At 39.0% G+C, this 72,089-nt stretch overlaps 2 non-coding genes across 2 annotated transcripts; both read left to right on the forward strand.

Annotated features, from left to right (window-relative positions):
- Positions 1–11,905: 11,905 nt before the first annotated feature.
- LOC148580759 (small nucleolar RNA R71) lies at positions 11,906–12,013 on the forward strand. Its single transcript, XR_015895951.1, has one exon. It is a non-coding gene; the product is annotated as a small nucleolar RNA R71 (small nucleolar RNA).
- A 10,659-nt stretch (positions 12,014–22,672) lies between these two features.
- On the forward strand, positions 22,673–22,780 carry LOC148580760 (small nucleolar RNA R71). The gene has a single exon (XR_015895311.1). It is a non-coding gene; the product is annotated as a small nucleolar RNA R71 (small nucleolar RNA).
- Positions 22,781–72,089: the final 49,309 nt, after the last annotated feature.

The raw sequence follows: 72,089 nt of genomic DNA on the forward strand, positions 1-72,089 counted from the left end.
CTTTGGTTCGTGACGTGTTTTTGGGGTTTAACTCCAGACAGCAGCGTAGAACTGGTGTTCAACGCCCTTTTGCATCGTCTAAACTCGGCCAAAGTATGGACTATTATATATTTCTGGAAAGCCCTGGATGTCTACTTTCCAACGCAATTAAAAGTGCGCCATTTTGAGTTCTGTAGCTCCAGAAAATCCACTTTGAGTGCAGGGAGGTTAGAATCCAACAGCATCAGCAGTCCTTCTTCAACCTCTGAATCTGATTTTTGCTCAAGTCCCTAAATTTCAGCCAAAAAATACCTGAGATCATAGAAAAACACACAAACTCCTAGTAAAGTCCAGAAATGTGAATTTAACATAAAAACTAATAAAAACATCTCTAAAAGTAACTAGATTCTACTAAAAACATACTAAAAACAATGCCAAAAAGCGTATAAATTATCCGCTCATCAAGTTCTAAACCATGTTCCAGTATAATATCTCTTCAAACAAGTGTAACATTAAATTTTATTCAAATTAGTGAAATTCTCTAAAAATTTTCTTGAAAAAGAAAATATTACTTCAACCAAGTGGTAAAATATGCAAAAAATTAAACAAATACGCAATCAAACATGCAAATGCAACAATGCAATAATGAATAAGGAAAATAAATCATTGGTGTTAAGAAGAAGGAAATAGCTAACCCATGGAGATCGGTATCAACCTCCCCACACTTAAAGATTGCACTGTCCTCGGTGCATGCTAAGATGTGCAAGTGGATGGGTGGGCTTCAACTGATGCCTTTCTCTATAGATTGTGCAGATTGACTTGCCTGTCTCCCCATGTAAACGTCTTCCGGTTCTCTTCCTGGTGGCCATCCTGAAAGAAAAAGGGAAGGAAAGTAACCCAAAGCAAAGATAGAAAATAAATAAAACATGGGTTGGTGAATGCCAGATAATGAAGGTCTCAATTACATGGTAGCTACAACATGCAAATGAGAAAATAGTAGAAGCACATGGCAAATCAAGAATGCAAAAGTTTGCAAAAATAGGGAAGAGAGTGTGGGTAAGGAGAGATAATATAAATTCATGTCAATGTAAAAGTAATACAGGTATAAAAGATTGGCATTGATATAAATAATATTACCTAACCAAAATAGAACAAGTCACTGAGCACCCAAAATAATTCAAGAGAAGATGCAACAGTTAAATAAGAAAATTTTAACACCAATGAAAAATAATGAATTTAGAAAAGAAAACAAAAATATGCACAAAATTAAGATGCAATGAATGAAATATGCAAATAAATTAAGTAAAATAAAATAAAAGATAAGAAGAATGAGAAGGGAAAGAAGGGAAGAAGAAGTAAGTAAGAAAGGAGGGAGGAAAAATTAGGATTGGGGGAGAAAAGATAAGATATTTGGCAAATTAGGATAAGCTGTGCGGCGGAAGTGACGCGGTCGCGTGGGGCACGCGGTCGCGCGGCTTGCACTTAAACTGATTGACGCGGTTGCGTCGGTTACGCGGTTGCGTGACACAATTCATGCTACTGGCACGAGGGCAGCCTCGCGCTCGCACAACTCTCTGTTCAAATTATTATTAGTGCTAAATTTTAAGTGACGAGATCGCATGCGGCATGCGATCGCGTGAGTGGGCTTTAGAAGAATGTGACGCGGTCACGTGGGTCTCGCGGCCGCGTGGGTAGAATTGTGCATTCAGCACCAATCCAGCACCACTCTAGCACAATAATTGGTTGTACACCCTTTTACGTCAAAATCCAGGGCACGCGGCCGCGTGGGGAACGCGGTCGCGTGGGAGGCCATTATTCCCATATGACGCGGTCACGTCAGCGACGCGGTCCTGTGGGACGATTTGTGCCATTGGCACGCCTCCAGCGATGTTTCTGCATAACTCTCTGTTCATATTAGTGTTGTCTCCCATCTCCTTGCGACACGGACGCGTCAATGAGGCGGTCGCGTTGCATGACTTTTTTTTTTTAATAATGCAGTATGCAGAATTCAATGGGAATATGAATGTTATGCAAAATTTCAGGTTCAATACAATACAATAAAATAAAACTCGAAAACAAATAAAACTAAATAAAAATGAAAAAGGAACGATCATACCATGCTGGGTTGTCTCCCACCTAGCACTTTTAGTTAAAGTCTTTAAGTTGGACATTTGGGGAGTCCTTTGTTATGGTGGCTTATGCTTGAACTCATCCAGGAATCGCCACCAATGTTTGTGATTCCAATATCCTCCGGGATCCCAAACTAGGCGCAGAAAGCCTTCAAGTATGTTAAAGCAAGTTACAAGGCCCCAAGAGTGTTGATTGCCAGAATGAATTCCGGGATCCCAAATCTTGCTTTTGCACCCGTCTTCAAGTTGATTATCATGATTCCATTCGGGTGATTCAGCTTTAGAATTCTCACTGAAGTATCCAAACAACTTCCTAGACCCATTCAATTGAGCTCTACACTAACCTTTGTGTTTAAACTTAAAGCTTCCAACCATAATGAACCTTGCAGGACAGTTCTTACCACTGACCATCTTCCGTTTACTCTTAATGCCACAAAGAGTTCTAAGTTGACCATCCATCTCCAGTAGCCCATATTCAAGTGGAATTAGAAAGCTAAGGGATATGAATTTTACCCACTTGAATGTTGTGAAGGATAATGGAAACTTAGGGGGAGGGGTCTCCAATAACTTTGCCAAGGTAATTTCAAGCTCCATTCCCTTGTGCTCTTTGACAACTTCCACCTCTTTGCAAACTTCTTTAATTTCAACCTCTTCCTCTTGGTAGCTTTTCTCCAATTCAATCTCTTCTTTATTGCTTACCGAGGGCATGGGAGGCTGTGCTTCTTCTTCTTTAATCTCCATCTCTTGATCAACCTCTTCCAAGTCTTCAACTATGATATGCTTTGGAGGTTGTACACCCTTCTCAACATCAAATGCAACCGTCTTAGAAGGAGGTTCGATGCCTTGACTTTCTCATGGAGGTTCAGCATCTCCTAAGTCTTCAACCACTTCTTCCTCTGCAACTATTATGGCTTCCTCCACTTGTTCCAATACAAAGCCATGTTCCTCATTATCCACCGAAGTTTCTAGTGTCTCCTTCATGCTTTGCGCTTCTTTTGATTCTCCACATGTAGCAATGGGAGTTCTTTGAGTGCTCAGATATTGGGAAGCTATTATATTTACTAACTTGCCGAAGGTGGCCGCGAAATTTTGCACACTCTTATTCATCCTTTCTTGCCTTTGAAGAATAACACGAAGTCTGTCATCCATTGGAGGTTGGGGTGGATATGAGGATTCATTGGTTAGGAGAGAGGGTTCATAATAGGAAGGTGGTTCATCTTGATAATGATATGGAGGTGGTGAATATTGAGGTGGTGGTTCATGAGAGTAGTTGTGTTGGAAAGGTGGTGGTTCTGTGTATGGTTCATTTGGCTCATAAGGTGGTTGGTATGGTGGATACGAGTTAGGGTCATATGGAGGTGAATGGCGGAAATGGGCTTGTGAGTATGGTGGTCCAAGGTCATACGGCGCCATTTTGATGAGAGAACTTTTGCGTTGTTGGTGCACGAAATTGTGATCTCAGGCAACGGCGCCAGAAACTCTGTATGCACGTCTTAATAAATCGTTTTTCTTTCACAACTTCGATACAACTAACCAGCAAGTGCACTGGGTCATCCAAGTAATAAACCTTACTTGAGTAAGTGTCCATCCCACGGAGATTGTTGGTATGAAGCAAGATATGGTCACCTTGTAAATCTCAGTCAGGCGGATATAAAATAGTTAAGGAGTTTTCAAACATAAATAACAAATAGATAGAAAATAAGGATAGAAACACTTATGTATATCATTGGTGAGAATTTCAGATAAGTGTATAGAGATGCTTTCGTTCCTCTTAACCTCTGCTTTCCTGCTGCCTTCATCCAATCAGTCTCACTCCTTTCCATGGCTGGCTTTATGTAAGGACATCACCGTTGTCAATGGCTACTTTTTATCCTCTCTGTAAAATGCTCCGATGCGCTGTCACTGCATGGCTAATCGTCTGGAGGCATCACCCTTGCCAATGGCTGCATCCTATCCTCTTGTGAAAATGGTCCAAATGCTCTGTCACAGCATGGCTAATCATCTGAGGTTCTCGATCATACTGGAATAGGATTCACCCTCCTTTTGCGTCTGTCACTACGCCCAGCACTCGCGAGTTTGAAGTTCGTCACAGTCATTCAATCCCAGAGTCCTACTCGGAATACCACAGACAAGGTTTAGACTTTCTGGACTCTCATGAATGCCGCCATCAATCTAGCTTATACCACGAAGATTCTGATTAAGAGATCTAAGAGATACTCATTCAATCTAAGGTAGAACGGAAGTGGTTGTCAGGCACGCGTTCATAGGGAATGATGATGATTGTCACGTTCATCACATTCAGGTTGAAGTGCGAATGAATATCTTAGAAGCGGAATAAGTTGAATTGAATAGAAAAACAGTAGTACTTTGCATTAATCTTTGAGGAACAGCAGAGCTCCACACCTTAATCTATGGAGTACACAAACTCTACCGTATGAAAATACATAAGTGATAATAGTTCAGGCATGGCCGAATGGCCAGCCCCCATGAAAGTCTAAGATAGCATAAAACTGATCAAAGATGATCCGAAGATGTCTAATACAATAGTAAAAAGTCCTATTTATAATAAACTAGCTACTAGGGTTTACAAAAGTAAGTAATTGATGCATAAATCCACTTCCGGGGTCCACTTGGTGTGTGATTGGGCTGAGCTTGAATGTTACATGTGCAGAGGTTATTCTGGAGTTGAACGCTAGTTTGTAACGTATTTCTGGCGTTCAACTCTGGCTTGTGACGTGTTTCTGGCGTTTAACTCCAGACAGCAGCATAGAACTGGCGTTCAACGCCCTTTTACGTCTTTTAAACTCGGGCAAAGTATGGACTATTATATATTTCTGGAAAGCCCTAGATGTCTACTCTCCAAAGCAATTAAAAGCGCGCCATTTTGAGTTCTGTAGCTCCAGAAAATCCACTTTGAGTGCAGGGAGGTCAGAATCCAACAGCATCACCAGTCCTTCTTCAACCTCTGAATCTGATTTTTGCTCAAGTCCCTCAATTTCAGCCAGAAAATACCTGAAATCATAGAAAAACACACAAACTCATAGTAAAGTCCAGAAATGTGAATTTAACATAAAAACTAATGAAAACATCCCTAAAAGTAACTAGATTCTACCAAAAATATACTAAAAATAATGCCAAAAAAGCGTATAAATTATCCGCTCATCACAACACCAAACTTAAATTGTTGCTTGTCCCCAAGCAACTGAAAATCAAATAGGATAAAAAGAAAAGAATATACTATAAATTCCAAACTATCAATGAAACATAGCTCCAATTAAATGAACAGGACTTGTAGCTTTTTGCCTCTTGAATAGTTTTGGCATCTCACTTTATCCATTGAAGTTCAGAATGATTGGCATCTATAGAAACTCAGAGTTCAGATAGTGTTATTGATTCTCCTAGTTCAGTATGATGATTCTTGAACACAGCTATTTTATGAGTCTTGGCCGTGGCCCTAAGCACTTTGTTTTCCAGTATTACCACCGGATACATAAATGCCACAGACACATAATTGGGTGAACCTTTTCAGATTGTGACTCAGCTTTGCTAAAGTCCCCAATTAGAGGTGTCCAGGGTTCTTAAGCACACTCTTCTTTTGCTTTGGACCTTGACTTTAACCGCTCAGTCTCAAGTTTTCACTTGACACCTTTACGCCACAAGCACATGGTTAGGGACAGCTTGGTTTAGCCGCTTAGGCCAGGATTTTATTCCTTTAGGCCCTCCTATCCACTGATGCTCAAAGCCTTGGGAACCTTTTTATTTACCCTTGCCTTTTGGTTTTAAGGGTTATTGGCTTTTTGCTCTTGCTTCTTGGTTTTAAGAGCTTTTGGCTTTTTCTGTTTGCTTTTTCTCTTTTTTTTTTTCTATTTTTTCGCTATTTTTTTTCTGCAAGCTTTGTTCTTTGCTGCTTTTTCTTGCTTCAAGAATCATTTTTATAATTTTTCATATTATCAAATAACATGTCTCCTTATCATCATTCTTTCAAGAGCCAACATATTTAACATTCTTAAACAACAACTTCAAAAGACATATGCACTATTCAAGCATTCATTCAGAAAACAAAAAGTATTGTCACCACATCAATATAATTAAACTAAGTTCAATGATAAATTCGAAACTCATGTACTTCTTGTTCTTTTTAATTAAAACAGTTTTCATTTAAGAGAGGTGATGGGTTCATAGGACATTCATAACTTTAAGACATAGTTACTAAATACTAATGATCATGTAATGAAGACACAAACATGGATAAGCACTTAACATAGAGAAAATGAAAAACAGAGAATGTAAGAACAAGGAATGAGTCCACCTTAGTGATGGTGGCGTTTTCTTCTTGAGGAACCAATGATGTCCTTGAGCTCTTCTATGTCTCTTCCTTGTCTTTGTTGCTCCTCCCTCATTGCTTTTTGATCTTCTCTTATTTCATGAAGGATGATGGAGTCCTCTTGATATTCCACCCTTTTCTTAGTGATGGGCTTCTCTTCCTCAATGGGAATGTCTCCTTCTATGAAAGCTCCAGCTGAGTAACATAGATGGCAAATAAGATGAGGAAAAGCTAGCCTTGCCACAGGAGAGGGCTTTTCGGCTATTTTGTAGAGTTCAAGGGAGATGACTTCATGAACTTCTACTTCTTCTCCAATCATGATGCTATGGATCATGATGGCCCGATCCACAGTAACTTCAGATCGGTTGCTAGTGGGGATGATGGAGCGTTGGATGAACTCCAACCATTCTCTAGCCACAGGCTTGAGGTCCAGTCTTCTTAATTGAACCGGCTTGCCTTTGGAGTCAATCTTCCATTGAGCTCCTTCCACACATATGTTCATGAGGACTTGGTCCAACCTTTGATTAAAGTTGACCCTTCTAGTGTAGGGGCGTGCATCTCCTTGCATCATAGGCAAGTTAAACGCCAACCTCACATTTTCCGGACTAAAATCTAAGTATTTCCCCCGAACCATTGTAATATAATTCTTTGGGTTTGGGTTCTTACTTTGATCATGGTTCCTAGTGATCCATGCATTGGCATAGAACTCTTGAACCATTAGGATGCCGACTTGTTGGATGGGGTTTGTTAGAACTTCCCAACCTCTTCTTTGGATTTCATGTCGGATCTCCGGATACTTATTCTTCTTGAGCTTGAAAGGGACCTCGGGGATCACCTTCTTCTTAACCACAACATCATAGAAGTGGTCTTGATGAGTTTTGGAGATGAATTTTTCCATCTCCCATGACTCGGAGGTGGAAGCTTTTGTCTTCCCTTTCCCTTTTCTAGAGGATTCTCCGGTCTTGGGTACCATCAATGGTAATGAAAAAACAAAGAGCTTATGCTTTTATCACACCAAACTTAGAATATTGCTCGCCCTCGAGCAAGAGAAGAAAGAATAGATGAAGAGGAAGAAGAAGATATGGAGGAGAGGGGGAGGGGTGTATTCGGCCAAGAAGGGGAAGAGAGGGTTGTGTTGTGTGAAAATAAAGAAGAATGGAGGGCTTTATATAGGGAAGGGAGGGGGGTAAGGTTCGGCCATAAGGGTGGGTTTTGGGTGGGAAATTGATTTTGAATTTTGAAGGTAGGTGGGGTTTATGAGGTAGGTTTATGGGGAAGAGTGGATGGATGTGAGTGGTGAAGTGGTTATAGGGAAGAGAGATTGAGGTGATTAGTGAAGAGTTTTGGAGAAGAGTGTTTATGGGATTGTGTGAAAGAAGGGTGAGAAGAAGTGAGTGAAGGTAGGTGGGCATCCTGTGGGGTCCACGGATCCTGAGGTGATCCTGTGGGGTCCACAGATCCTGAGGTGTTCAAGGATTTACAACCTTGCACCAAATTAGGCATGCAAAATGCCCTTGCACACAACTCTGGGCGTTCAGCGCCAGATTGGTGCTTGTTCTGGGCGTTGAACGCCTATTTGTTGCCCATTTCTGGCGTTGAACGCCAGAACCATGCTTGTTTTGGGCGTTCAGCGCCAGCTCTTCTCCAGGGTGCAATTCTGGCGTTCAAACGCCAAGATGCTGCCCATTTTGGGTGTTCAACGCCAGAACCATGCTCTGTTCTGGCATTGAACGCCAGCCAGATGCTTCTAACTGGCGTTTAAACGCCAGTAAGGTCTTCCTCCAGGGTCTGATTTTTCTTCTGCTGTTTTTTATTCTGTTTTCAATTTTTATATTTATTTTGTGACTCCACATGATCATGAACCTAATAAAACATGAAAGAACAAGAAAAATAAAATTAGATAAATAAAAATTGGGTTGCCTCCCAACAAGCGCTTCTTTAATGTCAATAGCTTGACAGTGGGCTCTCATGGAGCCTCACAGATGTTCAGAGCATTGTTGAGACTTCCCAACACCAAACTTAGAGTTTGGATATGGGAGTTCAACACCAAACTTAGAGTTTGGTTGTGGCCTCCCAACACCAAACTTAGAGTTTGACTGTGGGGGCTCTGGTTAACTCTGTTTTGAGAGAAGCTTACTGTGTCTCTTTTCCATGTTTACAGAAGGGTAACATTGAGTTGTAAACACAAGGGAGTCCTCATTCAATTGAAGGACTAATTCACCTCTGTCAACATCAATCACAGCTCTTGCTGTGGCTAGGAAGGGTCTTCCAAGGATCATCCTTCCCAGTATCAAGGATTATGAAATCAGCAGGGATGTAAAGGCCCTCAACCTTTACTAACACGTCCTCTACTTGTCCATAAGCCCGTTTTCTTGAATTTTCTGCCATCTCTAATGAGATTTTAGTAGCTTGCACCCCAAAGATTCCCAGTTTCTCTATTACAGAGAGGGGCATGAGGTTTATCCCTGAACCAAAGTCACACAGAGCCTATTCAAAGATTATGTTGCCTATGGTACAAGGTATTACGAACTTTCCAGGATCCTGTTTCTTCTGAGGCATTGTCAGTTGATCCAGATCACTTAGTTCATTGGTGAACAAGGGAGGTTCATCCTCCCAAGTCTCAATACCAAATAATTTGGCATTCAGCTTCATGATTACACCAAGGTACTTGGCAACTTGCTCTTCAGTAACATCCTCATTTTCTTCAGAAGAGGAATACTCATCAGAGCTCATGAAGGGCATAAGGAGGTTTAATGGAATCTCTATGGTCTCTAGATGAGTCTCAGATTCCTTTGGTTCCTCAAAGGGAAACTCCTTATTGATCACTGGACGTCCCAGGAGGTCTTCCTCACTGGGATTCACGTCCTCCCCTTCCTCTCCAGGTTCGGCCGTGTTGACTATGTCAATGGCCTTGCACTCTCCTTTTGGATTTTCTTCTGTATTGCTTGGGAGAGTACTAGGAGGGATTTCAGTGATCCTTTTACTCAGCTGGCCCACTTGTGCCTCCAAATTTCTAATGTAGGACCTTGTTTCATTCATGAAACTTACAGTGGCCTTAGATAGATCAGAGACTAAGTTTTCTAAATTAGAGGTATTTTGTTCAGAGTTCTCTATCTGTTGCTGAGTGGATGATGGAAAAGGTTTACTATTGTTAAACCTATTTATTCCACCATTATTAAAGCCTTGTTGAGGCTTTTGTTGATCCTTCCATGAGAGATTTGGGTGATTTCAACATGAGGGGTTTGATGACAAGTCATCTTAGCCTAGTTTCACTAGCCTTTTTCTTTTGTTTTCAATTGAATTATGCACTTTCTTGAGCCATAAGCAAGCCAATTGGGTAGATTTTCATGTTTCCTTTGATTTAATCAACCATGTATGAATTAATGCAATTTCATGAGGTTTTATGCTATAATTGTCACATATTATGAAAGAGTGAATATCTCATGATTTTGAGCATAGCTTTGATGTGTTTGGTTGATTAATGATAGGTGAAGAAAGCTTGGAGAAAGGTTGAAGCAAGAAGGAATGGCTAGGAGGAAGAGAGGACAAAAAGTTTGAGCAAAAGTTTGCCTCAAACTTTAGCTCAAACTTTTGGATTAATTGAAAATGAACCAGGGAGCAAAAAGCTGGACCAAAAGTTAGACTCAAACTTTTGTGCAAACTTTTGGGCAAAAAGCTGGAGCAAAAGTTAGCCTCAAACTTTTTGGCTAACTTTTGGCATCACAAATCAACACCCTGGAGAGCAAAAGTTTGCGCCAACGTTAGCCCCTAACTTTTTGGCTAACGTTGGCGCATGAAAAACACACCCTGGATGAGCAAAAGTTTGCGCCAACGTTAGCCCCTAAATTTTTGGCTAACGTTGGTGCCATGAGTATGCGAGGGCAGGCCAACGTTGGAGCAAAAGTTAGACCCCTAACTTTTGCCCCAACGTTGGTATCAGCAAGGAAGGGTGCCTGATGTGAAAAGTTGGAGTAAAAGTTAGCCTCCAACTTTTACTCCAACTTTTACTCAAGCTTTCATGATTCCAACCCGGTTCAATTCGGTTCTTCTCCAAACTCCAAGAGCAATCAACTAAGGCCTCTATCAACCCAATTCCATCAAGAGCAAAGGCCCAATTGAAGGCTTGAAGACCATTTGAAGAAAGTGTATAAATAGCATAGGATTTAAGTTTTTAGGGGAGCTTTTCCTTTGAGTTTTGAGAGAGAGTTTTCGGAGAGTTTTGGGATTGAGTAAATTTTAAATTTCTAAGTCTTGGGGAAGGAGAATTGAATTCCCTTCCTCTTAGTTTTCTTGCTTTCAATTTCAATTACAATTGTCTTGGATCTTGGGTGGAGAATTGAAGAACTTCTGTTTCAATCTCACCTTGGGATCTTGTTAAATTTTCTGCTTGATTGAATTTAAGTTTCGGTTAATTGCTTTTCATCTACTTTCTTTGCAATCTACATTTCCTTTGCAATTGTTCTTGTTGGATCTAGGAAGGCATTGAGATCTAGACTTGGTTTTCTAGTCTCTTGGGTCCTGAGATCCGGATTTCCCATTTCCCATTCCCTGTTTACTGTTTTCATGCTCATTTACAATTCTGTTTTTAGATCCGGTTCAATTCAAGTCTTCTTCTATTTCTCTGCTTGTTGCAATTTTACGTTTTCTTGTTTAATTTCTGCAAATCCAATTCCCAATTCCCTTTACAATTCAAGCCATTTACATTTCTTGCACTTTAAGATTCTGCAATTTACATTTCTTGCATTCTAAGTTTCTGCCATTTAATTTCTTGCTCTTTAAGATTCAGCACTTTAAATTCCAGTTTTCTTTAATTTCATGCAATTTACCCATTTCCTTTACTTTCTATGCAATTTCAATTCTGCAAATCACAAATCTCTCAACCAAATCTTGATTTGCTTGACTAAATCAACCACTAAACTGAAATTGCTCAATCCTTCAATCCCTGTGGGATCGACCTCACTCCCGTGAGTTATTATTACTTGATGCGACCCGGTGCACTTGCCGGTTAGATTTGGGTGTTTTGGAGAAATTTGTTTTTCCACAAAAATATCCCATCAGGGTTATAGGTGTTTCCATATGGTTCACCCATGTAATTCACTTCTGCTATTGCAGGGTTTTCAGGATCATAAGCTTCTTCTTCAGAAGATGCCTCTTGAGTACTGTTGGATGCAGCTTGCATTCCATTCAGACTCTGAGAAATCATATTGACTTGCTGAGTCAATATTTTATTCTGAGCCAGTATGGCATTCAGAGTATCAATTTCAAGAACTCCCTTCTTCATAGGCGTCCCATTACACACAGGATTCCTCTCAGAAGTGTACATGAACTGGTTATTAGCAACCATATCAATGAGTTCTTGAGTTTCTGCAGGCGTTTTCTTTAGGTGAATGGATCCACCTGCAGAAGTATCCAATGACATTTTAGCCAATTCAGATAGACCATCATAGAATATATCTAGGATGCTCCATTCTAAAAGCATGTCAGAAGGACACTTTTTGGTCAGTTCTTTGTATCTCTTCCAAGCTTCATAGAGGGATTCACCTTCTTTCTGTCTGAAGGTCTGAACATCCACTCTAAGCTTACTCAGCTTTTGAGGAGGAAAGAACTTGGCTAAGAAAGCCTTGACCAGCTTATCCCAAGAGTTCAGGCTATCCTTAGGTTGAGAGTCCAACCATATTCTAGCTCTGTCTCTCACAGCATAAGGGAAAAGCATGAGCCTGTAGACTTTAGGATCTACTCCATTAGTCTTAACAGTATCACAGATCTGCAAGAATTCAGTTAAGAACTGAAAAGGATCTTCAGATGGAAGTCCATGAAACTTGCAGTTCTGCTGCATCAGAGAAACTAATTGAGGTTTCAGCTCAAAATTGTTTGCTCTAATGGCAGGAATGGAGATGCTTCTTCCATGTAAATTGGAATTAGGTGCAGTAAAGTCACCAAGAATCCTCCTTGCATTATTATTATTTTCGGCTGCCATCTCCTCTTCTTGTTCGAAAATTTCTGAAAGGTGCTTGCTGGATTGTTGTAATTTAGCTTCTCTTAGTTTCCTCTTCAGAGTCCCTTCAGGTTCTGGATCTGCTTCAACAAGAATGTTCTTGTCCTTGCTCCTGCTCATATGAAAAAGAAGGAAACAGAAAAATAATAATAGGGATCCTTTTTACCACAGGTATAGAGGTTCCCCTGTGCGAGTAGAAGAAGATATGGAGGAGTTGAGAGAGAAGGAGAATTTTCGAAAATTATTTTTGAAAAAGAGTTAGTGATTTTTGAAAATAGTTTTTGAAAAAGGTTAGTAATTTTTCGAAAATTAAAATAAAAAATTAAAATAATTAGTTAATTAAAAAGAAATTTTGAAAAAGAGGGAAGATATTTTCGAAAATTAGAGAGAGAGAGTTAGTTAGGTAGTTTTGAAAGAGATAAGAAACAAACAAAAAGTTAGTTAGTTAGTTGAAACAAATTTGAAAATCAATTTTGAAAAGATAAGAAGATAAGAAGTTAGAAAGGATATTTTAAAATCAAATTTTGAAAAAGATAAGATGAAGAGATATTTTTGAAAAGATATGATTGAAATTAGTTTTGAAAAAGATTTGATTTTTAAAATCACAATTAATGACTTGATTCACAAGAAATCACAAGATATGATTCTAGAACTCAAAGTTTGAATCTTTCTTAACAAGCAAGTAACAAACTTGAAATTTTTGAATCAAAACATTAATTGATGATGTTATTTTCGAAAATTAGGAGATAAAGATAAGAAAAAGATTTTTGAAAATAAATAAGAAAAATGAAAAAGATTTGATATTTGAAAAAGATTTTGAAAAAGATAAGATTTTTTTAAATTGAAAATTTGATTTGACACATAAAAACAACTAGATTTTAAAAAATTTTGAAAAAGTCAACTCAAATTTTCGAAATTTATGAGTGAAAAAGGAGAAGATATTTTTTTTTTTTTGAATTTTTATGATGAGAGAGAAAAACATGAAAAAGACTCAATGTATGAGAATTTTAGATCAAAACAATGAATGCATGCAAAAATGCTATGAATGTCAAGATGAACACCAAGAACACTTTGAAGATCATGATGAACATCAAGAACATATTTTTGAAAATTTTATATGCAAAGAAAACATGCAAGACACCAAACTTAGAGATATTTCATGTTTAGACACTATGAATGCAAAAATGCACATGAAAAACAAGAAAAGACACAAAACAAGAAAACATCAAGATCAAACAAGAAGACTTACCAAGAACAACTTGAAGATCATGAAGAACACCATGAATGCATGAATTTTTCGAAAAATGCAAGATGAACATGCAATTGACACCAAACTTACAATTTGACTCAAGACTCAAACAAGAAACATGAAATATTTTTGATTTTTATGATTTTTTTTAATTTTTGTATATTTTTTTCGAAAAAACATATAGGAAAAAGAAAATAAGGATTTCAAAATTTTTTAATATGAATTCCAGGAATCTTGTATTCTTAGTCTAAAGCTCCAATCCGAGGGATAGGCATGGCTTAATAGCCAGCCAAGCTTTAGTATGCTATTACATGCATTGAAGTGATTAGTTGAATCCTCAGCCCAAAGGAATTTGGACATGGCTTCATAGCCAGCCAGGATTCAACAAATCATCATGAAACACTAGAATTCATTCTTAAAAATTCTGAAGAAAAATAATTTTTGAAAAGATTTATTATTTTTTTTTATTTTTTTTTTTTCGAAAACAAAGGAGAAAATTTTTGAAAGATTTTTGAAAAATTTTTTTGAAAACTTTTTGAAAAAAAGAAGAAAATTACCCAATCTAAGCAACAAGATGAACCGTCAGTTGTTCAAACTCGAACAATCCCCGGCAACGGCGCCAAAAACTCTGTACACACGTCTTAATAAATCGTTTTTCATTCACAACTTCGATACAACTAACCAGCAAGTGCACTGGGTCGTCCAAGTAATAAACCTTACGTGAGTAAGGGTCGATCCCACGGAGATTGTTGGTATGAAGCAAGATATGGTCACCTTGTAAATCTCAGTCAGGCGGATATAAAATAGTTATGGAGTTTTCGAACATAAATAATAAATAGATAGAAAATAAGGATAGAAACACTTATGTATATCATTGGTGAGAATTTCAGATAAGTGTATAGAGATGCTTTCGTTCCTCTGAACCTCTGCTTTCCTGCTATCTTCATCCAATTAGTCTCACTCCTTTCCATGGCTCGCTTTATGTAAGGACATCACCGTTGTCAATGGCTAACTTTTATCCTCTCTGGAAAATGCTCCGATGCGCTGTCACTGCATGGCTAATCGTCTGGAGGCATCACCCTTGCCAATGGCTGCATCCTATCCTCTTGTGAAAATGGTCCAAATGCTCTATCACAGCACGGCTAATCATCTGAGGTTCTCGATCATACTGGAATAGGATTCACCCTCCTTTTGCGTCTGTCACTACGCCCAGCACTCGCGAGTTTGAAGTTCGTCACAGTCATTCAATCCCAGAGTCCTACTCGGAATACCACAGACAAGGTTTAGACTTTCCGGACTCTCATGAATGCCGCCATCAATCTAGCTTATACCACGAAGATTCTGATTAAGAGATCTAAGAGATACTCATTCAATCTAAGGTAGAACAGAAGTGGTTGTCAAGCACGCGTTCATAGGGAATGATGATGATTGTCACTTTCATCACATTCAGGTTGAAGTGCGAATGAATATCTTAGAAGCGGAATAAGTTGAATTGAATAGAAAAACAGTAGTACTTTGCATTAATCTTTGAGGAACAGCAGAGCTCCACACCTTAATCTATGGAGTGCAGAAACTCTACCGTATGAAAATACATAAGTGATAATGGTTCAGGCATGGCCAAATGGCCAGCCCCCATGAAAGTCTAAGATAGCATAAAACTTATCAAAGATGATCCGAAGATGTCTAATACAATAGTAAAAAGTCCTATTTATAATAAACTAGCTACTAGGGTTTACAGAAGTAAGTAATTGATGCATAAATCCACTTCCGGAGCCCACTTGGTGTGTGCTTGGGCTGAGCTTGAATGTTACACGTGCAGAGGTTATTCTGGAGTTGAACGCCAGTTTGTAACGTATTTCTGGCGTTCAACTCTGGCTTGTGACGTGTTTCTGGCATTTAACTCCAGATAGCAGCGTAGAACTGGCGTTCAACACTCTTTTACGTCACCTAAACTCAGCCAAAGTATGAACTATTATATATTTCTGGAAAGCCCTGGATGTCTACTTTCCAACGCAGTTAGAAGCGTGCTATTCTGAGTTCTGTAGCTCCAGAAAATCCACTTTGAGTGCAGGGAGGTCAGAATCCAACAACATCAGCAGTCCTTCTTCAACCTCTGAATCTGATTTTTGCTCAAGTCCCTCAATTTCAGCCAGAAAATATCTGAAATCATAGAAAAATACACAAACTCATAGTAAAGTCTTGAAATGTGAATTTAACATAAAAACTAATGAAAACATCCCTAAAAGTAACTAGATTCTACTAAAAACATACTAAAAACAATGCCAAAAAGCGTATAAATTATCCGCTCATCAGTTGTCTAGAAATTTGCGGATAAATCGTCGTTGCAAGTATAGTTTCTAAATCTTCAAAAATCCTTTCATACAAACGTTTTGGTTGTCACAAGTAACAAACCCCTTTGAAATTGATAACCGAATATTCAAACCTCGGGTCGTCTTCTCAAGGAATTGCAGGGAGGTATGTTCTTATTATTGGTTATGAGTTTGTAAATTGGGATTTTGGAAGTAAGGAGGGAATATGTTATATGACAAGTAAAATAAAATAGTAATAATAAAATCTCTGGGCAATGTATAAGAATTGGAATTCCTATCCTAGTTATCCTTATCAAGTGTGAAGAGAATTGGGTTTTAATCCCACTTGGTCAGCCTTTATTAAACAAAGGAAGGTTAAGTGGACTGATTAGCTTGATTTAGTTGATATAGAGTTGCATGAAATTGATCCGCTGCTTCCTTGAGATGATCCCTTGATTCTTCCTTCACTAATTCTTCAACCACTCCTTCGACTTCAGGGGTTTTTACTACCTTCACCTTTAGGGCCTCCTCTAGCTCCTTATGAAGTATGGATTCGCGAAGATGATCCCTTCTCTCTTGTTCCATGTCAATAGCATCATTGGGATCATGTTGCTCCTGGATTGATGGATGTGGGTGGTCTTCCATGGATGGTGGTGATGGGATGGAGAGATCATTCTGTGGTTGAAAAAGAAGTGCACTAGAGCTTGAGGGTTGATTGTTGAAGGTATTTGGTGGTCTGATTTGGGCGACGAGAGCTTGTATAGTAGAGTTTAGATCAGTAAGTGCTTTCTCCATGGAGGTTTGGGGTGGATAGGAGCGTTCATTTGGCTTATAAGGTGGATGGTATGGTGGATACGGGATAGGGTCATATAGAGGTGAATGGCGGAAAGGGGCTTGTGAGTATGGTGGTCCAAGGTCATGTTGAGGAAAGGGTTCATAGGCATATGGTGGTGGTTGTTGATAGTCTATTGGAGGTGATTGTTGCCATGAGGGTTGATCAAATCCTTGTGGCTCCTCCCATCTTTGATTGTTCCAACTTTGATGCTTGTTCGCATTGTAATTTCTTCTTCCTGCAACATAATTGTAACCAGACTCATAGCCAAAGGGGTGAGAGTTCATAGTAGCAAATAAAAATTAAAAACGACAATAAAAATAAATTTTAAATTAAAAGGTTATTTAAATTTTGAATTTGAAAATTAAAATTTGAAATTTGAATTTTAAATTTTTGAAATTTGAATTTTGAAATTTGAGATTTGAAATTTGAAAAATTTTTAAAATTGAATTTTGAAAATTTTTAAATTTGAATTTTGAAATTTGATTTTTAAATTTTGAATTTTTGAATTTAATAAGGAAAGAGAAAAACAATAAAATGAATCCAAACTTAAAAATTTTTAGATCAAAACGAAGAAAACAACTAAGAACAACTTGAAGGTCAAGATGAACACGAAGAACAACTTGAAGATCAAGATGAACACCAAAAAAATATTTTTTGAAAAATTTTTAATAATTAAATAAAAACCAATAACTTCTTAATTTATGAAAAAAGAAAAAATAAAAACAAATAAACAAGCAAAAAGAAAAATATTTACAATAACCAATAATAAGGCACACGTTTGCAATTCCCCGGCAACGGCGCCATTTTGATGAGAGGACTTTTGCATGGTCTAGAAATTTGCGGATAAATCCTCGTTGCAAGTATAGTTTCTAAACCTTTAAAAGTCCTTTCGTACAAATCTTTTGGTTGTCATAAGTAACAAACCCTTTAAAATTGATAACCGAGTATTTAAACCTCGGGTCGTCTTCTCATGGAATTGCAGGGAGGTATGTTCTTATTATTGGTTATAAGTTTGCAAATTGGGGTTTTGGAAGTAAGGAGGGAATATGTTATATGACAAGTAAAATAAAATAATAATAATAAAATCTCTTGGCAAGGTATAAGAATTGGAATTCCTATCCTAGTTATCCTTATCAGGTGTGAGGGGAATTGGGTTTTAATCCCACTTGGTCAGCCTTTATTGAACAAAGGAAGGTTAAGTGGACTGATTAGCTTGATTTAGTTGATATAGAGTTGCATGAAATCGATCCGCTGCTTCCTTGAGATGATCCCTTGATTCTTCCTTCACTAATTCTTCAACCACTCCTTCGACTTCAAGGGTTTTTACTACCTTCACCTTTAGGGCCTCCTCTAGCTCCTTATGAAGTATGGATTCACGAAGATGATCCCTTCTCTCTTGTTCCATGTCAATAGCATCATTGGGATCATGTTGCTCATGGATTGATGGATGTGGGTGCTCTTCCATGGATGGTGGTGACGGGATGGAGAGATCATTCTGTGGTTGAAAAGGAAGTGCACTAGAGCTTGAGGGTTGATTGTTGAAGGTATTTGGTGGTCTGATTTGGGCGACGAGAGCTTGTATAGTAGAGTTTAGATCAGTAAGTGCTTTCTCCATGGAGGTTTGGGGTGGATAGGAGGGTTCATTTGGCTTATAAGGTGGTTGGTATGGTGGATACGGGTTAGGGTCATATGGAGGTGAATGGCGGAAAGGGGCTTGTGAGTATGGTGGTCCAAGGTCATATTGAGGAAATGATTCATAGGCATATGGTGGTGGTTGTTGATAGTCCATTGGAGGTGGTTGTTGCCATGAGGGTTGATCAAATCCTTGTGGCTCCTCCCATATTTGATTGTTCCAACTTTGATGATTGTTCTCATTGTAATTTCTTCTTCCTGCAACATAATTGTAACCAGACTCATAGCCAAAGGGGTGAGAGTTCATAGTAGCAAATAAAAATTAAAAACGACAATAAAAATAAATTTTAAATTAAAAGGTTATTTAAATTTTGAAAATTTTTAAATTTGAATTTTGAAATTTGATTTTGAAATTTTGAATTTTTGAATTTAATAAGGAAAGAAAAAAACATTAAAATGACACCAAACTTAAAAATTTTTAGATCAAAACAAAGAAAACAACTAAGAACAACTTGAAGGTCAAGATGAACACGAAGAACAACTTGAAGATCAAGATGAACACCAAAAAAAAATTTTTTGAAAAATTTTTAATAATAAAATAAAAACCAATAACCTCTTAATTTATGAAAAAAGCAAAAATAAACACAAAAATAAAAACAAATAAACAAGCAAAATGTAAAAATATTTACAATAACCAATAATAAGGCACGCGTTTGCAATTCTCTGGCAACGGCGCCATTTTGATGAGAGGACTTTTGCATGGTCTAGAAATTTGCAAATAAATCCTCGTTGCAAGTATAGTTTCTAAACCTTCAAAAGTCCTTTCGTACAAATGTTTTGGTTGTCACAAGTAACAAACCCCTTTAAAATTGATAACCGAGTATTTAAACCTCGGGTGGTCTTCTCAAGGAATTGCAGGGAGGTATGTTCTTATTATTGGTTATAAGTTTGTAAATTGGGGTTTTGGAAGTAAGGAGGGAATATGTTATATGACAAGTAAAATAAAATAATAATAATAAAATCTCTTAGCAAGGTATAAGAATTGAAATTTCTATCCTAGTTATCCTTATCAGGTGTGAAGGGAATTAGGTTTTAATCCCACTTGGTCAGCCTTTATTGAACAAAGGAAGGTTAAGTGGACTGATTAGCTTGATTCTTCAAGTCCTAGTCAACTCCTGTGGAGAGACTAGTGTAAGAGCAATTCTAGCTCAAGCAGAATCTGCCAATTTCAATCACTTGCTGAGTTTGATAACTCAAGTACTACCAATCACTTGACCAAAGCCAAAATGGAGAAAAAAATATCTAAATTAAATTGAAAGCAATCTTAAACAGAGCAAAGCAATCTTAAATCTGAAATACCTCAAATAACATTAATTAAGAAAATTATATGTAACATGGAAGAGTTCATAAATTAAATTAGGAAAATAAATAAAAATAAAGAACCTGGGATTGAGAGCCACTCCTAAAACTAAGAGAAATCCTAAATCCTAATCCTAAGAGAGAGGAGAGAACCTCTCTCTCTAAAAATTACATCTACTCCTAAAATTGTGAATATGAAAGCTTGTTGATGAATGAATGCATTCCCCCACTTTAGAGACTCTAATTTGTGTTTTCTGGGCCACAAACTGGGTCAGAAACAACCCAGAATTCGCTGGTTGCGAATTCAAACACGTTGATTTTTTGTCACTGCGACGCGGCCGCATGGTGCACGCAGTCGCATCACCTAGCGTCAGGGAAACTATGGCATATTATATATCAAATCGAAGCCCCGGATGTTAGCTTTCCAACACAACTAAAGCCGTATCGTTTGGACCTCAGTAGCTAAAGTTATAGTCGTTTGAGTGCGAAGAGGTCAGGCTGGACAGCTTAGCAATTTCTCCAACTTCTTGTATTCCTTCCACTTTTGCATGCTTCCTTTCTATCCTCTGAGCCATTCCTGCCCTGTAATCCCTGAAATCACTTAACACACATATCAACGCATCTAATGGTAATAAGAGAGGATTAATATTAGCAAATTAAGATCAAAGAAGCATGTTTTCAATCAAAGCACATAATTAGGAAGGTAAATGTAAAACCATGCAAATAGCATGAATAAGTGGGTAAAGAGTTGATAAAATCTACTCAATTAAGCACAAGATAAACCATAAAATAGTGGTTTATCAAACGCCCTTAGAGTGTAATCCTGGCGTTTAACGCCAGACTGCTGCTTGTTTCTAGCGTTAAACGCCAGCTTTTCTCCCTTTCTTGGCGTTTAACGCCAACTTGGTGCTCTATTCTGGCGTTAAACGCCAGTCTGGTGCCTCTTTTTGGCGTTAAACGCCAGCTTGATACTTGTTTCTAGCGTTAAACGCCAGTCTGATGCTTCTTACTGGCGTTTAAACGCCAGTAAGCTTATCCTCCAAGGTGTGCTGTTTTTAATGTTGTTTTTCATTCTATTTTTTATTTTTCAATTGTTTTTGTGACTTCACATGATCATCAACCTAAAGAGAATATAAAATAACAATGGAAAATAAATATTGTTAAATAATATTGGGTTGCCTCCCAACAAGCGTTTCTTTAATGTCAATATCTTGACAGTGAGCTCTCATGGAGCCTCACAGATAATCAGAGCAAGGTTGGGGCCTCTCAACACCAAACTTAGAGTTTGAATGTGGGGATTTTGTTTGACTCTGTATTGAGAGAAGCTTTTCATGCTTCCTCTCCATGGTTACAGAAGGAGAACATTGAGTCTTGAATACAAGGTAGTCCTCATTCAACTGAAGGAACAACTCTCCTCTGTCAACATCAATCACAACTTTTGCTGCGGCTAGGAAGGGTCTGCCAAGGATGATGGATTCATCCTCATGCTTCCCAGTGTCTAGGATTATGAAATCAGCAGGGATGTAAAGGCCTTCAACCTTTACTAGCACGTCCTCTACTAGTTCATAAGCCTATTTCATTGATTTGTCTGCCATCTCTAGTGAGATTCTTGTAGCTTGTACCTCAAAGATTCCCAGTTTCTCCATTACAGAGAGTGGCATGAGGTTTATCCCTGACCCCAGGTTACACAGAGCCTTATCAAAGGTCATGGTGCCTATGGTACAAGGTATGAAGAATTTTCCGGGATCCGGTTTCTTCTGAGGTAATGTCTGCCTCATTAATACATTCAGATCATTGGTGAACACGGGGGGTTCATCCTTCCAAGTCTCATTACCAAATAACTTGGCATTCAGCTTCATGATTGCTCCTAGATATTTAGCAACTTGCTCTTCAGTGATGTCTTCATCCTCTTCAGAGGAAGAATATTCATCAGAGCTCATGAATGGCAGAAGGAAGTTCAATGGAATCTCTATGGTCTCTGTATGAGCCTCAGATTCCTTTGGTTCCTCAAAGGGAAACTCCTTTCTCTCCAGAGAACGTCCCATGAGGCTTTTCTCACTAGGACTCATGTCCTCCTCACTCTCTCCAGGTTTGGCCATGTTGGTTATGGTTATGGCCTTGCACTCTCTCTTGGAATTTTCTTCTGTATTGCTTGGGAGAGTATTGGGAGGAGTTTTGGTAATCTTCTTATTCAGATGACACACCTGTGCCTCCAAATTTCTAATGGAGGACCTTGTTTCATTCATGAAACTTAGTGTGGTCTTGGATAGATCAGAGACTATGGTTGCCAGGCCAGAATGGCTCTGTTCAGAATTCTCTGTCTGTTGCTGAGAAAATGATGGAAAAAGCTTGCTATTGCTAAACCTATTTCGTCCACCATTATTATTAAAGCCTTGTTGAGGCTTCTGTTGGTCCTTCCATGAGAAATTTGGATGATTTCACCATGAAGGATTATAGGTGTTTCCATAGGGTTCTCCCATGTAATTCACCTCTGCCATTGCAGGATTCTCAGGATCATAAGCTTCTTCTTCAGAAGATGCTTCTTTAGTACTGTTGGATGTAGCTTGCAATCCATTCAGACTCTGAGAAATCATATTGACTTGCTGAGTCAATATTTTGTTCTGAGCCAATATGGCATTCAGAGTATCAATTTCAAGAACTCCCTTCTTCTGAGGCGTCCCATTGTTCACAGGATTCCTCTCAGAGGTGTACATGAACTGGTTATTTGCAACCATTTCAGTGAGTTCCTGAGCTTCTGCAGGGGTTTTCAGATGAAGAGATCCTCCTGCAGAATAGTCCAATGACATTTTTGACAACTCAGACAGACCATCATAGAATATACATATGATGCTCCATTCTGAAAGCATGTCAGTAGGACACCTTTTGATCAATTGCTTATATCTTTCCCAAGCTTCATAGAAGGACTCACCTTCCTTCTGTCTGAAGGTTTGGATTTCCACTCTAAGCTTGCTCATCTTTTGAGATGGAAAGAATTTGGCCAGGAAAGCATTGACTAGCTTTTCCCAAGAGTTCAGGCTTTTCTTAAGTTGTGAATCCAACCATGTTCTAGCTCTGTCTCTTATAGCAAAAAGGAAAGCATAAGCCTGTAGACCTTAGGATCAACTCAATTGGTCTTGACAGTGTCACAGATTTGCAAGAATTCAGCTAAGAACTGATGAAGATCTTCCAATGGAAGTCCATGAAACTTGCAATTCTACTGCATCAGAGAAACTAATTGAGGCTTAAGCTCAAAGTTGTTTGCTCCAATGGCAGGAATTGAGATGCTTCTTCCACAGAAGTCAGAAGAAGGTGCAATGAAGTCACCAAGCATCTTCCTTGTATAGTTGGCATTTTTGTTATTTGGTTTGGCAATGTCTCCTTCTTTTTCGAAAATTTCTGTCAGGTCCTCTCCAGAGGGTTGTGCTTTAGCTTCTCTTAGTTTCCTCTTAAGAGTCTTTTCAAGTTCAGGATCAGCTTCAATAAGAATGTATTTGTCTCTGTTCCTGCTCATATGAAAAAGAAGAGAACAAAAAATAATAGGAATCATCTATGTTACAATATAGTGATTCCTTTATGTGAGTAGAAGAAGAGAAGAATAGAAGAAGGAGAAGAGAAAAATTCGAACACAGTGAAGAAGATGGGGTTCGAATTTTGAGTGGAAGAGGAGTGTTAGTAGATAAATAAATAAATAGAAGGAGATGAAAGAGAGAGAATTTTGAATTTAAAAAGAATAAAAGGAAAATATTTTTGTTTTTATTTTAATTATTAGTTATAATTCAAAAATTAAAAATAGAAATAAAATTAAAATTAAAATTTGAAACAATTAGTTAATTAAAAAGAATTTTGAAAAAGTGGGTAGGAGTTTTCGAAAATTAGAGAGAGAAAATTAGTTAGGTGGTTTTGAAAAATATATGATTGAAATAGAAAACTTTTAAAATCAAACCAAAAAGTCAAGTAGTTAATTGAAAAAGATTTGAAAATCAAATTTGAAAAGATAGGAAGTTAGAAAAGATAAGAGGTTAGGAAAGATTTTGAAATTAAGTTTTGAGAAATATATGATTGAAATTTATTTTAAAAAAGATTTGAAAAAAATTTAAAAAGATTTGATTTTTAAAAGTAAAGTTAATTACTTGACTAACAAGAAACAAAAAGATATGATTCTAAAATTCAAAGATTGCACCTTTCTTACTAGGCAAGTAACAACATGAAAATTTTTTGAATTAAAACATTAAATGTTAGTGAGATTTTCGAAAATATGAAGTAAGAATAAGAAAAAGATTTTGAAAATCAATTAAAAAAAATTTCGAAAATATGTAAAGATAAATGAAAAAGATTTGATTTTTGAAAAAGATTTGAAAAGATAGAATTTTGAAATTGAAATTGATGAGTAAAACAAGGAAAGATATATTTTTTATTTTTGGATTTTTAGTAAAGAGAGAGAAAAAAACCAAATTGAAACAAAGCATATAAATTATGAATCAAAACAACTAATGCATGCAAGAACACTTTGAATGTCAATATGAACACCAAGAACACTTTGAAGATCAAGATGAACATCAAGACTTATTTTTGAAAATTTTTAAGAAAAGAAAAACATGCAAGACACCAAACTTAGAAATTTTCAATGTTTAGACACTAACAAATTGAAAATGCATATGAAAAATAAGAAAAAATACAAAACAAGAAAATGCAAAGATCAAACAAAGAAGATCATCAAGAACAACTTGAAGATCATGAAGAACACCATGCATGAGTTTTTCAAAAATTTTTTAGAAAAATAGAAAAGGATGCAATTAACACCAAACTTAAAATTTGACACTAGACTCAAACAGGAAACATAAAATTATTTTTGGTTTTATGATTTTATTAAATTTTTTTTTGTATTTTTCAAAAATTATTTGGAAAAAGAAAAATAAGGATTTCAAAATTTTTTATGAGAATTCCAGGAATCATGCAATGTTAGTCTAAAGCTTCAGTCTAAAAAGATTAGACATGGCTAACCAAGCTTCAGCAGGACATTACATACAACAGCCAAATTGATGGGAATCAATTAGCTTCTGTGATGATAAAAGCATCATCTAAAACTCTAGAATTCATTCTTAAAAATTTAGAAGTCATACAATAATTTATTTTTTTTAAATTTTTTGAAAATAAAAATAATAAAAACAAAAATCTTAAAATTAAAATAAAATTACCTAATTTGAGCAACAAAATGAACCGTCAGTTGTCCAAACTCGAACAATCCCCAGCAACAGCGCCAAAAAATTGGTGCACAAAATTGTGATCTCAACTGCGCCAACAGCTGATGCCAGGGCATCTTGGCTAGTTTTACTAGCCATTTTTTGTATGCTTTAGGTTGGTTTCATGCATTTTTCTAGGAAATAAGCAAGTATTTGGATGAAAATGCATTCAAACCATGATTCAAGCAAACATTGTGAATTTTGAATGATTTCATGAGAATTATGCATGAATTGAATGATAAAATGGATGATGCATGATCCCATGATTAAGAGCAAGACTTTGATGCACTTTGTTTGATTGATTTCAGGTAACAAGAAGCAGAGAAGAGCCACGTTAGTGGCTACGATAGTGCCACTAATGTGGCCATTAACGTGGAAGAAAAGAGAAGCCTTAACGTTAGTAAAAAAGTTAGTGGCATTAACTTTGAAGAAGGAGAGCATGGAACGTTAGTGGTAAAAGTAAACACCATTAACGTTAGCGACGGGCAAGAAGACCCACGTTAGTCTCCACGTTAGTTACATTAACGTGGGAACTAACGTGGAAGGAAATAGAAAAACCAACGTTAGTGGAAAAAGTGAACGCCACTAACGTTTGCAAAGGCTAGAACACCCACGTTAGCTTCCACGTTAGTTACATTAACGTGGGAACTAACGTGGAAGGAAAGGGAAACGCCACTAACGTTTGCGAAGCAAACAAGGACCCATGTTAATGGCCACGTTAGTTACACTAACGTGGACATTAACGTAGGCAAAAATCTCACCCGGCAGCCTAACCATGCCTTCTTCAAACAAGAATAACTTGAGCCACAACGCTCCAAATGAGGTGATTCCAGTGGCATTGGAAAGTAGGATTCCAGAGCTTTCCAAGCATATATGGAACTACATGGTGGACACTAAATTTGAGGGAGAAAACCTGCCCCAAAAGTGCAAAGATGAACATGGTATCAACCTATAGTAAGGCTAGCTGACCTCTTCACCTTCCAAGAACTGTAACTCGAGCTGCAGAGCTCCAAATGATGCGCTTCCAAAGGCGTTGGAAAGTATACATCCAAAGCTTTCTAACAATATATAATAGTATGGGGTGGATAGTAAGTTTAAACTTCAGAACCTGGCAATATTCATCCCTTGATCGCTAACGTTATTGTGACTCACGTTTTCCAGTAACGCTAGCGACTATGCCAACGACCTTGTCCACTTCAAAGGAGCATAACTTGAGTTACAGAGGTCCAATTGAGGTGATTCTAGTTGCGTTAGAAAGCTGACATTCAGAACTTTCCAACGATATATAATACTCTATAGTGGGCATGAAATTGTAGCACAAACAAGAGGCATCTTTTAAGCCCCAAAAACATCAACTGGGTAGCAAGTTTGACGTTAGCCACACTAACTTTAGCACTAACGCCACACTTGTAGCGTTAGTATGGCTAACGGCAGCAATAATGCCAAGTCACCCTAGACCTCAATTTGATTCACTTCTCTCTCAAGTCCACCTCAAAGCTCAAGGAAGCAAGCCCACAAGTGTCAACCAATCAAGGCCACAAGAAGCATCTAGAATAGGAATTTTCATTTAATTGTAATTTGCTTTTAATTTCATTTTGTAATTTAGGAGAGCCTATATAAGGGCCTTAGTTTTTACATTCAAGGGGGGACTGAAATGGGACGGACATTTGGGGAATTGGGGATTGAAGAGGGGTCTTCGGACTCCCTCCCCTCACACACTTTTCCTTCTCTTTCTTTTCTTTGTACTTTTCATTTATGAATTTTGAAGCTTCAATTTTAGTTTTAATCTTCATCTTTACTTTTCTAAACTTTCTTTCTTTTCTATTTTGGTAGAGCAATGATCAACTAACTCTTTTCATTGGGTTAGAGAGCTCTATTGTGATTCAATGGATCAATTATAGTTCTTATTCTTCTTCTTCTTTCTTTTCTCTTGATTTTACTAGAGAGCTTTCGATCTTCATCCAATTGGGTAATTGTCTCGGAAGAGAAATTGCTCATACTTGGATTTCCTCTGAACCTTGGAAGAGGAACGAGGAAATCATGCTAGAAATGCTCTCTCACATTGAATTAGGTTGGGGGTTGGATGGATATTGTGACATTTAATCCTACCAATACTTTGATCTATGAATGTGTGTGGTATAATCAATGACCAAACTTCATCTCTTCCCATGAGCAATTAAATCAAGGAATTGGGAATTGTTCAAGCTTAGAGAGATTGGATTGCCAAGGAATTGGGATCCAATCACTTAAGATTGCCAAGGAAATCAATGAATGCATTGATTGAGGAAGAGATGAAAATGAACTTGATCCGGAGGATTGCAATATCTCTTGATCCCAATGTTCATTTTTTTTTTAGTTCTTACATTTACTTTTCTTGCCATTTTACTTTTCTGAACCTTATTGCTTTCTTTACTTTTATGCCATTTACATTTCCTTGTTACTTATCACTCCAACATGATTCGTCTAACTAGGATAATTAATCAACTATTGATTGCTTAATCCGTTAATCTCTGTGGGATTCGACCTCACTCTTTTGTGAGTTATTACTTGACGACAATTCGGTATACTTGCCGAGGGAGATTTGTTAAGAGACAAGTTTTTGTGCATCAAGTTTATGGCGTCGTTGCCGGGGATTAATTGTGATTAACAAACTACCGGTTGATTGATTTACTAGATTAGACACTTTTCTTTTGTCTTTGTTTTCTTTTGTTTCTTTATTTTCTTTTGCTAACTAACTGTTTGTGATATTGTCTCACTAAGAATCCTTCATTTATTACAATGGAGATTCCAATTTTTTTTGGTGATTATCGTTTGAGACAGAGCTTTTTGCAGGAAAGAAAGGAGCATCCATCATATTGTAGTCAAACAAATTTCATGGGAAACTCTCCACTAGCACAGAATGATCCACTTTACTATGCTCATGGTGGGTGGGAGTATCAAGAACATGAAATGGAGTACTTTCCAGAACCACAAAATGGTCCATATTTTGGTGAATTTGATCACCTACTCAAGTTGTGGCTGGGAAGATCAAAATCAAAGAGATTTCACTCATTCATACCCCATTCATCAAGAGCCATCACTTCTCAATTATACAACCTCACCTCCAAGTTTTACATGCCTAAATTCTTCATCATTTGAGTATGCCTCAGCACAAAAGTCTATCCCAAATCCATACAATTCATTTCACCATCCACAAAATTCAATCCACTACCCACAAGAGTCATACCACTTTCAGAACACACAATCACAAAACAACCAATTCCATTCACAAGCCAACCCCGACCAACCATTACAACATACCCAACATCCTTTAGATAGACTTGCTAGGATGGAACTCATCATTGAAGAACTCAAAAAAAGTAGAGAAGAGAGACTCGCTAGGATAGAACTCCTCCTTGAAGAAATGATAAAGACAAACGAAGAAGAGGAAATAGCAAGAAGAGACCATGAAGAAAAATTGAGACAGAATGCACAACTCTATTATGAAGAACAAATTATTGAAGAGCTGAGATCACAAAGAGAGACCACTACACTCTCTCCAAAATAGAGGAGTTCATTCAAAGGTCAAGAACAAGGGAGGAAGTCAATCAAGGGAACCCACACTCCAATGAAACAGAGAGTTGCATAGAGGGTGAGTTCATTGAACCACCAATTCAAGAAGATCTTGATGAAGAGGATGCTCCAACCATCATACAACACCCAAGTCCTGAAATCAAGGTGGTGAAGGTAACCAACATGAACACTAAAAAGAGGACGGTGACCAAGAAAAGAAGGACAATATCCATGAAGAAGAAAAGGTCAACCAAAAGCCATCCCACCCCTACCCCAACAAGCAAGTTTACTCAAGCTAACAACAAAAGAAGGCTTGCTGGGGAGAGGCACTCAAAACAAGGGGCATTAACTAGCTCCTCTTTCCTCTTGAGGTCATTCCTCTTAACAAACTGGAAGAAGAGGAAGAAAGTCATGAATAACATGACAAGCTAATGACATTAAAAGAGCGCTTGTTGGGAGGCAACCCAACCGTAGGTAACATTTTCTGTCCTTGCCTAGTTTACTTTCAATAATTTGGCATATGATTGTATTCTAAGTTTGGTGTTGCCATGCAACAAAATGATTCTTAATTTTTACTGGGTATTTGCATCATTCTAAAATGAAAGTGGCATACTAAGTTTGGTGTTGCCACTTAACTTTCATGCAAAGTACCATGCCAACACCACTTATTAATGCAATCACATTGTCTCTGTTTTACTTCTTGTGCTTTTATTGTGATCCGTAATCTTGCTTGCTGAAACACATGCATACTCACACTTCATTCTAAGACATTCATGATCCATCATAGACCCCATCACCACTTTTTTAATTGTTGCTTGAGTATAAGCAATCATTCTATGTTTGGTGTGGGAAGGGAAAGAATAGGAGGAAAAGGGCAACAACAATGAAGATGAACTACAAGGTAGTAAAGTTCCTTTTTCCTCTTACTTATTTCCAGCACTTTAAATTGCATGATTGTCTTCTATTTTCTTTGTATGCATGTGTGATTACTCCTTGTGAATAAGCATAATTTGATATTTTATTTGTAACGATTTGCTATGATATCATGATTATCATCTAGAATTTTACTTGCACCCAAAATCTCTAAGAATGCAACAAGGAAATCATTCTTTTGAAAGGAAAATGTTGAAGAATTTTATAAATCTTGGGGCAAGCAAAAGATTAAGAAGAGTGGAGGTTCTAATTGTATGATTGTGTATTGAGGTTGCATGTTTGTGAAAACTTGCATGGGAGCTCATAGATAGGAAATGAAGTTTAGAGAAGTATTATGGAATTTCTCAAACATCTATTGATCCAAGAAGCAGTAACAATAGAAAACAAAAGAAAAAGAAAAACAAAGAACAAGCCCAAGGCTCTGAGCATCAATTACTAGGAAGAAAAATAAAGAAACAAGAACTCAAAGAGTTATTGTCCTAGTTAAATGCTTGTGGTGGATTTGTATCAAAGAGAGAGGCTTGAGCAAGTAAATCCTAAGGGGTGCTTCAACACCTAATACCTTAGACCAACTGGTTTTGGAGTATTGATTGAAAGCTTATCTTAAAAAGCCACTTTGATACATGATACCTAGAGTCGAGGCCAAATTCCAAAAAGAAAGAAAAATGCTAGAAAATAAGTGCTGCTTCAAGGTGACAATCTATAAAGAGATTTCCATAATATCATTTGAGTGAAAGTCCTAAGATCTAAGACTTCCAAAATGTATGGACTAATGAGCACTGGAATCCTTGCATAAGCATACAAGTTAGAGTTCACTCTATTGCCACTTATTCACTTCACCCACTAAGGAATCATAAGCAATTCTTCAATACATTCCAATTAAGAGAATTCTTTGTGCATAGTTCTTTTCTTGCTTGGGGACAAGCAAGATTTAAGTTTGGTGTGGTGATGCCAGGGCATCTTGGCTAGTTTTACTAGCCATTTTTTGTATGCTTTAGGTTGGTTTCATGCATTTTTCTAGGAAATAAGCAAGTATTTGGATGAAAATACATTCAAACCATGATTCAAGCAAACATTTTGAATTTTGAATGATTTCATGAGAATTATGCATGAATTGAATGATAAAATGGATGATGCATGATCCCATGATTAAGAGCAAGACTTTGATGCACTTTGTTTAATTGATTTCAGGTAACAAGAAGCAGAGAAGAGCCACATTAGTGGCTACGTTAGTGCCACTAACGTGGCCATTAACGTGGAAGAAAAGAGAAGCCCCAGCGTTAGTAAGAAAGTTAGTGGCATTAACTTTGAAGAAGGAGAGCATGAAACGTTAATGGTAAAAGTAAACACCACTAACGTTAGCGACAGGAAAGAAGACCCACGTTAGTCTCCACGTTAGTTACATTAACGTGGGAACTAATATGGAAGGAAAGTGAAACGCCAACGTTAGTGAAAAAAGTGAACACCACTAACATTTGCGAAGGCTAGAACACCCACGTTAGCTTCCACGTTAGTTACATTAACGTGGGAACTAACGTGGAAAGAAAGTGAAACGCCAACGTTAGTGGAAAAGGTGAACGCCACTAACTTTTGCGAAGCAAAGAAGGACCCACGTTAATGGCCACGTTAGTTACACTAACGTGGACATTAACGTAGGCAAAAATCTCACCCGGCAGCCTGACCATGCCTTCTTCAAACAAGAATAACTTGAGCCACAACGCTCTAAATGAGGTGATTCCAGTTGCATTGAAAAGTAGGATTCCAGAGCTTTCCAAGCATATATGGCACTACATGGTGGACACTAAATTTGAGGGAGAAAACTTACCCCGAAAGTGCAAAGATGAACATGGTATCAACCTGTAGTAAGGCCAGCTGACCTCTTCACCTTCCAAGAAATGTAACTCGAGCTTCAGAGCTCCAAATGATGCACTTCCAAAGGCGTTGGAAAGTAGACATCCAGAGCTTTCCAAAAATATATAATAGTATGGGGTGGACAGTAAGTTTCAACTTCAGAACCTGGCAATATTCATCCCCTGATCGCTAACGTTATTGTGACTCACGTTTTCCAGTAACGCTAGCGACTATGCCAGTGACCTTGTCCACTTCAAAGGAGCATAACTTGAGTTACAGAGGTCCAATTGAGGTGATTCCAGTTGCATTATAAAGCTGACATTCCGAGCTTTCCAACGATATATAATACTCTATAATGGGCATGAAATTGGGGCACAAACAAGAGGAATCTTTTAAGCCCCAAAAACACCAACTGGGTAGCAAGTGTGACGTTAGCCACACTAACTTTAGCACTAACGCCACACTTATAGCGTTAGTATGGCTAACGGAAGCAATAACGCCAAGTCACCTTGGACCTCAATTTGATTCACTTCTCTCTCAAGTTCACCTCAAACCTCAAGGAAGCAAGCCCACAAGTGTCAACCAATCAAGGCCACAAGAAGCATCTAGAATAGGAATTTTCATTTAATTGTAATTTGCTTTTAATTTCATTTTGTAATTTAGGAGAGCCTATATAAGGGCCTTAGTTTTCACATTCAAGGGGGGACTGAAACGGGACGGACATTCGGGGAATTGGGGATTGAAGAGGGGTCTTCGGACTCCCTCCCCTCACACACTTTTCCTTCTCTTTCTTTTCTTTGTACTTTTCATTTATGAATTCTGAAGTTTCAATTTTAGTTTTAATCTTCATCTTTACTTTTCAGCACTTTTTTCTTTTCTATTTTGGTAGAGCAATGATCAACTAACTCTTTTCATTGGGTTAGAGAGCTCTATTGTGATTCAATGGATCAATTATAGTTCTTATTCTTCTTCTTCTTTCTTTTCTCTTGATTTTACTAGAGAGCTTTCGATCTTCATCCAATTGGGTAATTGTCTCGGAAGAGAAATTGCTCATACTTGGATTTCCTCTGAACTTTGGAAGAGGAATGAGGAAATCATGCTAGAAATGCTCTCTCACATTGAATTAGGTTGGGGGTTGGATGGAAATTGTGACATTTAATCCTACCAATACTTTGATCTATGAATGTGTGTGGTATAATCAGTGACCAAACTTCATCTCTTCCCATGAGCAATTAAATCAAGGAATTGGGAAATTGTTAAAGCTTAGAGAGATTGGATTGCCAAGGAATTGGGATCCAATCACTTAAGATTGCCAAGGAGATCAATGAATGCTTTGATTGAGGAAGAGATGAGAATGAACATGATCCGGAGGATTGCAATATCTCTTGATCCCAATGTTCATTTTATTTTTAGTTCTTACATTTACTTTTCTTGCCATTTTACTTTTCTGCACCTTATTGCTTTCTTTACTTTTATGCTATTTACATTTCCTTGTTACTTATCACTCCAACATGATTCGTCTAACTAGGATAATTTATCAACTATTCATTGCTTAATCCGTTAATCTCTGTGGGATTCGACCTCACTCTTTTGTGAGTTATTACTTGACGACAATTCGGTATATTTGCCGAGGGACATTAGTTAAGAGACAAGTTTCTGTGCATCAACAGCTTGGTACGCACGATCGTAATCTCAACTCTTTTTCACAACTCCACAGAACTAACCAGCAAGTGCACTAGGTTGTCCAATTATTAAACCTTACGTGAGTAAGGGTCGATCCCACGGAGATTGTCGGCTTGAAGCAAGCTATGGTCATCCTTGTAAATCTCAATCAGGCGGATTAAATTGGTTATGAGGTTTTGATAATTAAAATGTAATTAAAATAGAAAATAAGATAGCGATACTTATGTAGTTCATTGGTGAGAATTTCAAATAAGCGTATAGAGATGCTTTGCTCCTTCTGAATCTCTGCTTTCCTACTGCCTTCAATCAATCATTCATACTCCCATCTATGGTAAGCTGTATGTTTGAAGATCACCGTTGTCAATGGCTACCGTCCGTCCTCTCAGTGAAAATGGTCCAAATGCGCTGTCGCTGCACGGCTAATCATCTGTCGGTTCTCGATCATGTTGGAATAGGATCCATTGATCCTTTTGCGTCTGTCACTACGCCCAACACTCGCGAGTTTGAAGCTCGTCACTCTCATCCCTTCCCAGATCCTACTCGAAATACCACAGACAAGGTTTAGACTTTCTAGATCTCAGGAATGGCCGCCAATAATTCTAGCCTATACCACGAAGACTCTGATCGTGAACCAGGAGGCTAAGAGATATGCATTCAAGCTTGTTTTCATGTAGAACGGAAGTGGTTGTCAGGCACGCTTTCATGGGTGAGAATGGTGATGAGTGTCACATAATCATCACATTCATCATGTTCTTGGGTGCGAATGAATATCTTAGAATAAGAATAAGCTTGAATTGAATAGAAAAACAATAGTACTTTGCATTAATTCATGAGGAACAGCAGAGCTCCACACCTTAGTCTATGGGGTGTAGAAACTCCACCATTGAAAATACAGAAGTGATAATGGTTTTCATTGGCTTTGGCCCCCAGAGAGGGAACCAGAATGACCAAGACCTCTAATACAATAGGAAAAAGTCCTATTTATACTAAACTAGTTACTAGGGTTTACAGAGATAAGTAAATGGTGTAGAAATTCACTACCGAGGCCCACTTGGTGTGTGCTTGGGCTGAGCATTGAGCTTTACACGTGTAGAGACTTTTCTTGGAGTTAAACGCCAGGTTGTAGCTTGTTTGTGGCGTTTAACTCTGGTTTGTAAGCTGTTTCTGGCGTTTAACTTTAGAATAGGGCAGGAAGTCGGCGTTTGAACGCCAGTTTTCATCGTCAAAACTCGGGCAAAGTATAGACTATTATATATTGTTGGAAAGCCCTGGATGTCTACTTTCTAACTCAATTTAGAAAGTGCCAATTGAGTTTTTGTAGCTCCAAAAAATCCATTTCGAGTGCAGGGAGGTCAGAATCCAATAGCATCTGCAGTCCTTTTTCAGCCTTTGAATCAGATTTTTGCTCAAGTCCCTCAATTTTAGCCAGAAAATACCTGAAATCACAGAAAAACACAGAAACTCATAGTAAAGTCTAGAAATGTGAATTTTGCTTGAAAACTAATAAAAATATACTAAAAAGTAACTAAATCATACTAAAAACTACCTAAAAACAATGCCAAAAAGCGTATAAATTATCCGCTCATCACCTATATGAACTCAAAATAATTTAGACAAAATCAACAATCAAAATGTCATACGAACTAAGGTGCATATGCAAACATGAGCAGCAATTTCAATCCATATGAAGTTAAGTTAGAATTAAACAAGAGCTAAACATAATAAGTTCATATGAATTGGCATTATGAATCAAAACAACACCGAAACACTGAGTTATCTAACAAACAGGCAGGCTAAATTCCAACACTCAAGTACAAAAATGAAAGAACAATTCAGCAGCCATCAATCTTGAAGCAACAACAAAATGGAGATTGAAATGGAGCAATTGACAGTTCATTTTAAATTGTAGAAACAAAAAATAGCAACAAGAACTATTCAATAGCTAGCAATTTCAATTCAAGCATGTTAAACCAAATTGACCAAACAGCAACATATGCATCAGAAACACTATATGCATATTAGCAAAAGAAAATCACCATCATCCTGATAAACTTAGAGCAGTGCACAAATTCAGACAGTAACAAACAGCAAAAATCAGACCTAAATCCACTAACTAGAATCCTAAAACTTCCTAACCACATGCAATCTAAGCTAACTTAATCAAACAGAAACTTAATCAACCAATATTAACATGGAAAATTAATTAAAAGAAGATTAAAAATAGAGACAGAAGGTGAAATAGGGAAAGAATAGGGGAAACCTGTAAGAAGCAGAAGCTGTAAGACCCAAGCTCAATTAACCGCTTAATTAAATAATTAATATTGCCCTGATTAGGTTCCAAAAAGTTAGAGTGAGAATTTGAGGATTTAAATGTGATTTTTGGACTCAGTATGTCTTTCTGAGTCAGAAAAAGTGTTTTCAACGAAAAACTGTGAAAAACGGCGAACCGACGGTTGAACCGGTTCAAATCTGCCTGGTACTGCACGAGAAAAAGTGAAAACAGTCAAAAACCTTAGAAAAATGTTAGACGAAAACCGAGCATCAATTTTAAAGGTTTGGCCCGAAGTTGGGCCAAACGAGCTAAAAACGCTAACAGGTTGGACCGGGCCCAAGTTGGGCCTAAGACCAACACTATATAAGTCCATTTAAGTGGCCACTTTAGCCACTTAAACACCACACAAGCAGCAACAACGTGAAAAGAGAGAAGAGAGGTAGGGTTCCAAAAAATTCACTATTCATCATCTTCTTCTTGGAGCCATATCTCACTCTCCGAACCTCCGATTCGCATGCCGTCAGTTGCCACGCAAAGCTCTCGTTGAGCTCTTTGATTTCATCCAAACAAAGTGGTAAGAAACTTACAATTTCTTGCCCAGTTCTTCCTTCTATAACAGAATCGGTTTTTGGCTATGGTGAATGAGTGGTTCTTGGGATTTTGATTAATTAGGTACAATCTAGCACCGGGTACTTAGTGGGTTTTATCTCAATCAACTTTGGGTAAGGTGAGCAAATCAACTCTCTTGTGGTTTTGTGGATTTGATGAACCCTAAGTTGAATTATTGTAAATTATGTATTTTTGCTTGAAGTTGTGAATTATTGGATATTATTAGAGCTTGTTGCTGCTTGTTGGAGTGGTATTGGTGTATTGCTTGTGGTTGAAAGCTTGCTTGTGCTCAATTTGGGGTTTTGGTGCATATTAGGAATTGGCCAAGGTATGGTTTCGGTTTCCTCTATGTAGTATATAAAATTCATAGACACTTAGGCTAGTGACCCATAGGGTAGGATTGGAAATTTATATGTTGTTGATGATTGTTTGGATTGATGATGTGTAATGAATTGATGTTGTTTTTGTGGTTAAATGATGAAGTTGAGATATGATGGATTGGATGAATGAATATTGTTGATTATTAGTATAAATAATGGTTGAGTTGATGATGAAAATTTATAGTGATATAATGATGATTGGCGAATATGTGATATTGAGGTTAAGAATAATATGTGAAGAAAATGTGGTGAGATGGGTGTAATATGACACAAATGGTAAATTTTGATGAGAAATGGAGTTTGGAATGGTTTGGTATGGTGTTGGTTGTGTTCTACAAGAAATTGTGGGAATTGTGAATTTTGGAAAAAAGGAATTTTTGGTGAACTTTGTCTGATCATAACTTTTGCATCAATTTTCAAAATTGATTGAAAGCTTTTTAGAATTAAAGTTTATTGAAAACTCTTTGAATCAATATAAAGTTTGTAAAATTTAGAATTTTGTAGAGGAAGTTATGATCATTCAAAGTTGATGTTAAAAATTTGAAGTTTTGCAAAGTTGCAGAATTTTATGATTTCTGGTATGTGCGCACGCACAGCCTTGTGCGCACACACAACCATGCAAAATTTTAAACCTGTGCGCACGTACAGAATTGTGCGCACGCACAGGAAGGGAAGGCCATGCTGTTTGCAGCGCTAGCATAACTTGTGTGCGCACACTCCAACGAGGGTTCGCAACCTGTGCATACGCACACCCCTGTGCGTACGCGCAAAACATGTATAAGCTATTTTTACTGTCTGGTTCTATATATCTGTATATGGCTAGCCGGCTTAAACTCCGCGAGCCGTGGTTAGATTCCTACGATATTATACTATTATATTTTGATATATCTTATCTGTTTTTTGTGCTTTAAGTTAGAAGCTTCGTTAGCACGTTTTGCGCTTTTGAAATCCTATTTTTGAGCTATATTTTTTATCGGGCTTCTAGATTATACTATTCTTTATATATATATATATATATACATATTATGTATGAGCTTAGAACTGTCATAACCTTTGATTAACTTTTGCTTTACGATGCGAGGTAAAGCTTAGGCTAATTAGGGTGTTACATTTAGTGGTATCAGAGCAGTTCGTCCTCGTGAGCCTGAGGGATAGACTGATTGTGCTTCATTGCATACTTTGTGTGTCTTTTTCTTTGATGCTATTTGGTTATCTACTTGATATTGCATAGTGTTCATACCCTGGGTCGAGATGTTCGACCCGGGATGATTGACGACAAGCCAACCGACCTCTTCAGGTCTGGAACATTCGACCTCTTCTCCAAGAGCTCGACCAAATCACTAGAGAGGCCCAAGAAGGCCCAAACGAAGGAACACAGCCCAAATCTAAAGGCAGCCAAAGCCTAGAAAGATAAGGGCAGTTCTCTTAAAGATAAGATGACTTCACTCAAAGATAAGATAAGATAAGATAACTATCTTATCTCCAGAAAGGTCACTCCACACCATTATAAATACACTGGAGCACCCAGGTATAACTCATACTCTGATTCTACTAAAAACCTGCTTAATACCCTTGCTAACTTAAGCATCGGAGTCCCTTGCAGGTACCACCACCCTCCGGTAACGAAGGATCAGCATCACCAACAAGTCCAACAAGTCGGACGCGGCGGCTTCGACCACCACCCACAAGTCGGACACATCAGCACCGACCAGCATAAAAGATCTCGTCCGAGATCGACCTGCAGTTTCAGGTAACCCTCGGAACATTGGCGTCGTTGCTGGGGAACCTGGAAGTCATCCCATCATCATGGTGGAAAACCTCGACAATGACCACAACTCTGATTTGGAGAACAGAACGCCACATAAGAACATGGAGGTCACAATAGACGATACTTCTCAACCTAACAAAGACAAGAATTCACCAAACACGGGAGCCATGGAGGCACTTCAGGATCGCCTAAAACAACTCGAAAAAGAGGTTGAGTATCAACGGGAAGCTGAGAGAGACCTACGAAGGGAAGCTAGGCGACGCCGTGAATTAGAGGACAAGCTCCTAAAGCTCGAAGTCGATCTCAAGGCCAAAACTACTCGATCCAGCCACGAAGATAGCTCCCGTAAGGACCAAGACCCATTCACCAAAGAGATCAAGAAGACCAAAATTGCAAAGGACTTCAAACCTCCCGACATGACTCTATACGATGGCACAACAGATTCCAGCCATCATCTCAGTAATTTCAGAAGTAGAATGTACCTCACTGACGCCTCAGATGCAATCTGTTGCAAAGCTTTCCCGACTACCTTGACAAAGACAACAATTAAATGGTTCGAAAATTTGCCCCCTAGGTCTATCTCAAGCTTTGACGACTTAGCCAAGAAGTTTCTAGCCAGATTCTCCATCCAGAAAGACAAAACTAAGCACGCCCCAAGTCTATTAGGGATCAAGCAAGGAGACCGGGAAAGTCTCCGCAGCTACATGGAAAAATTCAATAAAGCATGTCTGGACATACAAAGTCTGCCAACAGAAGCAGCCATTATGGGTCTCATCAATGGCTTACGAGAGGGACCTTTTAGTCACTCAATATCGAAAAAACATCCTACATCCCTGAATGAAGTGCAAGAACGAGCAGAGAAATACATCAACATGGAGAAAAACTCTCGACTAGGAGAGACCTCAAAGTCCGGATTCTCCTACTCCTCCCGAGATAAGGATAAAGAGTCCAAGAAAAAAGAAGATCAGCATGGAGAAAAGATCAAGAAATACCACAATTACACCCCTCTTCGGGTGTCTCTTGTAGATGTCTATCGAGAAGTATTCCATACTGAAAGGATACCCCCACCTAGCCCACTCAAAAGCAAGAAAGGAGGAGGAAATCAGACTGAATACTGTGAATACCATCGAATCTATGGACATTCCACCAACAAATGCTTCGACTTGAAAAATGTCATAGAAAAACTGGTGAGAGAAGGAAAACTAGATCGGTACTTAGCCAGCAGAGCAGATGAGCCAAGAAAAAGAAGAAGGGACGAAGATGTCGGACGAACTAAACGACCACCTCGTACCCCAGAGAGACATGTCCACATGATACCCGGAGAATTTGCGGGAGGAGGAATCTCCAAATCATCTCGCAAAAGACATCCTAAAGAAGTATATCATGTCGAGGGAGGAGAAAAAGCACCCGACATCCCTACTATTACTTTTACTAACGAGGACGCAGCTGGCATCATCTCGGGACATGATGATCCCATGGTCATCGCTATCATATTGGCCAACACTAATCTCCACCGCACACTGGTAGACCAGGGAAGCTCGGCTGATATCTTGTTCAAAATTGCCTTCGACAAACTCGGCCTGGAGGAAAAAGAACTCAAAGCATATCCGAACAGCCTATTCAGGCTGAGAGACACTCCAATCCAACCACTTGGATACATCTCACTGCACACAACCTTTGGAAAAGGAAACCGGTCAAGGACACTCAACATAGACTACATCGTGGTCAACATGAGTTCAGCCTACAATGCCCTAATAGGTCGGACAACGTTAAATCAGCTCGGCGCAGTAGTCTCGACTCCACATCTGTGCATGAAGTTCCCAACCACAGAAGGGATAGCTACGATAAAAGCAGACCAGAAGACGGCGCGCCGCTGTTACAACGAAAGTCTAAACCTTAGAGGCAGAGGAGAAGAATTCCACACCATCAAACTCGGTGGAGTTCGAGGGCAGGAAGAACTTCATCCACAACCCGAAGGCGAAATAGAAAAAGTCCAGATCAGAGATGTCCCAGATAAAACAACTAATATCGGCACAATCCTAAAAGGAGACGTAAATGAGTTACTCATACAGTTCTTAAGAGATAATGCCGACCTCTTCGCATGGAAGGCCGCAGACATGCCAGGCATAGACCCCAAGCTGATGTGCCACAAGCTGGCAGTATACCCAGGATCTCGGCCAGTACAGCAGAGACGTAGAAAGCTCGGGCCAGAACGATCCCAAGCAGTGAAAGAGCAGGTACAAGCTCTTATGGAGGCAGGATTCATAAGGGAAGTCAAGTACCCACTATGGCTAGCTAACGTCATCTTGGTGAAAAAATCAAATGGGAAGTGGCGGATGTGCACCGACTACACCGATCTCAACAAAGCTTGCCCAAAAGATCCTTATCCACTCCCAAGTATCGACGCTCTGGTAGATGCCTCCTCCGGATACAAATACCTCTCGTTCATGGACGATTATTCGGGATATAATCAAATCCCAATGTACCCACCTGATCAAGAAAAAACATCATTCTTAACCTCAAAAGCAAACTACTGCTACGTCGTTGGTGCACGAATTGTGAATCACACTTTTCAGAACTCGTACCACTGACCAGCAAGTGCACTGGGTCGTCCAAGTAATACCTCACGTGAGTAAGGGTCGAATCCCACAAGGATTGTTGGTTTGAAGCAATCTATGGTTATCTTGTAAATCTTAGTCAGGAAGTTAATTATGTTTATCAGTTGAATTGTGAATAACCAAGAGAGCATAAATTAAAGGTTACTTGTTGTGCAGTAATGGAGAATATGTTGGAGTTTTGGAGATGCTTTGTCTTCTAAATCTCTGCTTTCCTCTGTCTTCTTGTTCACGCACGCACGTCCTCCTATGGCAAGCTGTGTGTTGGTGGATCACCGTTGTCAATGGCTACCTTCCATCCTTCCAGTGAAAACTACGCTCACGTGCTCTGTCACAGCACGGCTAATCACCGGTTGGTTCTCGATCCGGTTGGAATAGGATTTACTATCCTTTTGCGTCTGTCACTAACGCCCAGCCTTCAGGAGTTTGAAGCTCGTCACAGTCATTCAATCCTTGAATCCTACTCGGAATACCACAGACAAGGTTTAGACTTTCCGGATTCTCATGAATGCCGCCATCAGTTCTAGCTTATACCACGGAGATTCTGATTAAGGAATATAAGAGATACTCATTCAATCGGATATAGAATGGAGGTGGTTGTCAGGCACACGTTCGTGATTTGAGGAAGGTGATGAGTGTCACAGATCATCACCTCCATCACAGTTAAGCGCGAATGAACATCTTAGATAGGAACAAGCGTGTTTGAATTGAAAACAGAAATACTTGCATTAATTCATCGAGACACAGCAGAGCTCCTCACCCCCAACAATGGGGTTTAGAGACTCATGCCATCAGAGAATACAAAGTTTAGATCTAAAATGTCATGAGATACAAAATAAGTCTCTAAAAGTTGTTTAAATACTAAACTAGTAGCCTAGGGTTACAAAATATGAGTAGACTATGATGGATGATGCAGAGATCCACTTTTGGGGCCCACTTGGTGTGTGCTGGGCTGAGACTTAAGCAATTCACGTGCAGAGGCCATTTGTGGAGTTGAACGCCAGTTTTTATGCCAGTTTGGGCGTTCAACTCCAGCTTTTTATCCTTTTCTGGCGCTGGACGCCAGAATTGGGCAGAGAACTGGCGTTGAACGCCAGTTTACGTCGTCTATCCTTGTGCAAAGTATGGACTATTATATATTGATGGAAAGCCCTGGATGTCTAATTTCCAATGCAATTGAAAGCATGCCATTTCGAGTTCTGTAGCTCCAGAAAATCCACTTTGAGTGCAGGGAGGTCAGAATCCAACAGCATCAGCAGTCCTTTTTCAGCCTGAATCAGATTTTTGCTCAGCTCCTTCAATTTCAGCCAGAAAAATACCTGAAATTACAGAAAAACACACAACTCATAGTAAAGTCCAGAAATATGAATTTTTCCTAAAAACTAATGGAAATAAACTAAAAACTAACTAAAACATACTCAAAACTATATGAAATTAACCCCAAAAAGCGTATAAAATATCCGCTCATCACAACACCAAACTTAAACTGTTGCTTGTCCTCAAGCAACTTAGACAAATAAAATAGAAGACTAATAAGTTGAGAAGCAATAATATCTCAGAGTTTTTGAGTGAAGCTCAGATTCTAATTAGATGAGCGGGACTAGTAGCTTTTTGCTTCTGAACAGTTTTGGCATCTCACTTTATCCATTGAAGCTCAGAGTGATTGGCATCTATAGGAACTTAGAATTCAGATAGTGTTATTGAGTATCCTATTTCAGTGTGATGATTCTTGAACACAGCTATTTTATGAGTCTTGGCCGTGGCCCTAAGCACTTTGTTTTCCAGTGTTACCACCAGATACATAAATGCCACAGACACATAATTGGGTGAACCTTTTAGATTGTGACTCAGCTTTGCTAAAGTCCCCAATTAGAGGTGTCCAGAGTTCTTAAGCACACTCTTCTTTTTGCTTTGGACCTTGACTTTAACCGTTCAGTCTCAAGTTTTCACTTGACACCTTCACGCCACAAGCACATGGTTAGGGACAGCTTGGTTTAGCCGCTTAGACCAGGATTTTATTCCTTTAGGCCCTCCTATCCACTGATGCTTAAAGCCTTGGGATCCTTTTTATTTGCCCTTGCCTTTTGGTTTTAAGAGCTTTTGGCTTTTTCTGCTTTTTTTTTTTTTTTGCATGCTTTATTCTTTGCTGCTTTTTCTTGCTTCAAGAATCATTTTTATGATTTTTCAGATTATCAATAACATGTCTCATGTTCATCATTCTTTCAAGAGCCAACATATTTAACAGTCTTAAACAACAAATTCAAAAGACATATGCATTGTTCAAGCATTCATTCAGAAGATAGAAAGCATTGCCATCACATTTAACTAATTAGAATTTCTCTTATTAAAACTCGAAATTTTATTGCTTCTTATTCAAAAGATCTACTATTTTATTCATGTTTAATGATGATGAGAAAAATAAATTATAGCTTAATTGGAGATAAAATCAAATAGATACTAATTACTATTATATGACTTCTAAGGTAAACTTTTATAAGGACACTGTCACAGAGTTAAGGCAGAAATTGGAAATTAACAACCTTTATTCTGGGGGTACGGGGGTTCCTCTGATCCTTGGGGTGCTTGGTCCTACAAGAGAAGACTTTTGGCGCTTCAGTTCCCTTAAGTCACGCCCCTGCTCCTCTTGTTCTTTAAACATATAGGTCAGCATTTGACTGTGTTCCTTCTGTTCTTTTATTATTTGCTCCATAGCTTCCCTTATCTTGGTGACGGACGTCTCAAGATATTCCCAGTATTCAGCTTGAGGGATCTCTGGGAGGAATTCCTGTGCTCTCTTCTTGATGGGATCCTCCTGTGCTTGTTGTCTCTCCATTGATGCTTTGGTGATTGACTTTTCAATTAGGATATATTCAGTTATTCCCATCCTTACTCCAGCGTCCTTGCAGAGCAGAGAAATCACGCTTGGATAAGCCAACCTGGCCTCTTTTGAATTTTTGTTAGCAATCTTGTAGAGTTCAGTGGAAATCAGCTGATGAACCTCCACTTCCTTCCCCATCATGATGCAATGAATCATCACTGCTCTTTTAACTGTGACTTCAGATCGGTTGCTAGTGGGCAACAGAGAACGCCCAATGAAGTCCAGCCATCCTCTGGCGGCTGGTTTGAGATCCTCTCTCTTGAGTTGATTTGGGACACCCTTTGTGTTGGTAGTCCACCTGGCTCCAGGGATACATATGTCCTCTAGAATCTTATCCAGGTCAATGTCTGCTCTCATCATCCTCCTGTTGAAGGAGTCTGGATCATCCTTTAGTTGAGGTAGCTTTAAGATCTCTCTGATCTTGTCAGGGGTGGTATGAACAATCTTCCCTCTGACCATGGTCCGAAATTCATAGAAGGCAGTTCCAGATAGTTTTTGCTTGTCAGTTTGCCACATATTAGCATAGAACTCCTGGACCATGTTCCTTCCTACTTTCGTTTCAGGATTAGCTAGGACTTCCCAGTTCCTGATTCGAATTTGCTCCTGGATCTCCGAATATTCATCTTCTTTCAGATCGAATCTAACTTCCGGGATCACTGATCTCAGACCCATTACTTTAAGATAATGGTCTGAATGTTCTTTAGATAAGAACTTTCCTTGATTCCAAAGTGGTTTTGGAACGCTCTCTTTCTTGCCTCTTAGAGTGGGTTGTTTTCCTTTGGGAGCCATGATCTTAGTGATCTCGGATAAACACACCAAACTTAGAGGTTTGCTTGTCCTCAAGCAAAAGAAAAGAAAGGAGAGGGATAGAAGGAGAGCTAGGTGCAATTGTTGATGGAGGAGGGGGTGGCCGAACCCAAATTTAAAGGGATGGGAGGGTGGGTTTTCGAAAAATTGGAAAAGATAAGATAAAAAGATTGAGTTGAAAAAGATAAGATAGAAGATATAATTTAATTTTGAAAAGATATGATAGATTTTTGAAAAAGATAAATCTGAATTTTGAAAAAGATAATATGGAGGTTTGAAAAAGATATGGATTGGATTTGGAAAGATGGATTTGTTTTCAGAAAAGATTTGAAAAGAGTTGGATTGAATTTGCAAAGATGCCTGGTGCTTATGGATTAAAATACATTAAAAAAAAATTTTTGTGGTAGGGTTTTTAGAAATTATGGAATTTAGAAATCAGGGTTCTTGACATGTTCATGTAAAAAATCATGCATTGAAGCATGAAAAGTTGAAATTAAAATGGAAATACGTGTGGAAAAGATGAATTTGGCTCCTCCCTGCATTCCTGGCGTTTGAACGCACAAACACTGCCTGTTTTGGGCGTTCAGCGCCCAATTGCTGCTCTCCTGGGCGTTCAACGCCCAGCTGCTGCCATTACTGGCGTTCAACGCCCAGTGGGTGCCCCTTTCTGGCGTTGAGCGCCCAGCTGCTATCATTACTGACGTTCAGCGCCCAGTGGATGCCCATTTTGGGCATTGAACGCCCAAAATGCTCTTTTACTGGCGTTTTCTTGCCAGTGAGATCTTTTTCTCTGTTTTGTGTGCCGAGGTCTTCTGTAAATGATTATTTACCCTGTTGTCAATGAACTCTATATAAACAAATAAAAATAAAAATAGAAATAGGGCAAAATGCTTAGAGGATTGTTGCCCCATGGCTGGGTTGCCTCCCAGCAAGCGCTTCTTTATTGTCTTTAGCTGGACCTTGCTGAGCTTTTTAATCTAGCTTCATCCTTGAGCATTCTTGCTCAATGTTGCCTTCAAGATAATGCTTGATTCTCTGTCCATTGACAATGAACTTCTTATCAGAATCAATATCTTGAAGCTCCACATAACCATATGGTGACACACTTGTAATCACGTATGGTCCCCTCCACCGGGATTTCAGTTTCCCGGGGAATAGCCTGAGTCTAGAGTTAAACAACAGGACCTTCTGTCCTGGTTCAAAGATTCTAGATGACAGCTTTCTGTCATGCCATTTTTTTTATTTTTCTTTATAAAGCTTGGCATTTTCGAAAGCTGTGAATCTGAATTCCTCTAGCTCATTTAGCTGGAGCAATCGTTTTTCTTCTGCTAATTTGGCATCAAAGTTTAGGAATCTGGTTGCCCAGTAGGCCTTATGTTCCAGTTCCACGGGCAAGTGGCATGCCTTACCATACACGAGTTGGTATGGAGATGTCCCTATAGGGGTCTTGAATGCTGTTCTGTAAGCCCACAAAGCATCATCCAAGCTCCGTGCCCAATCCTTTCTACGGGTATTTACTGTCCGTTCCAGGATTCTCTTTAATTCTCTGTTAGAGACTTCAGCTTGCCCATTGGTTTGTGGATGATATGGAGTGGCCACCTTGTGGCGAATTCCATACCGAACCATGGCAGAGTAAAGCTGTTTATTGCAGAAGTGAGTGCCCCCATCACTGATTAACACTCTAGGGACACCAAACCTGCTAAAGATATGTTTCTAGAGGAACTTCAGCACTGTTTTAGTATCATTGGTGGGTGTGGCAATAGCCTCAACCCATTTTGATACATAGTCAACTGCCACCAGAATATAAGTGTTTGAATATGATGGTGGGAAAGGTCCCATGAAGTCAATTCCCCATACGTCAAACAACTCAATTTCCAAGATTCCTTGTTGAGGCATGGCGTAACCATGAGGCAGATTACCAGCTCTTTGGCAACTGTCACAATTACGTACAAACTCTCGGGAATCTTTATAGAGTGTGGGCCAATAGAAGCCATATTGGAGGACCTTGGTGGCTGTTCGCTCACCTCCGAAATGGCCTCCATATTGAGATCCGTGGCAATGCCACATGATCCTCTGTGCTTCTTCTCTAGGCACACATTTACGGATAATTCCGTCTGCACATCTCTTAAAGAGATAAGGTTCATCCCACAAGTAGTACTTTGCATCAGTAATTAATTTCTTCTTTTGTATCCTGTTGTACTCCTTGGGTATGAACCTTGCAGCTTTATAGTTTGCAATATCGGCAAACCATGGTGCTTCCTGAATGGAGAATAAATGCTCATCAGGAAACGTCTCAGAGATCTCAAGAGAAGGGAGGGACGTCCCTTCCACTGGCTCTATCCGGGACAGATGATCAGCCACTTGGTTCTCTGTCCCTTTTTTGTCTCTTATTTCTATATCAAACTCTTGCAGAAGCAATACCCATCTGATAAGGCTGGGTTTTGAATCCTGCTTTGTGAGTAGATATTTAAGAGCAGCATGGTCAGTATACACAATCACTTTTGATCCTACTAAGTATGATCTAAACTTGTCAATGGCGTAAACCACTGCAAGTAGTTCTTTTTCTGTGGTTGTGTAATTTTTCTGGGCATCATTTAGAACGCGACTGGCATAATAAATGACATGCAGAAGCTTGTCATGCCTCTGTCCCAATACTGCACCAATGGCATGATCACTGGCATCACACATTAGCTCAAATGGTAATGTCCAGTCTGGTGCAGAAATGACTGGTGCTGTGACCAGCTTAGCTTTCAGCGTTTCAAACGCCTGCAGGCACTCTGTGTCAAACACAAATGGCGTGTCAGCAGCTAGCAGATTGCTTAGAGGTTTTGCAATTTTTGAAAAATCCTTTATAAACCTCCTATAGAATCCTGCATGCCCCAGAAAGCTTCTGATTGCCTTAACATTGGCAGGTGGTGGTAATTTTTCAATTACCTCTATTTTTGCTTGATCCACCTCTATTCCATTGTTTGAGATTTTATGCCCAAGAACAATTCCTTCAGTCACCATGAAGTGACACTTTTCCCAGTTTAAAACTAGGTTGGTTTCTTGGCATCTTTTCAAAACAAGTTTCAGGTGATCAAGACAGGAGCTGAATGAGTCTCCATATACTGAGAAGTCATCCATGAAGACTTCCAGAAATTTTTCCACCATGTCAGAGAAAATAGAGAGCATGCATCTCTGGAAGGTTGCAGGCGCATTACATAGCCCAAATGGCATCCTTCTATAAGCAAACACTCCGGATGGACATGTGAATGCTGTTTTCTCTTGATCCTGGGGATCTACTGCAATCTGGTTATAGCCTGAGTAGCCATCCAAAAAGCAGTAATAATCATGACCTGCTAGTCTTTCTAGCATCTGGTCTATGAATGGTAAAGGAAAATGATCCTTTCTGGTGGCTGTATTGAGCCTTCTGTAGTCAATACACATGCGCCACCCTGTAACTATTCTTGTAGGAACCAGTTCATTTTTTTCATTATGAATCACTGTCATGCCTCCCTTTTTTGGGACGACTTGAACAGGGCTCACCCAGGGGCTATCAGAAATAGGATAAATAATCCCAGCCTCCAGTAATTTGGTGACCTCTTTCTGCACCACTTCCTTCATGGCTGGATTTAACCGCCTCTGTGGTTGAACCACTGGTTTGGCATTATCCTCCAATAGGATTTTGTGCATGCATCTAGCTGGGCTTATGCCCTTAAGGTCTCCTATGGACCACCCAAGAGCTGTCTTGTGTGTCCTTAGCACTTGAATAAGTGCTTCCTCTTCCTGTGAATTTAAAGCAGAGCTTATGATCACTGGAAAAGTGTCAAATTCTCCCAGAAATGCATATTTCAAGGATGGTGGTAGTGGCTTGAGCTCGGGTTTAGGAGGTTTTTCCTCTTTCAGAAGAAATTTCAGAGGCTCTTTCATGTCCTCTGAATCCTCCAAATCAGGCTGAACATCTTTAAAGATGTCTTCCAACTCTGATTCGAGACTCTCAGCCATGTTGATCTCTTCTACCAAAGAGTCAATTAGATCAACTTTTATGCAGTCTGTTGATGTGTCTGGATGCTGCATGGCTTTGACAGCGTTCAACTTAAACTCATCATCATTGACTCTCAGGGTTATTTCCCCTTGTTGGACGTCAATGAGGGATCGTCCAGTTGCTAGGAAGGGTCTTCCTAGAATGAGAGTAGCACTCTTGTGCTACTCCATTTCCAGCACAACAAAGTCAGTGGGAAAGGCGAATGGCCCAACTTTGACAATCATGTCTTCAATCACGCCTGATGGGTATTTAGTGGAACCATCAGCAAGTTGGAGACATATCCGGGTTGGTTTAACTTCTTCAGTTAAGCCAAGCTTCCTGATAGTGGATGCAGGTATTAGGTTGATGCTTGCCCCAAGATCGCATAAAGCTGTCTTGGTGCAATCACCTTCTAATATGCATGGTATCAGAAAATTCCCAGGGTCTTCAAGCTTTTCAGGAAAGCTTTTTAGGATGACTGCACTGCATTCTTCAGTGAGGAGAACTCTTTCTGTTTCTCTCCACTCCTTTTTATGACTCAAGATCTCTTTCATGAACTTGGCATAAGAAGGTATTTGCTCAAGTGCCTCTGCAAATGGAATCTTTATTTCAAGAGTCCTTAGATAATCTGCAAAGCGAGCAAATTGCTTATCCTGCTCTTCTTTCCAGAGTTTTTGAGGATAAGGTATCTTGGCTTTATATTCCTCAACCTTAGTGGTTAAAGAAGCCTTTTTAGAGGGGTTGTTATCAGCACTTGTGTGTGTCTGATCCCTCACTGGCAATTGAGTGCCAGAGTCAGAAGCTGGAGTGACGTTAGACGCCAGCTCACTGTCTGTTCCTGGCGCCTGAACGCCAGAAATGTGCCCATTTTGGGCGTTCAACGCTGGATTCTGCCCCATTTGGGCGTTCAACGCCAGATTCTTGCCCATTTCTGGTGTTGAACGCCAATTCTGCCTTGTTTCTGGCGTTGAACGCCAGTTTTGGGCATGGTCTGGGCGTTCAGCGCCAGCCTCCCACCCATTTTCTGGCGTTTTAGCGCCAGAATTATTTTTCCCTGGGCTCTTACTGTCCTCAGGTGAATCTTTGGTGGGTTGCTCATTTCTTGAATTTTTGATGCCTTGAGGTGGGGTTTTTAATGTTTTCCCACTCCTTAATTGAACTGCTTGGCATTCTTCTGCTATTTGCCTTCATAGCTGCTGCTTTGTTTGCTTAAACTGTTCGTCCATATGTATATTAGCTATCCTTGTCTCCTGTAGCATGTCCTTGAATTCAGCTAGCTGCTTTGTTAGAAAATCCAATTGCTGATTGAATTCAGCAGCTTGTTTTACAGTACTGAATTCAGCAGTTACTGTTTTAACCTCTTCATTCATGGAAGGGTTGCTGCTTAGGTACAGATGCTGATTCCTAGCAACTGTATCAATGAGCTCTTGAGCCTCTTCAATTGTCTTTCTCATATGGATGGATCCACCAGCTGAGTAATCTAGAGACATCTGAGCTCCTTCTGCAAGCCCATAGTAGAAGATGTCTAACTGAACCCACTCTGAAAACATTTCAGAGGGGCATTTTCGTAGCATCTCTCTGTATCTCTCCCAGGCATCATAAAGAGATTCGTTATCTCCTTGTTTAAAGCCTTGGATGTCCAGCCTTAGCTGTGTCATCCTTTTTGGAGGAAAATACTGATTCAGGAATTTTTCTGTCAGCTGTTTCCATGTTCTTATGCTGGCCTTAGGTTGGTTATTTAACCACCTTTTAGCTTGATCTTTTACAGCAAATGGAAACAGTAATAGTCTGTAGACATCCTGATCTATTTCCTTATCATGTATTGTGTCAGCAATTTGTAAAAATTATGCCAGAAACTCTGTAGGTTCTTCCTGTGGAAGACCGGAATACTGGCAACTTTGCTGCACCATGATAATGAGCTGAGGATTCAACTCAAAGCTACTAACTCCAATGGAGGGTATGCAGATGCTACTCCCATATGAAGCAGTAGAGGGGTTAGAATATGACCCCAGAGTCCTCCTGGACTGTTCATTTCCACTTATGTCCATGATGGATAAAGGGATATAACTTGGATTGATTTACCTTTTTATTTATTTTATTTTATAGAAAGAGGACAACTTAACCAAAAATAAAAATAACAAAAATTATGATTTTCGAAAAAGTGAGGAGAGAGAAAGTGGTTAGGAGATTTTGAAAGAGATATGATGATTTTTGAAAAAGGTTTTAAATTTTGAAATAAAAATCTGAAATTTTTTTTTGAATGAGAGAGAAACACAATAAGATAACACAGGATTTAAAATTTTTAGATCTGAGGTTCCTTATTTTCGAAAATTTTGGGGGGAAAAACACCAGGAACACCAAACTTAAAAATTTTAAGATCAAGACACAAGGAAAACTTAAGAACACTTTGAAGAACACCAAACTTTAAGTTTGGCACACAATTTAATAGAGAAAATATTATTTATGAAAAAGAAGGTTTGAAAAGAATATAAAAGACTCTAACCCAATTACCAAGAACACAGATTAACGCTCTAGCCAAATGAGTTATGGAATTTTCGAAAATTTTAAGAAAGATTATTTTTGAAAACACCAAACTTAAAGTTTGGCACAGGATTTAATAGAAAAATTATTTTTGAAAAAGATTTAAAAAAATATGATAGCCAATTACCATGAACATAAACACCACATTCTAACTAACTGAGTTATAAATTTAAAGTGTTTTAACAAGGGATAAATAATAAAAGACTCTAAACCAAAAAGAAAGATTTTTTCCTAATCTAAGCAACAAAATAATCCGTCAGTTGTTCAAACACGAACAATCCCCGGCAACGGCGCCAAAAACTTGGTGCACGAATTGTGAATCACACTTTTCACAACTCGTACCACTGACCAGCAAGTGCACTGGGTCGTCCAAGTAATACCTCACGTGAGTAAGGGTCGAATCCCACAGAGATTGTTGGTTTGAAGCAATCTATGGTTATCTTGTAAATCTTAGTCAGGAAGTTAATTATGTTTATCAGTTGAATTGCGAATAACCAAGAGAGCATAAATTAAAGGTTACTTGTTGTGCAGTAATGGAGAATATGTTGGAGTTTTGGAGATGCTTTGTCTTCTAAATCTCTGCTTTCCTCTGTCTTCTTGTTCACACATGCACGTCCTCCTATGGCAAGCTGTGTGTTGGTGGATCACCGTTGTCAATGGCTACCTTCCATCCTTCCAGTGAAAACTACGCTCACGTGCTCTGTCACAGCACGACTAATCACCGGTTGGTTCTCGATCCGGTTGGAATAGGATTTACTATCCTTTTGCGTCTGTCACTAACGCCCAGCCTTCAGGAGTTTGAAGCTCATCACAGTCATTCAATCCTTGAATCCTACTCGGAATACCACAGACAAGGTTTAGACTTTCCGGATTCTCATGAATGCCGCCATCAGTTCTAGCTTATACCACGGAGATTCTGATTAAGGAATCTAAGAGATACTCATTCAATCGGATATAGAATGGAGGTGGTTGTCAGGAACACGTTCGTGATTTGAGGAAGGTGATGAGTGTCACAGATCATCACCTCCATCACAGTTAAGCGCGAATGAACATCTTAGATAGGAACAAGCGTGTTTGAATGGAAAACAGAAATACTTGCATTAATTCATCGAGACACAGCAGAGCTCCTCACCCCCAACAATGGGGTTTAGAGACTCATGCCGTCAGAGAATACAAAGTTTAGATCTAAAATGTCATGAGATACAAAATAAGTCTCTAAAAGTTGTTTAAATACTAAACTAGTAGCCTAGGGTTACAAAATATGAGTAGACTATGATGGATGATGCAGAGATCCACTTCTGGGGCCCATTTGGTGTGTGCTGGGCTGAGACTTAAGCAATTCACGTGCAGAGGCCATTTGTGGAGTTGAACGCCAGTTTTTATGCCAGTTTGGGCGTTCAACTCCAGCTTTTGATCCTTTTTTGGCGCTGGACGCCAGAATTGGGCAGAGAACTGGCGTTGAATGCCAGTTTACGTCATCTATCCTTGTGAAAAGTATGGACTATTATATATTTCTGGAAAGCCCTGGATGTCTACTTTCCAATGCAATTGGAAGCATGCCATTTCGAGTTCTGTAGCTCCAGAAAATCCACTTTGAGTGCAGGGAGGTCAGAATCCAACAGCATCAGCAGTCCTTTTTCAGCCTGAATCAGATTTTTGCTCAGCTCCTTCAATTTCAGCCAGAAAAATACCTGAAATTACAGAAAAACACACAACTCATAGTAAAGTCCAAAAATATGAATTTTTCCTAAAAACTAATGGAAATAAACTAAAAACTAACTAAAACATACTCAAAACTATATGAAATTAACCCCAAAAAGCGTATAAAATATCCGCTCATCAGTCGTCATGCCATTCGGACTCAAAAATGCAGGAGCCACTATCAAAGATTAATGAATAAAGTCTTCGCAGACCACATCAGGAAAGTCATGGAAGTCTACATGGACGACATGTTAGTAAAGACACAAAATGAGGAGTCATTACTATCTGACCTCACCCAAGTATTCGACACTATAAGAAGGCATGGTATGCGACTTAACCCTGCAAAATGCACCTTTGCAGTAGAAGCTGGCAAATTCTTGGGATTTATGCTCACACAAAGAGGAATTGAGGCAAAGCCGGATAAATGCCGGGCTATACTCGACATGAAGAGTCCGACCTGTGTCAAAGAGGTACAACAACTCAACGGAAGATTGGCAGCCTTGTCCAGATTTCTAGCTGGATCAGCAATAAGATCTCTCCCTTTCTACGCCACTCTAAGGAAGGGAAAGAGGTTTGAATGGACAACAGAGTGCGAGCAGGCCTTCCAGGATTTCAAAAGGTTCTTGGGACAACCACCTATTCTAACTCGGCCATGGGAAGGAGAGCCACTTGTATTGTACCTCGCAGTAGGCAATCGAGCAGTAGCCTCAGCACTAGTCCGAGAGGGCGACAGTGGACAACAACCTATATACTTCATCAGCAAAGTACTACAAGGGTCCGAACTAAACTACCAAAAAATAGAAAAATTCGCCTATGCTCTCATACTAACATCTCGATGACTTCACCCATATTTCCAATCCCACAACATCAGGGTTCGGACCAACCAGCCCATAAAAGGCATTCTGAAGAAGACAGACTTAGCAGGAAGAATCTTACAATGGGCAGTCGAGTTGTCCGAATTCGACCTTCAATATGAAGCTCGGACAGCCATCAAATCACAATATCTGGCCGACTTCATTGCAGAGTTTATGGACACGTCGAAAATCCCTATAGAATGGAGTCTCTACGTAGATGGTTCCTCAAACAAAACTGGATGTAGCACAGGCGTGATAATAGAAAGTGATCAGGGAACCCAAATCGAACTTTCCCTCAAATTTGGGTTACCTGTTTTAAATAACCAGGCCGAATATGAGGCACTACTAGCTGGTTTGAAGATGGCTAAGGAGGTTGGAGCTCAAAAGCTTATCATCTTCAGCGACTCACAAGTAGTCACCTCACAAATAGCAAGGAGCTACCAATCCAAGGATCCCACCATGAAAAAGTACTTGGATAAAACCTAAAAATAGCTCGGATAACTTGGGGAATATGAGGTCCGCCACATACCTCAGGAACAGAATGCTCGAGCTGATGCACTCTCAAAACTAGCCAGCACCAAACCAAGGGGCAACAATAGAAGCCTCATCCATGAGATGCCGCAGAACCCGTCAATCTCAGAAGAAGAAAATGTCCTAGCCATAACAGGTCTGGATCAAGGATGGATGACTCCCATAATTATCTACCTCAAAACAGAAACACTCCCTACAGATAAGAAAGAGGCAAAGAGGTTAAAACGGGAAGTACAATACTACACCATCATAAACAATACTCTATACAAGAGAGGGATTTCAACACCACTGTTAAAATGTGTGCTAGTGCACAAAATTACAATCACACTCTTGTAATTCCGCACAACTAACCAGCAAGTGCACTGGGTCGTCCAAGTAATACCTTACGTAAGTAAGGGTCGATCCCACGGAGATTGTCGGCTTGAAGCAAGCTATGATTTTCTTGTAAATCTTAGTCAGGATATCAATAATAATTCTCAGTTTTAATTGGAATGAGTAAAAGAACATGGATTAAATAATACTTGTTATCCAGTAATGGAGAACAGGTTGAGGTTTTGGAGATGCTCTGTCTCCTGAATCTCTGCTTTCCTACTGTCTTATTCTTCACGCACACAAGGCTCCTTCCATGGCAAGCTGTATGTTGGTGGATCACTGTTGTCAATGGCTACCATCCATCCTCTCAGTGAAAATGGTCCAAATGTGCTGTCACCGCACGGCTAATCATCTGTCGGTTCTCACTCATGTGGGAATAGAATCCGTTGATTCTTTTGCGTCTGTCACTACGCCCAACACTCGCGATAAACCCATATCATGAGTTATTTTGTGCTTAGTTTGAGTGATTTATTCAATCCTTCACCCACTTATTCATATTAATTGCATGGTTTTACTTTCCCTTCCTTATTATGTGATGTACGTGAAAAAAATGTTTCCTAAGCTTTAAAATTAATTATTTTAATTGCCTTTATTTCCATTCGATGCCGTAATTAGTGTGTTGAGTAATTTCAGATTTTTTAAGACAGAATGACTTAAAGGATGGAAAAGGAAACGTACAAAAAATGGAAGGAAAGTGCGAAACGAAGTTTTGAAGAAACTGGCATCCATGCGATCGCATGGACGACGCGATCGCGTGCCAGGAGCGAAGAAGTAGCGACGACTTGAGCATAGCGCATTCGATGCGGACGCGTGACCGACGCGACCGCGCCACAAGGAAAACTCCAGATGACGCGATCGCGTGACCCACGCGGACGCGTGACAGAGGCCACGTATCAGAATTTACAGAATACGCCCCCAGCGATTTCTGAAGCCCTTTTGGCCCAGATCCAGGTACAGAACACACAGACTAGATGCTATAAAGTGGGGGAATGCATCCATTCAAAGGGGGCTCGCCAATTTTTACTTCCCATGATTTAGATTTAGTCTTGAGAGAGGTTCTCTCCTCTCTCTCTTAGGATTTAGGACTTCTCTTAGTTTGTAAGAGTGACTCTCGATCCAGTTTTAATGTTTCTTTGTTTTAGCTTCCCTTTCACTTTTATTTATTCCAGCACTTTAGTTGATTATTTACTTTTATAATTGAATTTATGAATTATTCCGTGTTACAGATTATTATTTGAATTAATGATAATTGAGGTATTTTCAGTTTATGATTGCTCTTTTAAATTTATGTTATCATTGTTTCCGATCTGAAGATATTTTATTCCAGCAATTTACTTTTTCCCCTTTCGGTCCTGGTTAAGAAATCAGTAACTCAACAGTTATCAACCTCAGCATAATTGATAATCGTTATCTTGCTAATTAAACTGAACTTCAATAATCCCAACTTTTTCTTAGGAAATAAATAGGATTCGAAGGTCAAACTAATTAGTCCCTTGACTTTCCTTTGCTTTAGTAAGGGTTAACTAAGTGGAATTTAGATTCAACTTTCATTATTGTTGAGAGAGATAACTAAGTTGGACTTCTAATTTCTCTTACCTTGCCAAAAGTTGCTTTACAGTATTTATTATTTATTTTAATTGCCATTTACTCTACTTGTCATTCAAATCACTTGCTTCTCACCTTCTAAACCCCGATTACAACCTTTATAGCCAATAATAAGAACATACTTCCTTGCAGTTCCTTGAGAAGACGACCCGAGGTTTGAATACTCGGTTAACAATTTTTAAGGGGTTTGTTACTTGTGACAACCAAACGTTTGTACGAAGGGATTTTTGTTGGTTTAGAGACTATATCTACAACGCAATTGTTTTTATGAAATTCTTTACTGGCAAAAAAATTCCAACGTCAAAATGGCGTCGTTGCCAGGGAACTGCTAACGTGTGCCTTATTATTGGTTATTGTAAATATTTTTCTTTTGCTTGTTTCTTTATTTTTATTTTTCCTTTTTATCTTTATTTGCTACCATGAACTCTCACCCCTCTCGCTTTGAGTTTGGTTCTAACTTTGTTGAAGGAAATAGATGTTACAGCAGGAATATGCATCAAGGTCAGACCAATCAAGGATGGATGGAGCCAAGAGGATCTAATCAACCCTTTAGGCAGCAACACCCTCCGAGATATCCTGGACAAAGACCATTCTACCGTGCATACCCAGCTGAAAGATATGGTGGACAACCTTGTAACTACCAACAAGCCCCACCACGTGCATATAAACCACCCTTTCAACATAACCTCGAACTACTACACTCACAAGCTTCTCTTCACCATTTGCCACCATATGATCCTTCCTTACCCAGTACCAATCCAATCACTCCCAATCACCGCCACTTTCCTATGTATCATGTCCAAATCCGGCAACCCGAGAAGCAGAGGTTTACCTAAAGGAAACAGTAAATAAACTTCAAACAACCATTCGACAACTGGAGCAAGCAGTAATTCAATGGGTTTCTAGGCGCTCAAATACACAAGGATCAGCCACAGCCCCATGTGAACAGTCTAACAAAGAGCGTAGCATGAAGGAGATACCAGAAACTCCAGTGGACAAGACAGAGAATGAATTCGTACTAGAACAAGTAGAATAAGCTATCATTGTTCAAGAAGAAGAGTTGGTTGAAGATCTAGGAGATGCTGAACCTCTATGGGAATCCAGAACTGAGGAGAACTCCGTCAAGGATGCTACAGTTAATGCTAAGGAGGATATTGTACAATCTCCAAGGCAAGTTGTTTATGAAGAATCAGACGGAATAACCCAGGACACAAATTCCCTTAATGATGATAGTCACATGACAATTTCTCTTAGTAATGAACTCACATCCGCAAGTGAATTCTCTGAGGTCGAAGAATCTTTCCCAAGTGAATATGAAGACGATGCGGAGGTAGATTTCTCTTAACCTCCAATCTATGACTCAAGTGATGAGAAAGACATAGAAGACTTTGATCAGGACACAGATACAATTATAGAACCTTGCAAAGAAGTGGAGGAATTCACAGAAGAGCACAAGGGAGTAGAACTTACAGAACCACCGGAAATGCCTATCCCAAGGCCATTACCACCTAATACAAGCTTCAAGTGGGTACAATCTTTAACCTATAACGTTACTTATTCACTTGAATATGGTTTGCTTGAAACAGATGGCCAGCTTAGAGCTCTTTGCGGCTTTAAGACTAAGAGGGAAATGGCTCGTACTCAGAGTTGGTGCACAAGGTTCAATAAGGTTCCACGCTTCACCTCGAAGTACACGGATTGGTATCATGCTCAATTGCATGGATCACAGAGAACGTTTGGTCACCATGGTGAGATTCTACTCTTTAAACCGCTCGGATGGAAACATGTAGATCAAGACGAAGGCAGATTTAAAAACAAAGCTTGAGATCATGGATTCTGTTCTGACATTCGTCATCCCGGGAGCCTGAAAATCTACTTGAAGCTGATCAGAAGCTTCACATGCCTAGCTTGGGACCCCGGAGGCTATTGGCATTCCAAGCATTGGTGGAGATTTCTGGATGAATTTAAATACAAGCCACCATAACAGGAAACCATTCCAATGTCCAACTTAAGGACTTTAACCAAAAGTGCTAGGTAGGAGACAACCCACCATGGTATGATCGTTCTTATTACACTTTTAGTTTTATCTAGTTTTGTTTTTGAGTTTTATTTTGTTTTATTAAACCTGAGATCATGCATAGCATTCACATTAATCATTGCATTCTGCATTTTTCATGCGTAAAAAAATAAATAAATAACGCACGCGACGCGGCAGCGTCGCTGACGCGTCTGCGTCACCAGTGCGTTTTGGAAGAAAAGAATTGAACAGAGAGTTATGCAGGAGCAGGGCTGGAGGCGTGCCAATTGCACAATTCACCCCACACGACCGCGTCGATGACGCGACCGCGTCATATGGGAATAACAGCCTCCCACGCGACCGCGTGCCCCACGCGGCCGCGTGACCAAGATTTCGACGTAATAATGGTACACAGCCGAAAGTTGTGCTAGAGTGGTGCTGGACTGGCGCTGGACGCGCAGTCCATCTCACGCGACCGCGTGCCCCACGCGGCCAAGTCATATCCTTCTGGAAGCCCACTCACGTGATCGCATGCCCCACGTGATCGCGTCACCCAATATTTGGCGACTAATGATTTTGAATAGAGAGTTGTGCAAGAGCGAGGCTGGACTCGTGCCACTAGCACAAATCGAGTCACGCGATCGCGTGCCCCACGCGTCCGCGTCACCCAACCTTATTGCGTACCACGTGACCGCGTCACCCACGCGACCGCGTCACCCACGCGACCGCGTTGCCAGCGTCGCACAACCTATCCAGATTAGTGCCAATTTTCTTATCTTTTCTTTTCTAATCGTAATTTCTTCCTTCTCTCTCCTTTCTCACTTTCTTTTTCTTCTTCTCATCCTTTTTCCCTCTCATTCTATTTTATTTAATTTATTTGCATACTTTCATTCATTGTGTTATTTTCATTAGTGTTAGAAGTTTATTTGGGTCATTATTTTTATATATTATATATTTTTTTGGATTATTAAAATGGTTTGACAATTATATATTACTTTTTAAAGGGTTGCTTGCATGTTCAATTTAATACATCCAATAACTTATTTACCATGCATGCTATGTATTTGTGAAAAAGCCCGTATGGCATTGAACACTATTTTAAATTATTCTACTATTAATTCCTGTTGTTTTTCACAAAACTCCTTTCATGTTTTATTGATTAAATATAATTGTTATTACAAACATGTTGATAGTTTGAAAGACTTGGTAATCTAATTTGGACATTAAATGCTTGATCTATGCTACTCATGCCTTTGCCATCATGCCAATAAACACCTTGCATTCACTTGTCATCATATGCACTAACTATTTTCCATTGATGACTTTTCACATGTACTCATGAGTGTGTGTTAATGTCATTCTTCTTTATTGTGCATTGATTACCACCTTTTCCGCTCTCTTCCTTGCTCTAACCCTTAGCTTTAAAAGTCACTTTCTTTTTTCCCTTTTCAGGATGGCCACCAAGAAGGATAAAGAGAAAGCTACTCCCAAACTACCGGCAAGGAAAGGAACAAAAAAAGCCCCAGCTGAGGAACCACAACCCCCGTCCACTTGCAATTCTCAGCATGTACCGAGGACGGTGCAATCTTTAAGTGTGGGGAGGTCGATACCAATCTCCGTGGGTTAGTACCTTCCTATCTCAAACACCAATGTTTTTTTTTTCTTGTTAGTTGTTGCATTTGCATATTTAATTGCATGTTTATTTGATTTTATGCATTTAGCTACTACTTGGTTGAAGTAATATTTTCTTTTTCAAGAAACCTTTTAAGAGTATTTCACTAATTTGAATAAAATTTAATGTTACACTTGTTTGAAGAGATATTATACTGGAACATGGTTTAAAGCTCGAACACACAAAACCTGTGAGATTTTGAGCCTATTTGAATTGGTTGCATTTTTCAACCAATATTTTATTTTTTATGTGTGTTTTTTATCTCTAAAATTGTGATCTTTGTCTTGCTTAATTCTATATTTCCAATATTTGATATATGCATACACTTACATGATTAAGGCCTTTGTTTCACTGAGCTTACATACCCATATGGCCTTACCTTTCATTATCCCTTACAAACCAATTTTGAGCCTATTTTACCCCTTTATTCTTTTTATTTAGCACATCATTAACTCTAAGCGAAAAACAATAATGTCGTTAATTTGAATCCTTGGTTAGCTTAGACTAGTGAGAGTGCTTATGATTTAAGTGTGGGGAAAAATGGGTTTGGAAACAATTGGTGTAAGAATTAGGTATTATATATCTTTATGAAACTGTGAAAGAAATGTTTAGAACATGATTCATACATTCAATATCTTAATCATATGCATTGAGAAAAATAAAAGAGAAAATATATACATATATATATATATATATATATATATATATATATATATATATATATATATATATATAAAGAGCAAATAATAAAAAGGGGACAAAATGCCCCAAAGTAAATGGTGAAAGCAATGCATATGTACTGTACTTGAAATTAGAATGCATGAATATGTGGAAAACATGGTTAATGGACAGTTAGATGTGGTATTATGATTACATGGATTGTCTAAAGTTAGGTGGAAAGTTTAAGTTAATTAAGGATTCAGATTTTAGTCCACTTGACCGAATACAATCCTACCTTGACCCTAACCCCTTTACAACCCTTAAAAGACCTCTTGATATGTGTATCTGTGCATTAAATTTATGTTGATTGTTAGATGAAGAGTAAGCCTTAGAAAGCAAGGTTAGTGGAGAATTGAGAAAATCGAACCTAAAATACTTGAGTGATTAGAGTGTATACACTACCAGTGAGGGTTCGATGCTCAATTCCTTGTTCCCTGCTTTCATGAGCTATTTTCTTCTTGCAAGTCTATTTGTACTTCATTTTCATGATTTGAATTAGTGAAATCCAGTTCATATTTCTTCTTGAAGGATTTGTTTACTTTTAACTAAGTAGGTAGAATCATTTTGCATATAGTTGCATTCATATAGATAGGTTGCATTGCATAACATTCCACCACTTTAACCTTACCTTATTCTTTACCTTGGATTTAGCATGAGGACATGCTTTTGTTTAAGTGTGGGCAGGTTGATAAACCCATATTTCATGAGTTATTTTGTGCTTAGTTTGAGTGATTTATTCAATCCTTCACCCACTTATTCATATTAATTGCATGGTTTTACTTTCCCTTCCTTATTATGTGATGTACGTGAAAAATATGTTTCCTAAGCTTTAAAATTAATTATTTTAATTGCCTTTATTTCCATTCGATGCCGTGGTTAGTGTGTTAAGTAGTTTCAGATTTTCTAAGACAGAATGACTTAAAGGATGAAAAAGGAAACGTACAAAAAATGGAAGGAAAGTGTGAAACAGAGTTTTGAAGAAACTAGCATCCATGCGATCGCATGGACGACGCGATCGCGTGCCAGGAGCGAAGAAGCAGCGACGCGGCCGCATGACTGACGCGGCCGCGCGACTTGAGCATAGCGCATTCGATGCGGACGCGTGACCGACGCGACTGCGCCACAAGGAAAGCTCCAGATGACGCGACCGCGTGACCCACGCGGATGCGTGACAGAGGCCACGTATCAGAATTTACAGAATACGCCCCCAGCGATTTCTGAAGCCCTTTTGGCCCAGATCCAGGTACAGAACATACAGACTAGAGGCTATAAAGTGGGGGAATGCATCCATTCAAAGGGGGCTCGCCAATTTTTACTTCCCATGATTTAGATTTAGTCTTGAGAGAGGTTCTCTCCTCTCTCTCTTAGGATTTAGGACTTCTCTTAGTTTGTAAGAGTGACTCTCGATCCAGGTCTAATGTTTCTTTGTTTTAGCTTCCCTTTCACTTTTATTTATTCCAGCACTTGAGTTGATTATTTACTTTTATAATTGAATTTATGAATTATTCCGTGTTACAGATTATTATTTGAATTAATGATAATTGAGGTATTTTCAGTTTATGATTGCTCTTTTTAATTTATGTTATCATTGTTTCCTATCTGAAGATATTTTATTCCAGCAATTTACTTTTTCGCCTTTCGGTCCTGGTTAAGAAATCAGTAACTCAACAGTTATCAACCTCAGCATAATTGATAATCGTTATCTTGCTAATTAAACTGAACTTCAATAATCCCAACTTTTTCTTAGGAAATAAATAGGATTCGAAGGTCAAACTAATTAGTCCCTTGACTTTCCTTTGCTTTAGTAAGGGTTAACTAAGTGGAATTTAGATTCAACTTTCATTATTGTTGAGAGAGATAACTAAGTTGGACTTCTAATTTCTCTTACCTTGCCAAAGTTACTTTACAGTATTTATTTATTTTAATTGCCGTTTACTCTACTTTTCATTCAAATCACTTGCTTCTCACCTTCTAAACCCCGATTACAACCTTTATAGCCAATAATAAGAACATACTTCCTTGCAGTTCCTTGAGAAGACGACCCGAGGTTTGAATACTCGGTTAACAATTTTTAAGGAGTTTGTTACTTGTGACAACCAAACGTTTGTATGAAGGGATTTTTGTTGGTTTAGAGACTATATCTACAACGCAACTGTTTTTATGAAATTCTTTAATGGCAAAAAAATCCCAACGTCATCGTCACAGTTATCCCTTCCCATATCCTACTCAGAATACCACAGACAAGGTTTAGACTTTCCAGATCTCAGGAATGGCCGCCAATAATTCTAGCCTATACCACAAAGACTCTGATCGTGAACTAGGAGGCTAAGAGATACACACTCAAGCTAATGCAGATAGAACGGAGGTGGTTGTCAGGCACGCGTTCATAGATGAGAATGATGATGAGTATCACGGATCATCACATTCATCAGGGTGAAGTGCGAGTGAATATCTTAGAATAGAAACAAGCGTGATTGAATGAAAAAATAGTAGTGATTGCATTAATTCATCAAAACACAGCAGAGCCCCTCACACCCACCATGGTATTTAGAGACTCATGCCGAAAGAAATACAATGTTGTAAAAATGTCATGAGGTATATAGTAAGTCTCTAAAAGTAGTTTTTATACTAAACTAGTGACCTAGGTTTACAGAAAATGAGTAAACTAAGATAGATAGTGCAGAAATCCACTTTCGGGGCCCACTTGGTGTGTGCTTGGGCTTAACATTGAGCTTTACACGTGTAGAGGCTTCTCTTGGAGTTAAACGCCAGGTTGCAGCCTGTTTGTGGCGTTTAACTCTGGTTTGTAACCTGTTTCTGGCGTTTAACTTCAGAATAGGGCAAGAAGTTGGCGTTTGAACGCCAGTTTGCGTCCTAAAAAATTTGGCAAAGTATGAACTATTATATATTGCTGGAAAGCCCTGGATGTCTACTTTCCAATGCAATTAAGAGTGCGCCAATTGGGTTTCTGAATCCAACAGCATCTGCAGTCCTTTTTCAGCCTCTGAATCAGATTTTTGCTCAGGTCCCTCAATTTCAGCCAGAAAATACCTGAAATTACAGAAAAATACACAAACTCATAGTAAAGTCCAGAAATGTGAATTTTGCTTAAAAACTAATAAAAACATAGTAAAAACTAACTAAATCATACTAAAAACTATATGAAAATACCCCAAAAAGCGTATAAAATATCCGCTCATCACAATACCAAACTTAAACTGTTGCTTCTCCTCAAGAAACTAGACAAATAAAATAGGATAGAAAGAAAATCAAGAGGCAATAACATCTCAGAGTTTTATATGAAGCTGAAATTCTCATTAGATGAGCGGGACTAGTAACTTTTTTCTTCTGAACAGTTTTGGCACCTCAATTTATCCTTTGAAGTTCAGAATGATTGGCATCTATAGGAAGTCAGAATTCAGATAGTGTTATTGATTCTCCTAATTTAGTATGTTGATTCTTGAATACAGCTACTTTATGAGTCTTGGCCGTGGCCCTAAGCACTTTGTTGTCCAGTATTACCACCGGATACATAAATGCCACAGACACATAACTGGGTGAACCTTTTCAGATTGTGACTTAGCTTTGCTAAAGTCCCCAGTTAGAGGTGTCCAGAGTTCTTAAGCACACTCTTTTTGCTTTGGGCCACAACTTTAACCACTCAGTCTCAAGATTTTTACTTGACACCTTCACGCCACAAGCACATGGTTAGGGACAGCTTGGTTTAGCCGCTTAGGCCAGGATTTTCTTCCTTTAGGCCCTCCTATCCATTAATGCTCAAAGCCTTGGATCCTTTTACCCTTGCCTTTTGGTTTAAAGGGTTATTGGCATTTTTCTCTTGCCTTTTGGTTTAAAGAGCTTTTGCCTTTTTCTGCTTGCTTTTTTTTTTTCCGCAAGCCTTGTTCTTCACTACTTTTTCTTGCTTCAAGAATCAATTTTATGATTTTTCAGATTATCAATAACATTTTTCTTTTTTCATTATTCTTTCAAGAGCAAACAATTTTAACATTCAAAAACAACAAATTCAAAACACATATGCACTGTTCAAGCATTCATTTAGAAGGCAAAAAGTATTGCCACCACATATAAATAATGCGAATTTTTCTTATTAAGAACTCGAAAATAAAACTACCTCCTTATTCTAAAAATCTGCTATTTTATTCATGTTTAATGATGATGAGAAAAATAAATTATAGCTTACTTGGAGATAATAAAATAAAAACTAAAAATAAAAATAAAGATATTAATTACTATTATTCACATGACTCCTAAGGTAGATCTCTAATAGCAAAAGTTATCATAGAGTTAAGATTAGGACTCAACAACCTTTATTTTGGGAGATAGATGCTCTTTTAATCTGTGGGGTGTCTGGCCCTTTAAGAGACAGCTTCTAGCGCTTTAGCTCCTGTAGCTCATGCCCTTGCTTCTCATGTTCCTTCAGCAGTTTGCAGAGCATGCTATTTTGGATTTGCTGTTCTTCTTTCAGTTGATCCATAGCTTTTTGCAGCTTGGTGACAGAGGCTTCTAGGCGGATCCAGTAGTCAATCTGAGGGATTTCTGGGAGGAACTCCTGTGCCCTCCTTTTGATAGAGTTATCTTGCACTTGTTGTCCTTCCATTGACTTTTTGGTGATTGGGTGCTCGACTGAGATATACTCATCCACTCCCATCTTTACCCCAGCATCCTTGCATAGCAGAGATATTAAGCTTGGGTAAGCCAATTTGGCTTCTTTGGAGTTCTTGTTTACAATTGTGTAGAGCTCACACGAAATTAGATCTTGAACCTCCACTTCGTTTCCCTGCATAATACAATGGATCATTATTGCTCTTTTAAGAGTAACCTCAGAGCGGTTACTGGTGGGCAGTATGAAACGCCCAATGAAGTCCAGCCAGCCCCTAGCGACTGGTTTGAGATCCCCTCTCTTGAGTTGATTTGGGACACCCTTTGTGTTGGTTGTCCACTTGGTTCCAGGGATGCATATGTCCTTCAGAACTTGGTCCAAGCGCTTATCTGATCTCATCATTCTCTTACTGAAGGAGTCCGGGTCATCTTGTAGTTACTGCAGCTTGAAGATCTCTCTTATTTTGTCAAAGTGAAAGTAAATAGCTTTCCCTCTGACCATGGTTCGAAAGGTGTAAAAGGCGGTTCCAGTCCTTCTCTGCCTATCTGTTTGCCACACATTTGAGTAAAATTCCTGAACCATGTTTCTTCCCACCTTTGTCTCAGGATTAGCTAGGATTTCCCAGCCCCTTTTACGAATTTGCTCTTGGATCTCCAGATATTCGCCTTCTTTCATATCGAATTTAACTTCCGGGATCACTGACCTTAGACCCATTATTTTGTAGTAATGGTCTACATGTTCTTTTGTTAAGAACCTCTCTTGATTCCAAAGTGGTTTTGGATTATTCTCTTTCTTCCCTCTTGAAGTGGTTTGTTTTCCCTTGGGGGCCATGATCTTAGTGAGTCTTGGCTTGGTGATCACGGAAAAACACATCAAACTTAGAGGTTTGCTTGTCCTCAGGCAAAAGAAAGAAAAGGAGAGGAATAGAAGGTGAGCCAAATTCGAATGGTGGAGGAGAGGGGAAGGCCGAGTTTGAATTTATAAGTGAGGGGGTGGGTTTGAAAAATTTGAAAAATATATGATAGAAGATATGATTTGTAAAAGATAAATATGATATGAAAAATATGAAATTTTAAAATTGAAAAAGATATGATGGATTTGAAAAAAGATAAATCTGAATTAAAAAAGATAATAGGATAGTTTGGAAAGATATGAGAAGAATTAAAAAAAGATTGATGAATTTAAAAAAAAAAAGATTTGAAAAGGAATTGAAGAAGATTTGAAAAAGATTTTTAGGATTAGAAAAAATTAAAATATTTTTTTTTTTTGAAATTGAAATTGAAAGATGATAATTTGTAACATGTTTATGCAAGAAATTATGGATGAAATATGAAAATTTGAAAAAAATTGAGTTGGAAACAAAACTTCCTCTCCTCCACAATCCTGGCGTTAAACGCCCAATTGTGGCTTGTTTTGGGCGTTTAACGCCTTGCTGATGCTGCTTTTGGGCGTTTAACGCCCAGCTGTTGCTTCTGACTGGCGTTAAACGCTAAAAATCCTTTGTCACTAGGCGTTTTTCTAAATGCCCAAGATGCTGCAATTCTGGCATTAAACGCCCAGAATGGTATCCATTCTGGCATTTATCGCCCAGAAAGGTATCTTTACTGGCATTAAACGCCCAGTAGATGCTTCTTTTGGGCGTTTAACGCCCACAATACCCCTTACTGGCATTTTTGTGCCAGTGAGCTCCTTTTCTCTGCTTTATGCTCTGAATTCTTCTGTAACTCTGTGAACTCCTGCAATTGTTAATTAATCTTAAAGATAATTTATATCAAACTCATATAATTATTATTTGCATAACAAATAAACATTGCTAATGGCTAGGTTGCCTCCCAGCAAGCGCTTCTTTATTGTCTTTAGCTGGACCTTGCTGAGTTTTTAATCTAGTCTCAGCTTTGAGCATTATTGCTCAAAATTTCCTTCAAGATAATGCTTGACTCTCTGTCCATTAACAATGAACTTCTTATTAGAATCAATGTCTTGAAGATCCACATAGCCATATGGTGACACACTTGTAATCACATATGGTCCTTTCCACTGGGATTTCAGTTTCCCAGGGAATAATCTGAGCCTAGAGTTAAACAGCAGAACCTTTTGTCTTGGTTCAAAGACTCTGGATGACAGTTTCTTATTATGCTACCTTTTTGCATTCTCTTTGTATATCATAGCATTTTCAAAAGCATTGAGTCTGAATTCCTCTAGCTAATTCAGCTGGAGCAATCTATTCTCTCCAGCTAATTTGGCATCAAAGTTTAGGAATCTGGTTACCTAGTAGACCTTATGCTCCAGTTCCACGGGCAAATGACAGGCCTTACCATACACAAGCTGGTATGGAGAGGTCCCTATAGGAGTCTTGAATGCTGTTCTGTATGCCCACAGAGCCTCATCTAAGCTTCTTGCCCAATCTCTTCTACGGATACTTACAGTCCATTCTAGGATTCACTTTAATTCTCTATTAGAGACTTCAGCCTGTCCATTTGTCTATGGATGATATGGAGTTGCTACTTTGTGGCTAATTCCATATCGGACCATAGCAGAGTAAAGCTGTTTATTACAGAAGTGAGTGCCCCCATCACTGATTAGTGCTCTAGGGACTCCAAACCTGTTGAAGATATATTTCTGGAGGAACTTCAGCACTGTCTTAGTATCATTAGTGGGTGTTGCAATGGCCTATACCCATTTGGATACATAGTCGACTGCCACCATAATATAAGTGTTTGAGTATGATGGTGGGAAAGGCCTCATGAAGTCAATATCCCATACGTCAAACAACTCAATCTCTAAGATCCCTTGCTGAGGTGTGGCGTAACCATGAGGCAGATTACCAGCTCTCTGGCAGCTGTCACAGTTACGCACAAACTCTCGGGAGTCTTTATAGAGAGTAGGCCGGTAGAAGCCACATTGGAGGACTTTTGTGGCTGTTCGCTCACCTCCAAAATGTCTTCTATATTGTGATCCATGACAATGCCATAGGATCTTTTGTGCTTCTTCTCTAGGCACACACCTACGAATTATTTCGTCTGCACATCTCTTAAAGAGATATGGTTCATCCCACAAGTAGTACTTTGCATCAGTAATTAATTTTGTTTGTTGCCTGCTGTACTCCTTGGGTATGAATCTTGCAGCTTTATAGTTTGCAATGTCTGCAAACCATGGTGTTTCCTGAATGGCAAACAATTGCTCATCCGGAAAGGTTTCAGAGATCTCAATAGAGGGAAAGGATGCCCCTTCTACTGGTTCTATCCGAGACAGATGATCAGCCACTTGGTTCTCTATCCCTTTTCTGTCTCTTATTTCTATATCAAACTCTTGCAGAAGCAACACCCATCTTATGAACTTGGGTTTTGAATCCTGCTTTGTGAGTAGATATTTAAGAGCAGCATGGTCAGTGTACACAATCACTTTTGATCCTACTAAGTATGATCTAAACTTGTCAATGGCATAAACCACTGCAAGCAATTCTTTTTCTGTGGTTGTGTAATTTTTCAAGGCATCATTTAAAACACGGCTAGCATAATAAATGACATGCAGAAGCTTGTTATGCCTCTGTCCCAATACTGCACCAATGGCATGGTCACTGGCATCACACATTAGTTCAAATGGTAATGTCCAGTCTGGTACAGAAATAACTGGTGCTGTGACCAGCTTAGCTTTCAGAGTTTTAAACGCCTGCAGACACTCTGTGTCAAACACAAATGGCGTGTCAACAGCTAGCAGATTTCTCAGAGGTTTTGCAATTTTTGAAAAATCCTTTATAAACCTCCTATAAAATCCTACATGCCTCAGAAAGCTTTTAATTGCCTTAACATTGGCAGGTGGTGGTAATTTTTCAATTACTTCAACTTTAGCTTGATCCACCTCTATTCCCTTGTTTGAAATTTTATGCCCAAGGACAATCCCTTCTATCACCATAAAGTGACATTTTTCCCAATTTAAAACTAGGTTGGTCTCTTGGCATCTTTTCAGAAAAAGTGCTAAATGGTCAAGGCAGGAGCTGAATGAGTCTCCAAATACTGAAAAGTCATCCATGAAGACTTCCAGAAATTTCTCTACCATATCAGAGAAGATAGAGAGCATGCACCTCTGAAAGGTTGCAGGTGCATTGCACAGACCAAAAGGCATCCTTCTGTAGGCAAACACTTCAGAAGGACATGTGAATGCTGTTTTCTCTTGGTCCTGAGGATCTACTATAATTTGGTTGTAACCTGAATAGCCATCCAAAAAACAGTAGTATTTATGACATGCTAGTCTTTCTAGCATCTGGTCTATGAATGGTAAAGGAAAGTGATCCTTCCTGGTCGCTGTATTGAGCCTTCTGTAATCAATACATATACGTCACCATGTAACTGTTCTTGTAGGAACCAGTTCATTTTTTTCATTATGAACCATTGTCATGCCTCCCTTCTTGGGGACAACTTGGACAGGGCTCACCCAGGAGTTTTTAGAAATAGGATAAATAATCCCAGCCTCCAGTAACTTGTTGACCTCTTTCTGCACCACCTCCTTCATGGCTGGATTTAGCCGCCTTTGTGGTTGAACCATTGGCTTAGCATCATCCTCCAATAGGATCTTGTGTATGCATCTTACTGGGCTGATGCCCTTAAGATCACTTATGGACTACCCAAGAGCTGCCTTGTGTGTCCTTAGCACTTGAAGTAGTGCTTTCTCTTCCTGTGGATTTAAAGCAGAGCTTATGATCACCGAAAAAGTGTCACCTTCTCCCAAAAATGCATATTTCAGGGATGGTGGTAGTGGTTTGAGCTCGGGTTTAAGAGGTTTCTCCTCTTCCTGAGGAATTTTCAGAGGCTCTTTTATTTCAGGCTGAACATCTTTAAAGATGTCTTCTATCTCTGATTCGAGACTCTCAGCCATGTTGATCTCCTCTACCAGGGAGTCAATAATATCAACATGCATGCAGTCTTTTGATGTGTCTGGATGCTTCATTGTCTCAACAGCATTCAACCTGAACTCATCCTCATTGACACTTAAGGTCACTTCCCCTTTTTGGACATCAATGAGGGTTCGTCCAGTTGCTAGGAAGGGTCTTCCTAGAATGAGAGTTGCACTCTTGTGCTCCTCCATCTCCAGCACTACAAAGTCAGTGGGAAAGGCAAATGGCCCAACCTTGACAATCATGTCCTCAATTATGACTGATGGATATTTAATGGAGCCATCAGCAAGTTGAAGACATATCCCGGTTGGTTTGACCTCTTCAGTCAAGCCAAGCTTTCTAATAGTGGATGCAAGAATTAGATTGATACTTGCCCCAAGGTCACATAAAGCTGTCTTGGTACAAGTACCTTCTAATGTACATGGTATTATAAAGCTTTCGGGATCCTTAAGCTTTTCTGGTAAGCTTGTTAGGATGACTGCACTGCATTCTTCAGTGAGAAAAACTTTTTCCGTTTCTCTCAATCCTTCTTATGACTTAAGATTTCTTTCATGAACATAGCATAAGAGGGTATTTGCTCAAGTGCCTCTGCAAATAGAATCTTTATTTCAAGAGTCCTGAGATAGTCTGCAAAGCAGGCAAATTGTTTATCCTGTTCTGCTTGGCAGAGTTTCTGAGGATAAGGTATTTTGGCTTTATATTCTTTAACCTTAGTTGCTGCAGATTTATTTCCTACAAAGGCAGGTTGAGAGGCCTTCTTGAGGGAGTTATTACCAGCACTTGCAGGTGTCTGATTCCTCACTGGCGTTTGAACGCCAGAACTGGACATGGATTGGGCGTTTAACGCCAGATTCCTATCCTTTTCTGGCGTTTGAACGCCAGAACTGGACATGGATTGGGTGTTTAACGCCAATTTTCACCCTTTTCTGGCATTTGAACGCCAGACTTGTTCCTCTCTGGGCTCTTACTGTCCTCAGAGGGATTTTGAGTAGCAGGTTGCTCATCCTCTTTCAACTGTTCTTTTCTTGGCTTTCTGCTGCTTTGAGTTGAGGTATTTAACGTTTTTTCACTTCTCAATTGAACTGCTTGGCACTCCTCTGTTATCTGTTTTGATAACTGCTATTTTTTCTGATTCAATTATGATTCCATATCCTTGTTAGCAATTTTTGTTTCTTGTATCATCTCCTTAAATTCTGCTACTTGCCTTGTTATATAAGATAGTTGCTGATTGAGTTCAGCAACTTGTTCCTGAGGACTAAAGTCAGTTGATACTGCCTTAGCTTCTTCTTTCATGGAGGACTCATTACTTATGTACAGATGCTGATTTCTAGCAACTATATCAATAAGCTCTTGAGCCTCTTCAATAGTCTTTCTCATGTGTATAGATCCACCAGCTGAGTGGTCTAGAGATATATGAGCCTTTTCTGTAAGCCCATAGTAGAAGATATCTAATTGAACCCACTCTGAAAACATTTCAAAAGGGCATTGATAAACCACTATTTTATGGTTTATCTTGTGCTTAATTGAGTGGTTTTTATCAACTCTTTACCCACTTATTCATACTATTCGCATGTTTTACGTTTTCCTTCCTGATTTTGTGCTATGATTGAAAACATGCTTCTTTGGCCTTTAAATTACTAAATTTAATCCTCTCTTATTATCATTCAATGACGTGATTTGTGTGTTAAGTGATTTCAGAGATTACACGGCAGGAATGGCTCAGAGGATAGAAATAAAGCATGCAAAAGTGGAAGGAATACAAGAAGTTGAAGAAATTGATAAGTTGTCCACCCTGACCTCTTTGCACTCAAATGGTAATAACTTGAGCTACAGAGGTCCAAATGAGATGGTTCTAGTTGCGTTGGAAAGCTAACATCCGGGACTTCGATTTGATATATAATTTGTCATAGCTGCCCCAAAGCCAGGTGACGTGAACGCGTGGATCACGCGGACGCGTGACCTGGCAGAAACGCAATCCACGCAAATGCGTAGACAACGCTTCCACGTCACTTTCCCGCAACCTGTACGTACCAGCACTACAAGAAAAACACCCATTCAGGTACACTTGAAAAGTGTAGCCAAAAGTGAAAAAAAATGATGCCTTAGGCTACGGCTACGCTTTTTGGGGTGATTCCTATTCGGCCGTTGCCTATTCTCAA

Source organism: Arachis ipaensis, chromosome B10 (assembly GCF_059453495.1).
Source record: "Arachis ipaensis isolate K30076 ecotype BB chromosome B10, ASM5945349v1, whole genome shotgun sequence".
Lineage (NCBI taxonomy): Eukaryota > Viridiplantae > Streptophyta > Magnoliopsida > Fabales > Fabaceae > Arachis > Arachis ipaensis.